This window comes from Rhodamnia argentea, chromosome 5 (genome assembly GCF_020921035.1).
Source record: "Rhodamnia argentea isolate NSW1041297 chromosome 5, ASM2092103v1, whole genome shotgun sequence".
Lineage (NCBI taxonomy): Eukaryota > Viridiplantae > Streptophyta > Magnoliopsida > Myrtales > Myrtaceae > Rhodamnia > Rhodamnia argentea.
The window spans coordinates 29,161,055-29,222,002 of NC_063154.1; the positions used below are offsets into that span (position 1 = coordinate 29,161,055).

Consider the following 60,948-nt stretch of genomic DNA (forward strand, 5'->3'; position numbering starts at 1 on the left):
GATAATTATTGGTCAAAGTCTAACTATGGTTACTTTATGCTATTTTTTTAATCATGGTTAGGTTATATATTGGCTCTAGTTAATTTTGAACCATGGATAGTTATATTATTAACTAAGGTTACTTTTATGTGACAAAAAGTTGTTATGCCATGGTACTAATTAAATGTGGCATTATTATTATAATTTAGTACTATAGTCGTAAATTAATTGTACGTTAGAAAATTATTATTGTTCGGCCTTGATAAATTCCCAAGTTAGTATAATTTTAATTGCATGTTATTCATATATTGCTACGTTAGCGTAATATGGTCGCATGGCGTGGATTGGATACTATGGTAGTATTAATTGATCGGGTAGTCTGGATTAATTTTTGGATTAGTGTGAATTAATCGGATGATCCCGAATTATTAATTCTCTAACGTGAGTGAATCATGTGGTCCCGAACTATTCTGAGAAATATGAGGGTCGTATTCAATCAAGTCGTTCGAGGCCAAAGTGAGCCGTATTCGTCCGATTGTCCGAGACCGAGGAAATATGAGGGTCGTATTCAATCAAGTCGTCTGAGGCCAAAGTGAGCCGTATTTGCCCGATTGTCTGAGACCGAGAAAATATGAGGGTCGTATTCAATCAAGTCGTCCGAGGCCAAAGTGAGCCGTATTCGTCCGATTGTCCGAGACCGAGGAAATGTGAGGGTCGTATTCAATCAAGTCGTTCGAGGCCAAAGTGAGCCGTATTCGTCCGATTGTCCGAGACCGAGAAAGTATGAAAGTCGTGTTCAATTAAGTCGTCCGAGACCAAAGTGAGTCGTGTTCGACTAATTGTACGAGACTTAATCCGGTCATATTCCTATGTGTCCGAGACCGAGATTTTTGGGTCGTATTCCTTTGTGTCTAAGACCCCGATATATATATAGAGCCGTGTTCCATAAAGGTCCGAGGCTCAATGTTATGAACTTATTTGATAGCGATGGAGTAACGTGGAATATTCTGGAGTAACGTGGAATATTTGGGAGTAACGTGGAATATTCTGGAGTACCGTAGAATATTTTGGAGTAACGTGGAATATTTTGGAGTAACGTGGAATATTTTGGGAGTAATGTGGATATTTATATCATGGCCTGATGTGTTAAACACGGGCCCTGGAGCACGTATAATATTTTATTGTCGGACCGAGGTGTGGAACGCCGAAACGGGAGTAACATAGAATATTCGAGAAAGTGTGAGAATTTTTTGAGAAAGAATGGAATTTTCTGGAATTAATTATGAAATTTTTGGGTAAGAAAGAAAGAGTGGTTGGAAATTGTTGCTCGCCTAGATTGTGTCGGGAGGCACTAGCAACCCGATATAGGGTTAGAGATTTTTCTGCTGAGATTTTATCTCACCCCGTCGTGGGTTCATTGTTTTTCAGACCCTCCGCCGCAAGTATAAATGACCCGCCTCAAAGGTTCGGTATTCCCCGAGGTCATGGTACCGGGAGAAGATGGGGAGGTTGTAGAGCCATCGGACGCAGAACAGCCACCCGAGCTTAACGAGGATGAGTTGGAGGCGAGAGATGATATAGTACCGGATAGCGAGGACGAGGCCTAGGGTAGTTGGCCTCTTGACTTTTACTGGCTGTTTTATTTTGGATGTATAGTAGGCTTCGACCACGTAATCTTTTTGGTTTTAGTGGTCATAGGCTTGACAAGTGACCTCGGAAGCCGTGGTTTGGAAAATTGTATAGAACATGTGGATATGTATATAAGTTTGTTTTTACCGTCCCAAGTCATCATGATGTTAATTGTTTCTGTACAGGGATTCGTTTTTGCTTCCGCATGAATTTGTTGGCCTTTGGATCCTGGAGAACTGTACATAAGCGTGGCTAGGTGGGATGTCGACGAGCTCGCAGGGTTCGGGTTGTGACACAACTCATCAACATTTGTCCGTCAAGGGTGCAGGAAAGAGTAGGTGACATGGACAGTGGTGATGGTAATTGGTCAGTAAATGAACAAAAATGCGACAATTATCCATTTCTATACCAAGGGATTGACTGGTATTTGGTTAATGCATTAACTAAGGTTAGGTTAGCATCTCTATTATGCAATTATTGAATTATCCATTTCTATACCAAGGAATTGACTGATGCTTTTATTTTATTTTATTTTTTTTGTCGATTTTATGATTTTATGCTGACGTTATCGTTTTCTTGAGAAATGATATAGAATGCATAAGAAATGTACTTACTTTAACATAATGATAACTTTAAATGGTAGTTTGTTCGTATGCACTTGTTCTTGATAAACTAGGTAGTTATTATGCCAAAGATCCTCGTCAACTTAATTAGAAAGAGAACATCCCTCATAACATTAATGAGTCATACCATTTTCCTATTAGAAATTAGTCATAACATTTTTAAAAAGACAACAAATATAGGAATTTTGGAGTAATTTGACATTTTGATCTAAAAATCATGGTTGAGATTGAGAAAATGAATAAAAGACCCAAACCAACCGAAGCATTTGCGATGACTAGAAGCAAAATGAGGGGCCACGAAGCAATGTTAGTTGTGGCTCGTTATTATTTCCCATATTAATTTTGTCGTGTACAGAATATCAGTATTTAAGAAAGCAAACTAGTTTAAAATGTTAATAAAGAGCGGAGAAAGCTCCATTTCATTAGAAGTTATGCTCTAACAATTCCAATTGAAATTTCATCTAATGTGACAATCACAATTGACATTCTAATATAATATATTAGCTTAATTGTAATGTTACTTCTATATTTCAAACGTCGTTTTGTTGACCCGTGCAAGTAGGACTAGTACCTCAATGCTTGTATTGACGGTGGAAGAAACCATAAAAAGGATGGACTAGGACTATTACATTAGCGGTGGAAAAGGATGAAATGAACATTTGTGATGGGAAAGGAAGGATACTTTATCACTGTCTGTCCACTAGAGGTGGAGGAAAGGATGAAGACGTAGACAAAGGTGATGGTGACTAGTTCAATAAAGGAGCAATAATATAGAAAATCATCTATTTTTATATAATGAATCAATTGGTGTTTACCTAAACTAAGATTAGGCAACCAAGCTCCGTAGTCCGTACTGATCTCATCTTTCTTCCTCATGGTGTGCATCTAATATGTCAGTAAGCTATTCGATATAACTAAGTAACATGACTATGTTACATTTTAAAGCTATTTCCATCTTGATATCATTTTGAAAATTAAACTTTATTTTTTCCCTGTTCAAGTAGCTTAATTATAATGCTACTTTTCCTGTGTTAACATGATTTCATTGATCCACACAATAAGCGGGTTTTGGACTGGTATCTAAGCAATGTTTATCCTTCAATGGAGGAGAAAGGATGAAAATACTAGAAGACAATTAATGTTTGTCTATCAGCGATGAAGAAATGGATGGAGACTAGACATTGTCGATGGTGATTGGTCGAGCAAAGGAGTAATACCAAAAAATCATCCATTTCGATGAGATTCATTTTTTTTCCTTTAAGATTTATATTCATATTCATATTGACAATGTTTTTTAGAATGATTGTCATGAACTCGGAATATGCAAGAGTGATTCTGAAAAGATTCCATCATCATTTTTCTCGGACTTCTACAGTTAACTTGTTCTATATGTTTAAACTTTTTAGGTACATTTTTCTGTGTTTTGCTTTCCCCAAAAAAACTTGAAAAATACAATAATTAGGTTTTATAGATTATGAAAAAACATATAAATCTACCTTTACCAAAAAAAAAAAAGAAAAAAACATATAAATCTACTTGTGAATAATTGTATGGTTTTGAAAGCATAAAAAACTGCAACATTTGGAACATTAATGTTAGAAGTAAAGACTCCAAACGGACCCAAGCATTTGTGATAACTAGAATTAGAATGAGGGACCACGAAGCAATATCATGGTTCACAATCAATTTTCTTATTAACTTTATCAAGTACGGAGTAGCAATCTTCGATAAAAATTATGATCTATCAATTCTAATTGAAGTTACACCTAATGTAACAATTACAATTGACATTATAATCTAACAAAATTCTTAATTATGACATTGCTTCTATATTTTTAATATGATCTCATTGACCTGCACAATGAGCGAGTCTAGGATTGGTACCTAATGAATATTTTTCTATTAACCGTAGAAGAAAGGATGGATTAGGATTAGTACATTAGCAGTGGGAAAGGATGAAAGAATGTATATGTCATCAGTGCCTGTCCATTAGTAATGGGAGAAAGGACGGAGACATGGACATTGATGATGGTGACCGGTCCATTAAAGAGACAATAATACCGAAAATCTTCCATTCCTATACTCGAGAAATTGACTGGTGTATAATTAAGCCTTAAACTAAGCTCCATAGTCTGTACCAATTTCCTTTTTTCTTTCTCGTGGTCTGGCTCTGTGCTAAGGCTCTAAATTGTTGGATGTCTGATACTAGCAATCAATAAAAAAAAAAAAAAGTTGTGTTTCTATCACCAAAAAATCTGAAAATCGATATTTTAATAAACAAAATTTGACTCACTAGGAAAAGAAAAAAAATAATGTTTAGGTATAAAGACTCGTCATATATGTCTTTCTATCACCCTTTATTAAAAATAGCACGCATTATTGCAGCCCCTTTATCCCAAGAAATCAGCAGTTAGACCCTTACAGTGAAGGCTTGGGGTTTAGAGAAAAGTCATGATTCTGTACCACCATTACTATGCACTGCAGAAGAAGAGTGTGAAAAACACTTGAAGTCACCGCTGATACAACTGGCATCCGACACCAAGGGCCATGTTATACTTTGTATCACTACGCGTACGTCCATCTTCACTTACCATTGCCTCGAACTTAATTTTTTTTCTGGAAGAAAAAAAACCGAAACTTTAAGTGCAGCCTCAAATTTATGTTGAATTTTATTTTGTCTAAAAAATCACAAGTTTACAATGTATATCTTGTGATCCTGTCCCAATTTGACGTGACATTTTTATATCAACAAAAAAACTTGCATTGGCAAAGTAATAGGATGATAAGTACAGACAAACATGACATTTTCATGTGGAAAATAATTCTACCCCAATAAAGAAGTCCTCCAAAATTAAGCCGTTCTATAAAAAAAAATTACACACTAATGGCGATTTTTAGACAAAGGGCTAATGAGGCAAGATTGAGATTAGAGTAAAAATCAGTGATTTTTTCTTAAATAAAAAATTTCGGGATAAATTCGGAATTGATACTAAAGTTTAAGATATTTTTTGAGATAAAAAAGATTTGGAATAAATTTGAGACTGAATTTAAAATTAAGGATTTTTTCTGAAATAAAAAAAAAATTCAGAATGATTTTAGGACTTAATCTAAAATTGAGAGTTTTTTTTAAGAGAATGAGGCTACTTTTTATCACACAAAAAAGGGCAGTTGTCGACATCCAAATTTCGAAGAAGAGACCTCGGGCAGAGCTCGAAAGAGTGAATAAATATTGCTAATTTAAACCATAGTACAGGGCAGATAAAGATATGGGGACATGTGGGGTCTGGACTAAGGTCACATCACATCAAAGTCATGACTAATGCACTCGCCCCCAGCTGGCATACACTTCAATGAAGTGACTTCATTGCAGCCTTTGAAGACAATACAAGAAAAATCAAGACTTATTTTGACAGTGACAGCCATCTTTCTTTAAATTTTATTTAGCTACCATTCAACTTCGTCTTTCTTCCTCGGCGTGGCATTTGGGTCGTTCTCAAGGTTCTAGATCGTTGGATCAATGATACTAAATCTTAGCCGTTGATTTCTCATCCTTTCCTGGGCACAACCATTCTTCCTCCTCCTCTTCTTCTCCAGAATCTGGGTGACCGGGTCATCATTCTCTCTCTCTCTCCGTTTTCTCGCTCTTTGCTTCTGGTATAGAGAGAAATGCTGTCAACAGAAACGAAATGGGTTACGTTAGCATAATAATTTTTGAATATTTGTGAGAATAACCGTACACGTGAGATACAAATTCTTAAAGGAGTAAACCTTTTAATAATACTTAATTAATCATTATTTTTTTTATGATCCAAAACAGACTATTAATTTTATAATTATCCAAAAATTACTACATAATCAATTCTTAAATGAAATATACTTTTTGTCCTGTAAAAATGACGTTTATCAAAGAGAATCACCATATGTAACTTTCGCCTCGTTGCACTGCACATGAATGAGTGACTCGCCCCAGCTTGGACACACTTCAGGAAACCTTTTTGAACATCAACTGTACTCTTCTCTTGAATTTTAATAGTCCGGGCAGGAATCTAAGCCTAACCTGCTGCCTTCATTGGTTTGACCATTAAAACTGTCCCAAAATATGTTTTTCCGACACGAGGCTCCTTTTATTTTGCAAAAAATAAAAATTTCGAAAAATATTTTTTAAAATATAATTGTTTGTATGGTTTGAAATAATTAGTTAAATAAAAATGTTCTTATTGTGGATGACAATTTATATATGGATATTTTCGTGAAAGATAAAATGTATTCTTTATTCATTCATTCTTATAAACATATAAGTGTTCATCTTTAGGAAAATATTTGTCAAATCATTGATTTTTTGTGAAATAAAAACAACCCAAATTAATATATTTTATTATCTTTTTTGCTTTTCTTTTGGTTAATCTTTCTTTGGTTGGATTGATTGGTTTTTGTTGATATTGCTATGATAAAACAGAAATAGCACTAAAAATAACATGTTTTTGCCATTAACGAATGTCTTTACAACATATGAAAGTTTTACCATATATGAAAGTCATTTACCCTATAATAGATACATTTACCAATTACAAGTAGCACACATTTAGAGTAATACGCAATCTTATCAACATATTAGAAATTGATCGGTACGGATTGCTTTTCAACGTCAAACATCTAATTTTATGGTTTGATTAGTTGATGACGGAAGCCCCTCTTAAAATATAAAAAAAGTACTTGAGGATGTACTGACCAACCACAAAGGGGTTTTTGGTTTTCCTCGATACGACGAGAAAATTGAATTTTATGCACTACAAACTAGGTTATACTTATCAAGCTAATTACAAAGAAATATGTGCCTCATCACTTTTATTGTTTTGACTTAGTCAAAATACTTTCGAACGGTGATAATGCATCTACCCAATTGGGGGTAAATTGACATTTCCAACCTAACAATTTTGTTTGGACCAAAAAAACAAATGACAATTTTGATGGGCATGTTTGTCATGTGAGACTAATAGGCGCATAGAAATTTGGCCAGCTAACATTCAACTATATCCGAGGCCAATACGATGAATACCTATCATATGCTACTATTACTTTAACATTATACTTAATGAGCATCTCTCTCGTACAATTATTGAATATCTGTAGTACGGTAATTTTTACGTTGACATAACCATTTTCTTAAAAAGTGTTACGGAATGTAAAGTGAAATTGCTCGTTACTAAAAAAATGTCATGCTTACTTAACTCCAGGATTAGTGCGGTTGGTCGAGGCATAGCGAAAGTTTCAGCTCGAAATTGGGGAATCATTCGTTTGAATCCCACAAATTGCGTGCATGCTATTTGAGTTAGAGTCGGCTACGTAGGGGCCTAAGCTCAACCGATTTTGCAGGATATTTCATTGACTTAACCTCCACACCTATGGCCCTAGATTGTAGCGAAAACAATTGTGTACTTTAGGAGAATGCTAACTTCATGTGGTAATTTTTTTTTCCTAGTATGTGCATTTATTCTCCATATATTAGGTAGTTACTATGCAAAAGGTCCTTATCACCTTAATTACAAAGTGAACGTCCCTGGTGACTTTAATTAGTCAAAACATTATTTTTAAAAATTAGGCGTAACCTTTTCGAATTGTCATAATGGATATACAGATTAAGGAGTAATTTCACATATTCTAATCTAACACTTATGGTTGGCAAAATAATTAAACAACTTCAATATTTCCTTATGAACTGAGTTTTTTTTTTCCCACTTAAAGGATTGATTTGAGGTGCTTTCTGGCAATAAACCTCTCAAAGTTCGGAATATGATAAATGAAAAGTTAAGACATATTGTCACCTAACAGTCAACATTAATTAGATATTAGTATGTGACCAATTAACAGTGGAGGAAAGGAAAGAGACTTAGATATTGGTGCTCGTGATCGGTCAAGCATAGAAATAATCAAATGAGAGATATAAACATCATAATTTTTATACGGCAATCACTTAAGTATTATAATCTTTTTTTGATCACTAAGTGTCATGATTTATATATGATACTCACTTGAGAATCATAATTAGTATATAACTTTTTCAAACACCATTTGAGCGTCATAAGATTTTGAAATAACAAGTGCCATGCCATGTCGAATTTCCGAAATTCTTGAATGAATGTTCCTAAAACAGTTTGGCCCTTCAGCTGTGATTTGAAAATTACAGCACTCACGGCAACGTTTAACATATGGTTTGCAAGTCCACGTTGGTGGCTCGACAGATGGGACCCACTGCGGTCTTTCTTTTATTTTAAATCGTTGGATCTCCAGAACTGAAGCTCACCCGTTGATTCGTCATCCTTTTCTGCGCTCAAATCTTATTCCCCTCTTCTTCTCTCAATCGTTCTTGCTCCGTTTCGCTCTTTCTTCTCCTCGGCCAAACCATCCTTCTTATTCTTCTTCACTGTCTCCCCGTTTTATCGCTCTTTCTTTCTCGATAAGAAAAAATCAAAGCAAAATGTCGATCGATCCTGCCATTCCTGTTGCATCTTTTGCATGCGATGTCTTGAAGTGCGTAGCTGTTCCTGTCAAGCGCCAATTCGGATACGTGATCTCCTCCAAGAGCTACGCCCAGGATCTTCAGAAGGAAGTCGGGAAGCTGACGTACGAGGCTGAGAGGATCCACAATGCCGTCGAAGTGGCCAGAAACAATCGTCATATAGTCTACAGTCAAGTCACCGAGTGGCACGAAAGTGCAGAGAAGACCTTGAAGGAGGCGGGAGAGATGTTGGGAGAGTTCGAAAAGGCGAGCAAGAGTTGCTGCTACGGGACTCTTCCCGACCCCAGTTGTCGCTATCAGTTCAGCAGGAAGGCCAAGGATAAGATCGAGCTCCTTCAGCGACTCGCTCGAGATTGCAGTGAATTCACGGAGATCTCCTTCATTGATCCTACTCCGGGGAATGTCACTGCGGCCTCCGCTCCTCCTGCCAAGGACGATGGCGTCTTCGAATCCAGAGCTTCGATCAAACGTAAAATCATGGCCGCTCTTGCTGATAACCGCAACAGCGTGGTTGGGGTTTATGGGATGGGCGGGATCGGCAAGTCCACCCTTTTGGAAGAGGTTGAAAGAAGAATAAGGGAAGAGAGGTCGTTCGATCTGGTCGCTAAGGCCGACGTGTCGGAAAATCCAGTCGAGAGGATTCAAGAAGAGATCGCGTACGGGTTGGGCCTTAGTGACATAAAGAAGGAAAAGAATGTCCGCTTGCGAGCGAAGCTTCTGCGTGAGAGGCTAGAAGATGAGGAGAGGACGAAACAAGAAGACGAGAAACAAGAAGATGAGGAGAGGACGAAACAAGAAGATGAGGGGAAGAAGAAGAAGAAGAAGAAGAAGGTGGAGAGGACGAAACAAGAAGATGAGGAGAGGACGAAACAAGAAGATGAGGGGAAGAAGAAGAAGAAGAAGGTGCTCATAATACTGGACAACTTGTGCGAAGGGCTTGACTTGAAATCAGTGGGCATTCCTTGCGGACACGACAACAAAGTCATAGGATGCAAGTTGCTGTTGACTTCAAGATTCCAAGATGTTTTGAGCAGGGATATGGGCTGCGACAGGGACTTCCTCCTGGATGCACTGAAGGAGGAAGAGGCAAAAAGACTGTTTGAGAGGACGGTGGGCGACAAAGTTCATCACGATCCATTCAAATCCTTGGTGGATGAAGCTCTCAACATATGTGCAGGTTTGCCTTTCCTAATTATTGCAATGGCGAATGTTTTTAGAGACGCCGATTTTCCCGTATGGAAGGATGTTTTGAGACAAATCAAGATGTCTACAAACAGAGGACTCAGTGAGAGGATAAACAAGATGTTGCAGTTGAGCTATAATCGTTTCAAAGGGGAGGATGGCAAGGAGGTGAAGTCATTGTTACGGCTATGTGTCGTTTATGGTGTCTCTAAGCCCTCTCTTGAAAACTTGGTGAGGTATGGCGTGGGTTCGAGGTTATTTCGAGAAGATAGCAGCATGGAAGAAGTGAGAGACAGGTTGAGCTCACTGATCCAAACCCTGAAAGCCTCCTCCTTTTTGTTAGCAGACGAGAAAGATGCTGATGTTTTCAAGATACACGACTTGGTTCGTGGATTCGTTGCCTCGGTAGCTTCAAGAGATGACCCTCTTCTGGTGTTGAAAAATCATGATAAGTCGGTGATAGAGTTGCCGAAGGACAAGCTCAAAAGTTGCACATCGGTATGCTTTCCCTACGTCGACATGGAGGAGCTTCCTGAAGAGTTAGATTGCCCTGAAATGCGGATCTTTTTGTTGTTCGCAAACAATGAATCTCTTAAGGTCCCAAGCTCATGTTTCAACTCTATGCGAAAACTCATGGTCTTACATCTTTCTCGAGTGCAGCTCACTCGTTCACCTTCGCCGTTCCAGTTCTTGGAAAACTTACACACTCTGTGCCTAAATGATTGTTCGTTAGAGGATGTAGCCATGATCAGCGAGCTAAAACGGCTATGTGTTCTCAGCTTTGCGAACTCCAAAATTCAACGATTGCCAAAAGAAATTAGACAATTGGTGGAGCTACGGTTGTTAGACTTAAACCATTGCTCAAAACTTGAGATAATTGAACCGGGTGTGCTTGGGAGCTTGATGAAATTGGAGGAGTTGTATATGGAGAATAGTTTTGATCGTTGGAATGCCGTGGAGCAAACTCCGCCAACTAATGCCGGGCTCATTGAGTTGAACAAATTGAAGAATCTCTATACTTTGCATGTGTCCATTCTCGATCCGAGTGTGCTCCCAGAGGATCTAAATGTTGAGAAACTAACCAAGTACCAAATCCGGATAGGTGATGTGCCACGCCAGCGAATTCGCATTGGATCGAGCATATTGGAGCTTACGTTGGATCCAATAAGCGATATTCTTCAGAAAGGATGCATACAAACTTTATTAGCCAAAACCGATGATCTCTTTTTAGGCGGATTAAATGGAATTGAGCAGACTATTTGCGTGTTATCCCAAAAAGGCTTTTCGAAATTAAAGCACCTACAAGTCAAGAATAGTTCCTCCGTCCATTACGTCCTCCAATCTCCATCGGATACGGAGTTTAAGATGTTGGAGTCGTTACTTCTCGATAACCTCATCAACTTGGAGAAGATATGCAACAACCGTATCTCCTCCAATTCCTTCAGTGCATTAAAGATAGTACGAGTTGAAAACTGCAACAAGATGGAAGTTTTGTTTCCTCTTTCATTATTGAGAGAACTTCCACAGCTTGAAGAGATCCGAGTTGTTGAGTGCCACTTAATGCGAGAGATTGTAGAAGTTGATGATAGTGACAAAGTTGAGTTGCCAAATTTGCGGGTATTGGAATTGCGTGACTTGCCAAATATCAAGAATTTTGTCACCAATGGGACGGCTCCTTCAAGTAGTACATCAAATGACCAAGTTGGCCCTCAAATTGCATTCTTCAACGGGCAACAGGTAACTTTCTATCAAAACAATATGATATTTGTTGATTTTTGTTCATTTGCTAATTACATGTGACATAGATTGTTATCCTTATTCATTTTTGTTCGGTTCATTTTCTACCTAATTACCTTATTCCAATCATGCCTTCTCTGTAATTGCATAAAGCAATCTTCTGTTACTCTTCATTGCGAAGAAGTTCAGCTAATAGAATGAAATCCATGTAAATTTAGATTGTGATAGGACTTGAGTTTTTTCCGCTTACATGTGGCAAGTAAAAATTCTGATATCTAGATGACTAGTAAAATTCAATACGAAGAATGGGCAAGGGGATTGGATTTTCAAATAGTAGGAACGATGCTAATCTAATTGATGCACATCTTTTCCCTATCGTGGGTTTCAATAAGCACTTAGTCATCGCACAAGTCCTACAAGTATAAATGCTCATTGCGTTTTTTTCCTCATTTTCTTTATTTATATTGGAAATTTTTAACTCATTGTAAAAAATCACATGTAACAAATAGGTGGAAATAGTAGTTAATTGTTTAACAATTTTTTAGTGTAGTAGGTAAGCTGTTAAATTGGTTAGTGTTAGTAATAGAAGTAAACTAAGGATAAACAGTGACAATTATCATTGAAGTTGATGGTGGAGTTCAAGGCTTGTGCAATGCATTAGTTTTGCAAGTTGTTAAACATGAGCTTACATGGAGAGAAATTTAAGTTGCCATTATAGATTTATCTAGTGTGAAAGGAAATTAGCTCCATCGTAGGTTTAATCTTATTATACAAATTACAATATTTCGCGCATAAATTGATTGGGTCTGGAAAAGCCCAAGCGGGCTTAGGTGGATGGTGAAGGCATTGAACGTGGGAAACTTCGGTTATAAAAAAAGAAAAAAGTTACTTGCAGTGACTAAACTTTTATGATAGTAATTTCGGCATAACAAACATAAATCTTCATTGCATTTTTTTCCTCATTTTTCTTTATTTATATTGGAAATTTTCAACTCATTGTAAAAAAATCACATGTAAAAAATAGGTGGAAATTAATTAATTGTTTAACAATTTTTTAGTGTAGTAGGTAAGCTGTTAAATTGGTTATTGTTAGTAAGAGAAGTAAGTAAACTAAGGATAAACAGTGACAATTATCATTGAAGTTGATGGTGGAGTTCGAGACTCGTGCAATATATTAGTTTCGCAAGTTATTAAACATGAGCTTACATGGAGAGAAATTTAAGTTGCCATTATAGATTTTTCGAGTATGAAAGGAAATTAGCTCCGTCATAGATTTATTCTTATTATATAAATTACAATATTTCACGCATAAATTGATTGGGTCTGGAAAAGCCCAAGCGGGCTTAGGTGGATGGTGAAGGCGTAAAAAGGAAGTTACTTGCAGTAACTAAACTTTTATGATAGTAATTTCCCTTATGATATACTAAATTACTTTTCAAGATTGCTAATTTTCCTTAGGTAGGTAGTAAATTAGACATACCTTTCTGTAATTAAGGAATTATAGCATTATAATTTACTTCTCGTGATTGAAACTTGCCTTGTTGATCACTCCATGAGATGTTGTCCTTTGTTTGTGAGTTGCCTATGTCTTTCATAATCACGGTGATTCTACAGTTTCTATATAATTTTTTCACGTCAGTAATGTGCATTGTGAGATAGTGTAGTACTTTTTGGCAATCATCCGACAAAATGAGCAATGTAACGTCAAAGTAGGAACATAAGAGGGAGTGGTTTACCTTATAGGAAGGAATTTATCTTGAATGTACTTCCTTTTGCTTTAAGGATCACTAATCTTCGTAGTCATTAGCAAACTGAATGAATGCTATTTCTTGATGACTGTAGTTTCCCTTATTGTTAATAAATTGCAAACAAAATCTAAACGATCCACGAATTTTTTGTAAATAAAAAAAAAATGAAGTTCATTAGTGGTTCTTGGGGTCGTAGAGTACCTTTTCTGATTGTAAATTAGCCTGTGTTTATCATAGATTTTTGTAAATGCAAAAATTATCCTAAAGTCCGTAAATTTTCTTCCGCAACCATTTGTAATAACCTGCTATAGCACGTATGCTGATGGGTCTATCCGTCAGGTTTCAATCCCATCCTTGGAGTCCTTGACAATGGTTGGACTTCCCAATCTGGAAGATATATGGACCGATGAATCTCCGTTGGGGCTGAGCAGTCTCCAATTCCTTGAGGTCTCTAGGTGCAAATCTCTCGCAAAGGTCATCAACTCCAGGTCACTGGTAAAACTACGCAAGCTACACACTTTAAATGTAGAAGCTTGTGTTTCGGTGCAAGAAATTTTTGACCTCGACGGACTAGGCACCAGTGCAAATATCGAAACTTTTTCTGAGCTAGACACCATCTCTATAAGCGGATTACGAAGCTTGAGGTGCATATGGAACAAGAATCCTTGTGGAATTGTGAGATTCCATAAATTAAAGCAATTAGAGGTGTCTCATTGTGAGAACCTCGGGTTTTTGTTTTTCCCATCCATGGTTCAATCTCTCCCACAATTGAGAGAACTAGAGGTACGACATTGCGAGAAGATGGAGGCAATCATTATAGAGGATGAAGGGTCGAGAATAGAAACATCAGAAACTCTAGTATTCTCGATGTTGACCAATTTATGGGTTGTAGGTTTGGAAAGTTTGACGTGCTTCTCTCGCAGAAAGTGTAAGATTGATTTTTTTTTCTGGTTTAATCATTAAAAATCTTCTTAGATTAATTCATCCCTGCAATGTAAAAGATGGCATTCCTTTCATCTAATTGAAAATCAATGACAGGTTCACAAGAAGCTTGGAGTGAGGATTGTCTCAAATCATGCTACACTACTCTCTTCAATCAAGAGGTACGTAACAAACGCTACGTCAAAATCTTAAATATAACAAAAATCCAATGATTGCATCAATTTTATGTGCATAGCACTTCACGAGTTTACATGCTGTTCATTTCAAGTTGCCATCTAGCGTTACAAATAATTGGGAAGTTTAAATTCACATCAATAAGAGTTGGATCAATCACATCAAATTATTAAGAGATATTAAAAGATGATATATGAATATAGATAATTGTTATGCCGGCCAGGTAAATAAATAAAACTAACAAATAGTTATATTGGAGACGAAGCATGATCGCCAAAGCCCACTTTGGTTAAAATTGATTGCGTTCCACATAATCACCGCACCATAAAAGCTGGATAAGCCAAAGTAGTCTTACTCTTCAAATTGTGATTTTGAATTGAAACGAAGAATACAAAGTCGGATAATTAATCTTCAGTGAGCTCAATTGTCAACTCTCAAATTATATGGTTAAAGTCACTCCTGGTAACTATACAGTAAAAGATTTTGTGAAATAGCGATGTTCATTGGAGAACACTATGTTTTTGTTAATTTTGTTATAAAATTTATGTATATTAAGTTCGTATAAGTACTGTCATTTTCGGATTTCTCGGATAATCATTTGCAAACATGTTAATTCATATTATAAATTGCCAGCCTTTCAATTCTTATGTTTGTTGTTATTAGAGAATTCCACTAGTTCTCACGGCGTGCACAATTACTTTTGGGTATTTTGAAACTCGATGGATGGATGAATTTCGTTGTAAATGTAAATAGCATTATTCGAGTGACGAAAAACAGAACATGCTAGGCTCTTGTTAATATGATAGAAATGTTTGTCACCTCATGAGGTAGATTATAGACATCTGCAGTATGAACTACAATTTTTATCTAACTATTGGGTCATCCAACACCGTAACAAAGTAATGAATCTTAAAAGGAAAATTCAATCAATTTTCAAGTGTAAAATGATATAAATAAGATTTGTTCGTTTTGACCCAAGCAATCCCCCTTTTTCATTGTTTCGTTTTAGCATGACTTTTCAATTTTTTGAGTGACATAATATTGAAAAAAAATAATAGATATTGACTTTAACCGGAAGTAATGACGCCCTTGACCTTTGCACGTATATTTTGGAGAAATTAAAGATTATAACTGAAAAAATTGTAATATTATTTATATCACACGTGTTTAATTTGAGTGAATAAGTAAAATTAATAGAGACCTAACGGGCTAACAAGCACGGTATGGGGAATAATACACTAATTTTGAAGTTAAACTAGTGAAAAATGAGACATTCAAGCTACTTTTAGTAAAATGAAAAAGGAAATTTGCTAATATGGACAAATCAAACAAATTTGAGGTATATCATCCTTTTTGTTTTCAAATATTTCATGTTGCCTTTTGAACTGCCCTTAAAAAACATGGGTAGACTAATAATATGTCAAAACATAAACAGAAAAGCTCTGGTTGTCCTGGTCTGTGCAATCTTTGGAATGACCTTTGCAAGATGAGGATGCGGCTACAATCGATAGACCAAGATTGTTAGGACCACCGCTTCTTCCATATGTATTCATGAACTTTTCGAACTAACAGAATCACTAATTTCGTGAGCGAATACTGCAGGTTGCGTTTCCTTGCTTGGAGACATTACACATCTGGAGTATGGATAGCATTGAGACAATATGGGACAATCAAGTTGCTACGGCGTCTTTCTGCAAACTAAAGTCACTCAGTGTTTTTATATGCAACAAGCTAGTGAACATTGTTCCTTCTTACATTCTTGGACAGCTCAAGAGCTTGGAAAGTTTGGAGGTAGAATTATGTCATTCGCTTGAAGTTGTTTTCAAACTGCAGCCAGTGAGTCCTCTAGATGGACATCCCATTGCTCGTTTCCCGCTAAAAAAGTTGGAGTTAGCTGGATTATCAAAGCTAAATAGTGTATGGGATAAGGAACTTCACAGTCAAGTCAAATTCCAGTGTCTCCATTCCGTTACCGTTTCCAGATGTGAGAGCCTCACCTCTCTGTTTCCAGCTTCATTAGCTCGGGATCTAATGCAACTTGAGGAGTTGAAGATCGATGGATGTGGTGGCATTGTGGAACTCATCGAGAAGGAAGGACTAGTTCCCAGGGATGTGTTCCCTAAGTTAACCTGCCTCGAGCTTAACCATCTACCAGAGTTGAAGTGCATCTACACAGGAACACATGCTCTACGTTGGCCGGCATTGAAGACCTTGGAGGTGGATGGCTGTAACAAAGTGGAGATACTTGCTTCGCAACCTGATAATGAGATGCCACTTCATAAACAACCTCTCTTCTTGATAGAAAAGGTACGACCCAAGATGTGTTCATATAGATGATATATTCATAAAGATAATTGTTATGCCGGCCAGCTATATAAGTAAAACTAACAAATAGTTATATTGGAGACGAAGCATGATCGCCAAAGCCCACTTTGGTTAAAATTGATTGCGTTCCACATAATCACGGCACCATAAAAGCTGGATAAGCCAAAGTAGAGTTACTCTTCAAATTGTGATTTTGAATTGAAATGAAGAATATATAGTAGAGTCACTATACATACAAAAGTTGGATAATTAATCTTCAATGAGCTCAATTGTCAACTCTCAAATTATGTGGTTAAATTCACTCCTGGTAACTATATAGTAAAAGATTTTGTGATATAGCAATGTTCATTGGAGAACACTTTATTTTTGTTAATTTTGCTATAAAATTTATGTATATTAAGTTCGTATCAAATCGTGTCATTTATGGATTTCTCAGATAATCATTTGCAAACAAGTTAATTCATATTGTAAATTGCCAGCCTTTCAATTCTGATGTTTTTAGCTACATCCTCACGCAAAAGGAATGTGGTTCTGGTTTGAGACTTTCTTTTCGTAAAGGGACGTGGGACGTTCACAGAGTGCTTACTTTAAGCTCTACTTACTTCATGCTTTCTTTACTTCTCTTCTTTCCCTCACTGCACTCGATGAAAGGTATACCTTATACAATCTAGTAACCCTTTAGTCCAGGTCGGTATCATTGTCCAATCCATGCTTTGTGTTGTAAGCTTTTTCCAACTCAATTTGTTTGGCTAGCATTCCTCTTCTTCTTTTTTTCCTTTTCATGGGCGATAACGAGTGACAAACAGAACATGCTACTCTCTTGATATCCGAGGATTCCCACGTGCAATGGATCTCCTACCATTGTTATTGCAAGCATCTCATACATGCTATCTATGAACCATGAGTGGTCATTTACAAGAAATCAATATTCTGTATTTTCAAAAAACATACGGAAATATAGCTTAAAAATACAATAATATCCCAAATTATACGTGTATTTTTCACACGTATTTTTATACCTTTAAATGCTTCAATCATGTACAAAAATGTACCACAACGTAGAGCATTTCAAAACGAACGCGTCGGTACCAAGAACGCGCCGATCGGACCTCATACGCATATTTACTTTAAGGCAAAACCGGAAATTTACGTGCTAAAAAAAATTGCGAAATTGTCAGCCAGCTGCAAAAGAGGAATATTCTCGCGTGAGGGAGGGCAAAACCAAAAAATAAATCTTAAAAAGGAAAATTCAATCAATTTAGTATATTGAGTTCTTTCAAGTGTAAAATTTTATTAGTAAGTTTTGTTCGTTTTGACCCAAGCAATCCCTTCTTCATTGTTTTATTTTTTGACTTTTTCAATTTTTTTAGAGTGATATAATATTGAATAAAAATGATTGATATTGACTTTAACCGGAAGTTATCATGTCCCCGACATATTTCACGTATATTTTGGAGAAATTAAAGATTATTACTTAATAAATTGTAATATTATTTTTGTCGCACATGTTTAATTTGAGTAAATTAATAGAAACCTAACAGGCTAACTAACAGAGTATGGGGAATAATACACTAATTTTGAAGTTAAACTTGTCCAAAATGAAACATTGAAACTACTTCTAGTAAAACGAAAAAGGAAATTTACTAATATGGACAAACCAAACAAATTTGAGGAATATCGTCCTTTTTGTTTTCAAATATTTCATGTTGTCTTTTGAACTGTCCTTAAAAAATATGGAGAGACTAATAATATGTCAAAACATAAACAGAAAAGCTTTGGTATGTCCTTTGCAAGATGAGGATGCGGCCACAATGGATAGACCAAGATTGTTAGGACCACTGCTTCTTCCCCATGTATTCATGAACTTTTCGAACTGACAGAATCACTAATTTCGTGAGCGAATACTGCAGGTTGCATTTCCTAACTTGGAGACATTACGCATCCAGAGTATGGATAGCATTGAGACAATATGTGACAATCAAGTTGCTGCAGAGTCTTTCCACAAACTAAAGTCACTCAATGTTTGTAGGTGCAACAAGCTAGTGAACATTGTTCCTTCTTCCATTCTTGGACGGCTCAAGAGCTTGGAAAGTTTGGAGGTACAATCATGTGATTCGCTTGAAGTTGTTTTCAAACTGCAGCCACTGAGTCCTCTAGATGGATATCCCATTGCTCGTTTCCCGTTAAAAAAGTTGGAGTTAGAGAGATTATCAAAGCTAAAGCGTGTATGGGATAAGGAACTTCACAGTCAAGTCAAATTCCAGTGTCTCCGTTCTGTTACCGTTTCCGGATGCGAGAGCCTCACCTCTCTGTTTCCAGCCTCAGTAGCTAGGGATCTAATGCAACTTGAGGAGTTGAAGATCAATAAATGTGGTGGCATTGTGGAACTCATCGAGAAGGAAGGACTAGTTCCCAGGGATGTGTTCCCTAAGTTAACCTCCCTCGAGCTTAACCATCTACCAGAGCTGAAATGCATCTACACAGGAACACATGCTTTACATTGGCCGGCATTGAAGACCTTGAAGATGGATGGCTATAACAAAGTGGAGATATTTGCTTCGCAACCTGAGAATGAGATGCCACTTCATGAACAACCTCTCTTCTCGATAGAAAAGGTACGACCCAAGATTTTTGTATTAATTAATTTCTTGTTGCTTCGATGGTAAATTGGAAGTGATTTAGGCTAATTCCGATGGTTCAGCTCTCTCTTGAGTTCCATGAAAATTTAAAATACGTGGCATTTGTGTTATATAATTTGGACTTTGTAAAGATGCCTGGTTTTATGCTAAAAACGGGAAGATGTGACATATAATTGAGATTAATGTCTGCAATTTGTGCGATTGTGATTATAATTGAGTGCAAACGGGAATGTAGGGATTTACTTGAGTGCAAACGTGGATACAACAAGTCAAATGTAAAAGATCGGTGATAATGTATATTGCATGAGGTGCATTTCCTTCCATTGAATTGCATGAGACTCAACATCTTAAAATGCAGGGCTTGTACCACAATACACGAACACTCTTTTAACTAAGCTGATTTTAGATTCTGATTTGACTAATTTCTCAGGGCGCATTCTCAAATCTGCAAGAGTTAAAATTGGATTTATGTGGACGGATGGAGTTATGGCATGGGCATTCTCATGACGGAGAATTCTTCTGCAAGGTTAGAGTTCTCGAGCTTCATCATTTCTCGAAGGAATCTACAATATCCACATGTCGTCTTGTTCGGAGTTTAACCAGCTTGCAAGAGCTGGTTGTACGTAATTCTGATATAGAAGAGCTGAGCAACATTGTGGAAGCCAAAGAAGGCCCAAGGCACGAGCTAAAAGTAATACCACCATTTTCCAGATTTTTTCAACATCTCAAGACTCTAGATGTGTCATTTTGTGATGGGTTATCAAAGATGTTCACACCGACAATAGCTGGAAATTTGGTGGAACTCACGAAATTGAGGATAAGTAAATGCAAAATGTTGACAGAAGTCATTTGTGATGATGGAGGTGAGGAGGGGCTTGTGGTGGTTTTCAATCAATTGAAGTATATGGAGCTTGATGGGTTGACGGGCTTGAGATGTTTCAGCTCAAGTAAATACGCTTTAATGTTCCCACTCTTGGAAGATGTCATTGTGAGTGGATGTTCCTGCATGAAGTTCTTTTCTGAGGGACCAATAAAGGCGCCAAAGTTGGAGAGAGTACAAGTCTCAAGAGAAGCGTGGTTTTGGGAGGAAAACCTCGACATCACCATCCAAAATATGTTTAAAGAAATGGTATGCATTGGTTAGCAAATTCTGTGAAATTAGATGGCCTTTTTGCATTTTGCTAACTAGTGTTTACATTTAATGATGCCTTTTCAAACAGGCTACGGTTGCGGGAGTAAAGTCGATGCGGCTGTCTGAGTTCCCCGAGCTAATTGAAAAATGGCACAGCGAACTTATTCCCATCAAGCCCTCTTGGCAATTAGAATCACTGGCGGTGGATAAATGTCCATCATTTACTAACGCTATTCCATCAAGATTGATACCTGTTTTAAACAAAGTGCAAAGATTGCATGTGCGCGATTGCGAGTCGCTAGAAGAAGTATTCAATCTTGAAGGGCTGGAGCGTGTGCGAAGCACTCGGTTGCTGCCTATCTTACAAGAACTAGAGTTGGTCAATCTACCAAAGTTGTGGCGACTATGGAACAACCACCTTCAAGGGACGCTGCGCTTCGATATGATATTTGGGCTCACCCTTTATAATTGCAGCAACTTGAGACATGCTTTCACTCCATCGATGGCTCGGTGTATTGTCAATCTACAGTGGATGGAAATAAAGGAGTGTGGTCAAATGGAAGGAGTGATCGCAGAGGAAGAAGGGCAGGGAAGCGCAGTGGAGAAGATTACATTTCCTTATCTTAAACGGATGACGTTGGAATGCTTGCCTAATATGACTAATTTTCTCTCGGGGAAGAACCGTCCGCTGGAATGCCCTAGATTAGAAGAGTTGACCATTGCCTACTGTCCCAAGATGAGAAGCTTAACTTGGCAACCTTCGATGGAGATCGACCACCGCGCTCCTTCACTTTTTACTCCGGAGGTCAGTCTTGTTTTTCTTTATCCAATGCTTTTGATGTTTAAAATTAAACATCTTGTCAAATGGAAGCACCAGTGGAAGTTGCAATGCGACATCCACTTTTTTTCTTTCATTTGTTTTTGCCTCTGAAATCCTCAACACGCCACACAATGTCATCAGTCAAGGATAAGAAATTGGTTACCCATTACAAATTGGATAAACTGAAATCTTCCCAATCACCGAAATCAAAGATAAAGAAGTATGCAACTAGTCACCTGATTTTTTGGTAGGGACAAGTTGCAATAACGTAATTCACAACGAAATGAAAATTCCATACCGGCTCTTAAATGAACAATTCATAGCAGCTCATACAATCGTTTCATTTTTTTTCGTATTAGAATCTATTTTTGCATAACATGTTTTATTTGTTCACGAAGACTAGTTGCATTTTCCCGGGGATCCTCGTTAGTGTGAGAAACCCGCCTTCAAATTTCTTGTCATGCGAAGTTTTTAAGAAAATTGCAAAAGTATTCATGTGTTATTTGAGGTCGTCATTTCGTTCTTTGGATCGTAATTCAGTGAAATGTTCTCCTATCTTTTTTGTGCATGAGTATTGACGGGTGGTACAGGCCGTAAGGTAGCTTATTTTGTCGCACCACACGCGGCCTTAGTCATCGATCCATTAGAATGAAAGCATCAAGCAACCTCTCCTTGATTGTGTCACTAACAAGTTCTAGAATGTTGTGATTTGTGAGAGGAAAGTAAGTCCATAATTCAATGTCATCAAATTTATGGTGTCATTTTTCCAAATATGGCAGGTACAATTTCCTAAGCTTGGGTCGATATTTCTCTCTCACATGGAAAATTTGAGCAAAATATGGACAGACAGTCCTCGATATACTCTCACTTTTGAACATTTACGAGAAGTGGAGGTTGAGAATTGTAAGAGCCTTGAAAATCTGTTTCCGCGTTGGGTGGCTGCAAGTCTAAACCAATTGGAGAAACTTCGAGTGGAGTTTTGTGCAATCAAGGAAATAGTCGCAAGTTGGGATAACAATCCACACTCCACTACCGCTCAAGTACTTTTCCCCCAATTAACCTCTCTGGTGTTCCATGATATGCCACAACTCAAGAGTTTCTGCCCTGATTTGCCTACTTTGAACTGGCCATTCCCGACGGAATTGCGAGTGACACATTGTGACAAACTGAACATGTTTCCTTTGGTGGCAACCATGAACAAGTGGCCTCAGCGAGTTGATCATCAGAACATTTCAAACCAAGAAACACACTCTTCATTTGAGAAGGTATGACTACAACTCTTCTCCCTCGGTTTCTACTTTGTTCTTTAAAGCACTTACTAATCTTATGTTCACTGTATATTAATCGTATCACGATACTAACATGGTATCCGTTGCCTATCGGTTTGTCGATAATACAAGATATTTCTAATATCATAAGTATACTTTTCATTTGGGGACACTTATGAGATATTCCATTATCTAAAATTACAAAATAATTGCAGATTTTTTTAGAACATAAGATATTCCTTAAGTAATCTAATTAAGTATAATGTACTTGGGAAGGTCAATGAGAACTTGACACATGGTCCTCTCCATTGTTCTCACGTTTCTCACCATTGAACTTTTCTTCTCTTTTTTATTTTGTACAATCTTTGAAAAACATACCCTAATTTCATTTCAAAAATAAAACCATTGGAACCCTAATTCACCGTATTCTTCTTTATTCTTTAATTCACCCCGTTATGTTCCACGTCCACTGCATACTAACGAAAACTCGCAGCCCCCTTCCTTATAGTTTTTAGACAACGTAACGAACCTCATATGTTTTAGTAACACTATGAGTGCATCCCGTGACATGTTTGCCTTTTACGGCACATGATTTACTGCTGAATCTTGTTGAATCTACTTCTCTCATTGTATCGGCAATTTCGCAGGACATTTTCACCTTAGAGAGACTTTCATTGGTCGATAAGGATATTCAGATGATACAAAATGGAAAATTTTCTGAGGACATCTTTGGCAAGCCAAAAGCACTAACATTGGCATGTTTTCATGATGAAAATGCCGTCTTTCCTCCCATATCCTCCCTCTTACGGAGATTTCGGAACCTACAAAGCCTTGAGTTCTTTTGTAGTGCTTTTGAAGAATTATTCCCTGATGAAGGGCTTGTTGACGAGGGAAAATGTTTGGTGCTTGAACATTTAAGAGAACTCAAGTTGAGCAAGCTACACAACATAAAGCATGTATCAAGCAAAGACTGTTTAGTGTCCAAAATTCTTCGGAGTATTGACAAACTTGAGGTTTGGGAATGTCCTAGTTTGACAACACTATTTCCACTCGAGATATCCTTTCAGAATTTGACGGAGCTAGTGGTGATGAATTCCTCCGGATTGGTACATCTAGGGACAACTTCAACTATCGCAAGTTTGGTGCATCTCACCGATATGACTATAATAGAATGTGAAAGAATGAAAGAAGTAGTGACAGACGATGAAAATGGAGAAGGAAAAGTGATTTCGTTTGGGAAACTCATAAATTTGACACTCAAAAATCTGCCAAGCCTAGAATGCTTCTCCTCCACCACAAGTTCCGTCTTGAGATTTCCATCCTTGGAATTTATTGGAGTGGAAGAGTGCCCCAAAATGAACATCTTTTCTAAGGGTAAGGGTAAGGTGAGCACATCAAGACTAGATTTTGCGTCGTTGTTCGGGATACGATTGGTACCCGGGGAATGGGAGGAGGGTGATCTCAATGCAACGATACAAAGGTTATCGGCATAAACAACCAAACGCGCACGGAATAAGTAAGGCCCAATTAATGCAGCCATTCTCATCCTTTGGTTTTTCTCTTTGCTTCTGCATCATAAGATTCTGAATTTCTTCATGTTCATGTTCATGTTCATGTTCTTAAAGCACGCTCTCTCTCTCTCTCTCTCTCTCTCTCTCTCTCTCTCTCTCTCTCTCTCTCCGAGATATCCTTTCGGAATTTGACGGAGCTAGTGGTGATGAATTCCTCTGGATTGGTACATCTAGGGACAGCTTCAACTATTGCAAGTTTGGTGCATCTAACTAAGATGACGGTAATAGAATGTGAAAGAATGAAAGAAGTAGTGGCAGACGATGAAAACGGAGAAGGAAAAGTGATTTCTTTTGGGAAGCTAGAAGAGTTAATACTAAAAAATATGCCAAGCCTAGAATGCTTCTCCTCCACCACAAGTTGCGTCTTGAGGTTTCCATCCTTGTGGAGTATTGAAGTGGAAGAGTGCCCCAAAATGAACATCTTTTCTGAAGGTAAGCTAAGCACATCAAGACTAAGTTATGCGTCACTGTTCAGATATGAGTGGGAACGGGAGGAGGGTGATCTCAATATGGCCATACAAAGGTTATCGGCATAAACAACCAAACGCGCACGGAATAAGTAAGGCCCAATTAACGCAGCCATTCTCATCCTTTGGTTTTTCTCTTTGCTTCTGCATCATAAGATTCTGAATTTCTTCATGTTCATGTTCTTAAAGCACACGCTCTGTCTCTCTCTCTCTCTCTCTTCGAATTCAACCAACGCACGCCTCTCCAGCTCGCCCATGGAGACGATGCAGAACGGACAAGCTACAGAGGAGGCCGCGGCAGCTCAGCACGGCTCTGTTTGCGGATACGAGTCGCTCCATCGCCTCCTCCGCCACGATCTCAAGCCCCAAGTCTTTCAGGTTTTCCCTTCTCAATTGCATCTCTCTCCTCAGTGTCGGTCGATCGATACTGGCTCGCGGAGCAGTATCCGGTCGATTTGAATCCTCGTAGCTGTTGATCCGATTGACTTGCGTGTATTTCTGGAGTGTTATTCTTCAATTGGATTTTGACCTGAGCTTATTAAGGAAATGAAGTTGATTTCGTGAAATCCACGGCATTAGAAACGACATAGTTTCGTTTAGGGGAAGATGTTCTGGCACTGGTGCTTTTCTTTAAGCTTGATGGTGCTAGCATCTACAGATTTCGAATTGTTGCTGATCAGGAAAGGAAAGGCTTCATGGAGAAGGATTGCTGTAGTAAAATCTTGGGATGAAATACGCAAATGATGTGGTCAGATTGTATGATTCTGTTCTGCTCGATTTGTCTCGTCTCTCCGCTCGCTTTTTCCAATTAAACTTACGCTTTGCTGTTTACATGAATATTGATGTCATTAGTCAATCTAGGAGAATGTTTGTATCTGCTCTGCATCTTGCGGGTCTGCATATGTAGACATACCATTTACTAGTCGAGTTAAATAGGAGCTGGACTTCCGTCAGAAAGGTGGATCTTAGGAATTCTAGTGGTATTATTCCGTTAGTTTTCATGATTGGAATGGTTGTGGCCCCCCGAATCGTACGACTGAACACAAAAAGAATTACAAGAAGTAAGGATAGACAGCTTAAAAGTCTTAGTATAGAAAGTTGGAGTTGATCGAGTAATTCCTATTCCGAATGAATTTTGAATTGACACGGATCAACCGCCCATGAAAATATTTGTTGAGACAACTGAAATGACTGTGCAATCGGTGCCTTCTTCCTAAAATGTCAAAAACTCAAAGCATGTCATTCCGTTTTGATACAATCTTACTTTGTTGTTAAATCTTTATGATATTGATTTCAGGAAGTCAGTAGTTTACATATTGGATTGAATTCTGTAAGGACTCTTCAAGTTGATCCTCTGGCCGATTCTGCAAAAGCTCTCTCATCTGAATGTAACTTTGACATACAGGTGATCCTACTGTTTCTGTTTTTGTGGTGCTTACTGGATGTGGCGATTTAAAGGTTGTTGCTAAGAGTCCTGGTCACACTAGTCTGCACTGTTTCATGTGCTTCAATACCATTTGGTTGTAGTTTGATAAAGACTCACTATGAATCAAATAGGTTCCTCATGTAAAATAGTTTTCTTGATAGTATGAAACTTGTCTTCTCAGCACATTCCTGCTGGGAGCATATGGCGAATCTGAGCGTGTGCATAAGAAATACTTGCTTGTCATCGGTGAGATGACTGAACATCCTGAAAGGACTGAAAAAGGTTTTTGGCGTACTTATCTCTGGGGCAATCAGTTTCAATGCCTCATGTTTGTTTTGGCAACCAGCAGACAAAGTTGCTTAACTCCACCAACAAACACTCAATTTATGATTGCCTTAATCTAATGTCACCTCAATAGCCTCAGAAGCAAGTTCCTCCAGCATTGCTCAGGCCTGCAAATGAAAGTTCAGGCCAACAATTGTTTGGACGTTCTCTGAGGGACATGAGCAAAGATCTTCCGATGTGTGCTCCTTGTTCTCTCTGCAAAGGGGCATAGGGAGCTTCTATTTATAACTCGGTAATCTTTCATGCCTGTGATAGATAAAAGAGTCTGGACCGACTAATATTATGTCACTGAGATTCATGCATATGGTCCTCACTAGGGAAATATTTGTTTAAAAGCAATGAATTGCAAAGATCTGGTCCAGATGTCCTTTGGCAATATTGAGAACTTATCACTAGGGAGGTCTTGAAGAGCATAGTCTTGGAAATGAGCTATTCTGAAATCTGTTTTAGCATAGATTCTTGGTTCTGAGTTTTTCTATGAGATGGAAGGTGTGAGAAAGTCTGACTAGCATAGTCTTGTGCCATGTTGGGATTCTGTGGAGTTGGCGAGCCAACGGATAGAGTAACGTCCAAAGTTTGATGTCGTCGAACCATTCTAGTTGATTAAACTTGCTATTATTGAAGCTAAGAAGTACTCTTACATATTCTTTGTGGCAGTCGCTATTTGGTAGTTGTTTGCTCTTATTGAAAAACATTACTGCAGTTCTTGGCAGGATCCTTTGATTTTTATTCATTCTGACCAGTTTTGTGGAATTGATCAATTTATTCTGATTTTCTTTCAGGCATTTCGCTTTACAGCAGACAAGGAGTAATTAATAGAACCACGAGTTGTCAGAGTTGGGCTTATTCAAGACTATAGTTCTTCCCACAACTGCTTCCTTTCTGGATCACAAGAGAACGAAAGATGCTGCAGGTGCTTCAGGAGTGAACATCTTATGCTTGCATGTTACTCACGCCATGAAGCTTGAGCTGTACATTTTTTGGCTTCTCCTTTTGGACTTGAAAGACTGAAATTCAACTACTGAACTAATCTGCAATCTAGGAAGCGTGGATGATGCCGTTTGCCTTTTGCACAGGAGAGAAGAGGCGGCGTGAGAACATGTTCATTGTCAATCCTATCCTTGAGAGGGATTGCTGCCGTTGCCAACAGTTCATTGATCGGGTAGGAACAGAATCATTTTCCAATCTGTTCACATCAGGCGACGGGAAGCCACAGCAAGCCAATTTCGGGCACTTTTATGGATCCAGTCACTTTTCAGCTCCAATCTTCGTGCACACACCTCTACAGAGATGGATCGGTGGTCTAAGACATGGATTTGAACCTCTGTAGGGTGCTGAAAGACAAGTGGGGGCTCGGGATGATTGCTGAGTACAAGCTCTATGCGGATATGCTCGCTCGGTATCTGAGCCCTTGCTGCATAAGAAGTTATCTTAAGTTCTTGATTTACAACACTGTACACTCAGGGTTGACATTATCTGATCGTCGTTCATGTTCGATCAATGTGTTTCCATGAAATCCAAGGACACGATAGTTCAATCAAAATTTATAGCTCAATCATCATGCCTACACAAATCTTGCGTGGGAAACCAATGAATAGCATCTTGAATAGCATCTTTTTGTCATTTCAACAGCATAATTACCTTCTTATTAAAACAAGAGAGCGAGGGTTGGGACGCTATGAGGAAAATGAGCTTATGAAAAGTCTATATCGAAGGTTAAGATGAAAGCAAAATGGAAATGCCTTCCAAGGTGCCCAAAATGCTGGCTAATGCATGGAAATTGCTAAAAAAAAATCCTTGTACTTTTACAAGTTCTTTAATCAAATTCCTTCAGCACCAAATTCAACTAGTGGGGCAATAGGTCGAAACGATTTTGTGACGTGAATATAATTTGTCCAATGAGAACGTCCACTTGGGCATTAGCATTTGTGATGCTTTAGATTTTCGACATATGTACGGCGTTTAAATCCAATAAAAGGTTTGAGATTGAACTCCAATTCGATTTGAGATATTGGATTTTAAGGAACTAAGAGTCGGAAATTGGGTATTTCCCGAATCGACGATCGGAGTAGTTTATGTTTTGATTGATTAGTTGTCGCATCTTAGAACTAGAAATTCTTCTTAACGAGCTTTCTATGTATCATTGACTTTTCTTTGTCGTAATGATGAGCTAATCTGGTTGTTGCCATTCGTATTACAGAACATGAACAGCTTCCCAGAGGTAGTTGTCCTGCAATCCCAGGAACAAATGTCTTCTTCAAATAAATGCTTCATCTTATTAAATTGGCTCACATAAAGCCCCCACAGAACTCTGCTATATTTAGATTGTTACACAACTTGTGCTCGAGGGATGACTTCTCGCCTCCAAAGAGAAGATGAACAGCACCGGCGAAGTTTTGCACCGGAGACACCTCATTTCTTCAAGATCATACCCTCTCAAGCACTTCGCACTGGAAGGCTTGTAAGTTCTTTTGTTTAAACATTATTTTGCATTTACCAAGGCTTGGAAGGCCGACGCGTTCTACGTGCTAGCCTTTTCTTTCGAGTCAGTTCGTGTTAAAACATATCCGGCACTGCTTGTTTATGAGAAACTAGTGTATTCCAAAGATGTTTATGAGAAAGTATGGCAAGTATCTTCCCGAAACGGTGTGTTTGAGGGCCTCCGAACGGTGGAAGTTGGAGTGTGGAATTGGAAAAATGGGATGATATGGATTGGTTATCCAAGGGATGGAAGGAATTTGCGGAGCATTACTCAATTTGTGAGGGCCACTTCTTCGTCTTCAAGTGCGTCGGCGACTTGGATTTTCACGTGCTCATATTTGACAAAAGCGCAACGGAGATAGATTATTCGCTAATGAATGCTAATGACGGCAAGAAATCGAACCTCGACACTGTCGAATTTGTCCCGCCTAAAATGGGAGATGTTAATGATCACTGTAATCTCGGACTAGGTTCCAAATCGAAAGGCTTCAAACTGATCAAGAACCGAAGCTTTTAGCACACGATTAAAAAGGTGTGTGAATCTTAGCCTATTAGCAATGCATGTGCTTTGTCTCGTTTTTTTCTTACGTTCTCTGCCTGACTGATTCAGATCGGATGGAAAGTTCCAAGCACAAGGTGTGCCCTGCCATGCTGGCTTCTTGTACCTTCACTTCTAAACGTTCGCGGGTAACTACGGCTCTCAAAGAAGCCAACAAATACGAGCAGCATTATCCTTCCTTAACAGTAGTTTTCCGGTTAAATAATCTAAAGCATGATGCGGTAAGAAAAGATCCCGAGATAATAGTTGTTACTTGCAAAATTTGGACAGGAATGAAATTTATTACCTCCTTGTAAAGGACCATCGTATCCTACGTGGTTCGGGTTTTCCTATGAGATTATAAAATTATGGTCTGGTTAACATTTCTTGGGTTAGTCATCAATCATCATACGTTTTATGTTCTTACTTAAAGAACATTTGTTGATAAAAAACCAACTCTGCGGACTGTTCCAGGTGGTTTTTTTGAAGGGACGCATCAATGGGAGCATGCAAATGGCAACTTTTAAGCATTTAGACAGATCATGGCCAGTGAAGCTCCAGTACTACCCACAGCATGGCTCGGGAAAGCTCTCTGCTGGTCGGGCCACATTTCAGAGAGGAACTTCCGTAAAGAAAGGAGATATCTGTGTGTTCGAGCTTGTTAGAAATGATGATATTGAACTCAAAGTCTCCATTTTCAGAAAGAATGTCGAGACTCAGGCGTAAACTTTGGTATGCCTGCAGAAAAATTTCTGCTTCACTATGTTTTGTCTAGTTAATCAGATCAAAGAAAGCAAATCTTTCTGCTGCAAGTAATGGAATGGTGATGTATTTCCTGATGTTTTTCTGGAGACTAGTGAAGTTGCGTCTTCCGAAATTCCTGGTACACTTGTCTTGATCCGACAAAGTGTGAATCGAGCTCATACGTAGCGTGGAGAGTTGATCTAATAGAGATTTTAGTATATTCCTTCAAGTAGTATCTGTCACCATTGAGGTGGTCACAGAAAAGGAAAGAGAGAATGTCCTGCGCCAAGCCAACTCTGTTTCCATGAAATATGCAAAAGACTCTAGATTAAGTATAAATTAGGTTCCTAATGTTTTCTAGTTAAAGTATAAATAGCCTTCCAAAAATGACTACTTGGTACTTTCCTGGGACATAATTGACTCCTGCAAAGGAACGGTATTTTCATAGGGATCACGATAAGCAACGTTCATCTAGAAAATATTCTCTTCAAGCAGCTCCGATTGCTATTCTAGTGAAAGAATGGATGGTATACTCAAATGCGAATGTGGATCAAGATCGCTTTTGGACAATCTTTCTCCAGCATATATTAGAATTTGATGGACGATAAAGAGCAATTCGCTACTAATATGAAGTAAAGATATGGGCAAAATCAGGAGATAGGGCTTCGCTTTTCAGTGGATGAGAGGCTGCGAACCAAGTCCAAATTGAAGATTGGTAGACCGATAAAGTTTCACTTTGGGGCTTCATCCGTGGACAAAGCCCTTGAAATCCGAAGCTTTCGGGCACTGCTTCCTTAATATATGGGGGAATTCCCATGAGATGAGGCTTCCTAGCTAGTGAGCTATCGGTTGTTATTACTGTCTTGCTTCGTCCATCATTCCTCAAACATCGCAGACGAAAGCATACAGAGTGTACTTCTGGGAATTATGGATAGAATGGAACTTTCATTAACTGTTAACTCTAGTTTCACCATGTGTGCGACACGTTGCCTTGCAAAATAGGCAGTGTTTCATACTTTGGATTCTCGTTTTGACAATAGTGCTGATCCATCAAATGAGCGGCGGTATCCGGGGTCGCATTTCTTGCAGCGCTTTGGATAGCAATCCGCGCAGCGACAATGACATGTGAAATGCCGGTAAAAGCTGAAAAATTATAGCCATGATGTGATCTCGCAACTAAATTATAGCTATATAGAGGTTGATGACCCAGAAGGAGAATTTGAAGCAGAAGATTGCAATTACAAATTCAACAGCAATGGACTAACTTAGTGAGGGGTGATATGTACAAATTTGTGCAAGTAGGGAATGATGTTGGAATTTCATTGCTGGTGTTGTACATGGCGAGGTAACAAGTCCTTATCGTTGGAGGAAGCTCGTCGATTTCAGAGACACCCCAATCTGCAACATTTCTATAACGAGCATGACGTTAGTGTTGATTTTATGTAAGTGTAAGCGAGAAATCTCGAGGAAATTTGGATAATATCGCGCACTAAACTCTCTATGAATATCGTCAATAGCTAAAGTTCTTCCCATTAGCCGAAAACGTCATCAACTTCGTCCATCATGCATGGTGCTCATCTCTCCGAAAGCTCCACATTGCAGTTCATAGACCATTAAAGCATTTAATAAGTAATGCTCCATCAGTTTATCTCGACAAAACTATCTTGCTCAATCCTAAATCTGCCCACCACCTAAAAGAGATTGAAGAACATATTAAAATTCAAATTACTAAGCTTTTTATTGGTTGACCGCGCAAAGGACGGGCTTGGTACAAATAATATTAAAACGTTAGTTTTTTTTTTTTTTGGTCCAAACGTTAGTTCCATTACTTGAACTGAAGTCCGAAAAGGGTATCAAAAGAAAGTCACCCATGTAAATTATGGGTCATTAGAAAATACGAAGTAATAAAAGATAATGGGAATGTATCTGTTGGGCTCGGGAAGGCCCTCCGAGCCCACCAAATCTTTCAATTACAAGGCCCAATCTTGAGAGAATATTAACAAGACAAGTAATCGCTTCGCTTGACATAGTTATGTTGAAAAGATTTAGATCTAACAAGTTTCCTGAAAAATTAAGCTCTATTTGAATCTTAAATTACGCGTCATTATAAATTTATAATAGCTTCTGTCCTCAAATTGTTCTCAACACTTACAGCAGCTCTCACAATACCAGGCTTCGCTACCATTCGCTCGGTCCCTGTTTCGCCTATGACAAGCATCCGTGAGAACTATAAGCTGCTCATTTACCGGAAGCTTTCAGGCAACGTGAAAAGAAATTGAAACACCCATTAGATGGTCCCGCAGTAACCTCAGCTTTTTTTGACGACCCTCGAGCGTACCTCCGATCATACCGAGGGGCAGTGCGCCTTGCTTGATAGCATTTGATCCTTTAGCACAGCCGACCCATACTTCAACTTCAAATGTTCCTCTTAACGTCTTTGCAGAAAATGTAGGATGCAATATAAACATCGGTCGCTAATCTTTGGCAATCCATTTCGTCGTGGCTCAACTCGGTAACGATAGACATCCTCTCCTTGTGGAGCTAGCCACCATAAACTGTCTAGGAGCATCCCTTTGACACTTAGCCTACGTAGTCTCCGCAGTCCCGGGCCATTTGATGCCATACCCACCGTAAATTGCATACTTCTTTTTTTTTTACCTGTCTGTTTAAAATTGAGATGGAGATTCAAAGTCTCATTCCTCTTTCAAAATCAAGGTTATCTCGATCAGAAATGGAAACGAAATCGAGCTCCATCATTCACATTCATTGCCTACGGTCCTTCCCATTTTGCCGGACTCATCTGTACATTAGCCTGGAGATAGTAGCTTTGAGAAGACGTGCAACCAAAAAAGGTCAATCGACTGTCAACGTGATTTTTTTTTTTGGTAAGGACAAGTTGCAATAACATAATTCATTATTTTATTTAGTGAAATTCAGCCAATCGGCTGTCAACGTGGGAGAGTAGACGTAAATTTGATCTAAGCCAAACTACTATAACCATCGTGTGCAATTTCTGTATCTCTAAAGTCTTTACTTTGCACTTGACAGAAAATTGCACATTTACCTTCGAAATCACATATTGAATATTATTTAGATTCTGAATCTGTATTTTGTTTGTCTTGATTTTTTTGATTCCGCAATTTGAAGTCAAATTTATTCAGAGGTGATATTGCTAGAAACAACACCTTATCCCTTTCCTATGTCAATTTTGGGCATCTCCACCTTCCGCAAATGCATTTCACTCGAACTTGTGTTTAAGGTGATCCACAAATGGCAAGGAGTATGGGCATGATTCCATACCATTACGGTTGGAAGGAGCGAGGGGTCGGGCTTCAAAAGGGCTTTTGGACCTGACATTCAAATTCAAAATGGGCCAAGGCTTCGTAGCGGAAGGTCTTATTGAAAAACCACATTAATCCGTGCCACAAGGACTTGAAATACTTGGACAAATTTTTTAGTCGGGTTGCATATCGATCTGGTTAACAAAATTCCATGATTTTATCTTAAAAAAGTATCCATATTTCCTCAATTTGGAAGAATGCTGTTACAGAACGAGAACGTGGGAATATTAAGTTTGGATGTTTTTGTTTAATCTAACCATTGTGGTTGGTTAAAAAAAAATAAACAATTTCAAATGCTCGTTACAAACTGAGGTTGTTTTTTTTTTTTTTTTCATTGTGATTTAAAGGGATGACTGGAGGGGCTTTTGAGTTTTGATCAACAAATCTGTGAAAATTTCAAAGACAAAACATGAGAGGTCAAGCCTTAAACCCACCTCATGTTCAACAATAACTAGATATAAGGGTCTAAGTTAGCCCAAGTATAATATGTCAATAAGTTGAAGATTATCACAAATTGCTATATATACATGTTTGTTTATTACACGACCATTATATTGAGTGTTTCCTTAAACTTCTAATATAGAATTTTATGTTAGTCTGAAATGTAAAGTCAATTAAGAGAGAAGTTTCCCATTGATTGTGGCATTAGAAGAAGAAAATCAAAGATTATGTAATTTATGACATGACTGAAATCTCTATATGATAAATAGAAACACTTACAGGCTAAGCAGTCGAATCAAAAGGCAAGGCCTGGAAAAAAGCACACAAGTGATCAGAAAGATTTGGACTTGATAAAACTTGTTCCTTACGCAGCTCAAAGCACAAAGTTGTTCTACTCTTTCGTTTTCTATGACATCCTTATTAAAGTTATTCCTTCCAAGAAAGCAGCCACGCATTCTTACCAGAATCCCACGATTGAACCGTTCATGCGAAAGTATTGTCCACATGCGTTCTTTCGTCTGATAGAAGCTCTGTCTGTCACGGGAGAAAAAAGCTATGCACGTTGCCTCGTAGACTAAAGAGACGAAAGCGTTGATAGTTAAAGAGACGAAAGCGTTGATAGTTACTTTTATAAAATTTCGTCCAACGCTCGGATATTGTCTCTTGAGTCCCTGCAATTTCTCCTGGAGCCGAAGGCGGAGAAGAGAGCTGTCAGTTTTAGGGATAAACCAAAATGGGGGGCAATTTTCGGTTGAATGGCTGTTATGGTTTTCAAATTGGAGTTTCTCTTTCAATTTATTGATAGGGTTCTGATTGTTGGAAAGCAGATAGAGATCATAAAGAACATAGAATTTAAAGAGTTTCGATAATATGCCTACATCCTCAGTCAATCACCTCTCTCTCTCTCTCTCTCTCTCTCTTTACTTCTTATTTCATCATGTACGTATAGACCCATATATATACCATCAGACGAACTTCTTCTACAAGTCAATCCTTTACAAATTAGGAAAAAAAGAATCTTCTACAATCAGGAGGAAAAATAAAATCCCTTACCAATTAGGGGATTCCTACTCACGCCAACACTTATATGGGGGAAAGCTAGTAGATGACGTCGTTTAGGGATTTGATGCTGACTAGACACATGGGCGAGTCACGTCGGCTTAAGAATTTAATTGAAAAGAGCCACATCAAAATTTCCAACGACCAACACAGAGGTGGCACTTTATTATTATTATTTTTTAAAGTTGGCACTTAAGTGATCTATAAGAAATTTTTGGCACTAAATTAAGCGTCATATGTAACTTTTGGAACTTTCTGTGTCCTTTTGCGGTGTATTGTTCTCTTGAATTTTAATTGTCAGGGCAGGAATCTAAGCCGCTTCATTGGTTTGACCATTAAAACTACCCCCAAAATATGTTTTTTAACTTGGGGCTCCTGTTATTTTGCAAAAAATGAAAGGCTCAAAAAACATTTTTCAAAATATAATTATTTATATGGCTTAAAATAATTAGCTAATTGCAAATACTTTTATTGTCAAAGACAATTTATATATGAATATTTTTGCGAAAGATAAAATATATATTTTATTCGTTCATTTTTATAAGCGATATGGGCGATCATCTTTAGGAAAATATTTGTCAAATCATTCATTTTTCATAAAAACAAAAGCAGCCTAAATGAATATATATATTATAATCTTTTTTTCTTTTCTTTCGATTAATCTTTATTTGGTTGGATTGATTGATTTTTGTTGATATTGTTATGATAAAACGAAAATAGAACTAAAACTAACATGTTTTTGCCATTAGCGAATGTCTTTACAACATATGAAAGTTTTACCATATATGAGTCATTTACCCTTATAATATTACATTTACCAAGTACAAGTAGCATATATTTAGCGTACACGCAATCTTATCAATATATTAGAAATGGATCGGTATGGATTGCTTTTTAACGACAAACATCTAATTTTATGTTTAGCTCAGTTGATGATGGATGCCCCTCTTAAAATATAGAAAAAGTACTTGAGGATGTACTAACATTCAACTATATCCAAGGCCAATATGATGAATACCCATCATATACTACTATTGCTTTAACATTATATTTATTGAGCATCTCTCTCATACAATTATCGAGGCTTAAGTACACCCCAAGTGCCATAAGTTGTACACGGCGCTCACTTTAGTGCCAAAACTTTCAAATCGATCACTTTAGTGCTAAGTTTTTGTAACTTCGATCACTTCAGTGCCAAAACTTGCAAAACGATCACTTTAGTGCTAAGTTTTTGTAACTTCGATCACTTAAGTGCCAACTTCTTTTAAAAATGATCACTTTAGTATCAAATTCACCGAGCCACGTCATCTCAAATATTAATAAAAAATACCACGTGTCGAATTTTCGGCAAGCCACGTTAGCTCCGGTACTAAAGTGATCGTTTTTAAAAGAAGTTGGCACTTAAGTGATCGAAGTTACAAAAACTTAGCACTAAAGTAATCGATTTGAAAGTTTTGGCACTAAAGTGAGCGCCGTACACAACTTATGGCACTTGGGATGTACTTAAGTCCAATTATTGAACATATGTAGTACGATAATTTTTACGTTGGCATTATCATTTCTTAAGAAGTGTTACGAAATGTAGACTAAACTTGCTTGTTACTAAAAAAATATCATGCTTGCTTAACTCTAGGATTGGTCCAGTTGGTTGGGGCATCGTGAAATTTTCAACTGAAAACTAGGGAATCCTCCGTTTAAATCCCTCAAGTTGCGTGCAAGCCGTTTTGGGTTAAAGCCACCTACACAAGCTAAGGCCTGAGCTTAACCGGTTTGGCAAGATATTTCACCGGCTTAGCCTCCACACATGTAGCCCTAGATTGTAGTGAAAACAATTGCTTACTCTAGGAGAATGCTTAACTTCGAGTGTGTTTGTTTCACGAAAAATAAAGATTTTGAAAAAAATTTCCAAAAAATAAATGATTGTATCTTTTAGAAAAATTAGTCAACAGAAAATATTTTTATTATCGATAACATTTTATGCCTAATTATTTTTACAGTGATGAAAATATTTTGCATTCATTCATTTTTATGAGTGATATCAATGTTTATTTTTTGAAAAATATACCCTTCATATGGTAATTTTTTTTCTAGTATGCGCACTTATTCTCCATATATTAGGTACTTGCTATGCAAAAGGTCCTTATCAACTTAATTACAAAACGCCCCTGATGACTTTGTTTATTTTGCTTATAAAAACCTGCGAAAGTTCGGATTATGAGACATGAAAAGTCAAGACATGTTGTCGTCTAACGGTAAACGCTAATTGGACATTAGTGCACGACCACTTCACAGTGGAGGAAAGGAAGGAGACTTAGACATTGGTCCACGATGGTGGCTTGATAGATGCGGCCGACAACAAGATATGGATCGCAACAATGAAGTCGATTTCTTCGATGATGATGGAGATACCATCGCCACGGGTACCGAAATAGGTACTGACGATTGAGATAAGTTAGGGTTATCAAAGGTCAAAGAACTACATGTGTTTTGATTCTTCTATTCCCAAGAAGATATGTAGGCGCCTAATGATAATTCATTAAGTTCAAACCCCATCTCTCTCCCCTTTTTCTTCCCCCAAATTTGATTATAATGTACAACTGAATTACAATTTATATTTGATAATTTATTATTTCATAATTTCATAATTTATTATTTTTTATTTCGCAATTCATAAATTTAAAATTAAATTTAAAAATGGGCGGAACCGGAACAAGCCCTTGAACCGACCCGGAACCGCCGGTTCGAACCGGAACCAGAACCCGTAACGGCTCCTTAAGGTTTTGGTTCCGGTTCAAAGGTGGCTACGAACCGGAACCGGTGGTTCCGAACTATGGCCACCACCACTAGTTGATAAAACTTGTTCATTGCGCAACTCAAAGCACAAAGTTATTCTATACTATCGTTTTCTATGACATCCTTATTAAAGTTATTCTTTCCAAGAAAGCAGCCATACATTCTTACGAGAAACTCATGATTGAACCATTCATGCAAAAATATCGTCCACATGTATTCTTTCGTCGGATAGAGCTCTGTCACTGGAGAAAAAAGCTATGCACGTTGCCTAATAGAATAGACATTAGATAATGGGGTGTCTCATCTATCTCCTTCTTGAGTCCGTCTTTAATAAAGCTGCTTTATAAAAAAAAAATTAAAAAGCTAAAGAGACGAAAGCGTTGATAGTTCGTAAATGACTTAGCACGAGGAGCATCACACGCTAGGTATTTTTGATACAACGTGGAAATGGACCAATAGATTAATGTTAAAGCCAAGTTGGTTATTATCGTAAAGTAACATGAAAATTAAAGGATCTTGCAATTCAAATTCTACGCGACTTGAAAATTTCACGAGAAACAATAAAGAATGAGAGAGAATTCCACAAAGATGGAATAGACATAAAATAGTGGGGTGTCTCATCTCCATCTCGAGTCCACCTTTAATAAAGACGCCTTGCAAAAAAAAAGTTAAAGAGCCGAAGGTGCTGATTATTCGTAAACGACTTAGCATGTGGGACATCACACACGAGATATTTTTGCTCTAATGTGGAAATATACCAATAGACTAATGACAAGCTAAATTGGTTAAACAATCTGAAAACTAAAGGATCTTGCATTTCAAGTCACATGCAAGAGACCAAGATTACTAAAGAAAGTAACAATGAAGGAATTAGTCAAATAGAGGCAGAAAGCAAACACAAAACAAAACAAAAGACAAAGGATGATTATCCGCGGTCGGGTGATGTGAGCCCAAAAATTTAAGCCGATAACAATCCCTGTTCCCAAAATCTCAGCTAATCTCCACCTCGCATTATTACTCCACGGTTTCTATGGTAGTATCATCCGTGGGTCCCGTTCACGTTCATTTTCTCCTATATGATCTCTACAACATCTTCACTCATCGCTCCTCCATCGCTACACTCGTGTTTCCGTCTCCGGAGCGCCTGAATCGTCGGCTCTCGGGCGTATGAATTGCTGTTATTTCTTTAGAAAATTTCGTCCAACACTCAGATAGTGTCTCTTGAGTCCCTGTAATTTCTCCTTGAGCCGAAGGCAGAGAAGCTCTCCGCTCTCCATTTGCAAGATTGAGCTGCTAATTTTTGGGGCAACCCGACTTGGGGAGCAATTTTCGGTTGAATGGCTCTTATGGTTTCACATTGGAGTTTCTCTTTGAATTTGGTGATAGGGTTCTTATTGTTGGAAAGCAGATAAAAAACATAAAGAACATAGAATTTAACGAGGTTCGGCAATATACTGTCGTTCTCAGTCAAACACCTCACCCTATCTCTTCCTTTTTTTTTTTTACAAGTCAAACCTCTATAAATTAGAAAAAAAGAATCCTCTACAAATTAAAAGAAAAAATAAAATCCCTTATAAATTAGAGAATTCCTGCTCACGCCAACACTTACGTGGGGAAAAGCTAATAGATGACGCAGTTTAGGATTCTAATGCTGACTGGACACACCGACGAGTCATGTCGGCTTTTGAAACAGTCTGTGCCCTTATGTGGCTCTTAATCTACACTTTCGCGTTCTATGACCTTCTTAGTAAAGTTATTATTTCCGAAATAGCAGCCGTGCATTACTAACCCACTCCCATGATTCAACCATTCATGTAAAAATGTCGTCGACATTTAGTTTTTTATATGATGGAGCTGTAAGACTAGAAAAAAGAGCTATGCATGTTGCTCAGGACCAGAAGACGCAATAATTCGAATAAACATTAGATAGTGCACGTTCCCATCTCCATCTCAAGCCTTACCTTTTATAAAGATGCTTTATGAAAAAGCCCAGCAGCCGAAATTGGTGATTATTTGGACTCGCCCCAGCTGGCATACACTTCACAAAACCTCATTGAATTTCAATCGCTGGATCTCCGATGCACTTCACTAAGCTCACCCATTGATTCGATCCGTCATCCTTTTTTGCAATCAAATCTCGTTGCCTTCTTCGTCTCTCAATCGTTCTTGCTCTGTTTTGCTCTGTCTTCTCCTCGGCCAAACCATCCTCCTCCTCCTCCTCCTTCTTCTTCACTACCTGCTGCTCTTTTCCATCACTCTCTCTCTCTCTCTCTCTCTCTCTCGGTCTCGGTCTCCCCATTTTATCGCTCTTTCTTTCTCGAAAAGAAAAAATCAAAGCAAAATGTCGGTCGATCCTGCCATTCCTGTTGCATCTTTTGCATGGGATGTCTTGAAGTGGGCAGTTGTTCCTGTCAAGCGCCAATTCGGATACGTGATCTCCTCCAAGAGCTACGCCCAAGATCTTCGGAAGGAAGTCGGGAAGCTGACGTACGAGGCTGAGAGGATCCACAATGCCGTCGAAGTGGCCAGAAACAATATTCGGACGGTCTACAGTCTAGTCACCGATTGGCACGAGAGTGCAGAGAAGGCCTTGAACGAGGCGAGAGAGCTGTTGGAAGAGTTCGAAAAAGCGAGTAAGAGTTGCTGCTACGGGACTCTTCCCGACCCCAATTGTCGCTATCAGTTCAGCAGAAAGGCCAAGGATAAGATCGAGCTCCTTCAGCGACTCGCTCGAGAATGCAGTGAATTCAGGGACATCTCCTCCACTGATCCTGCTCCGGGGAATGTCACTGCGGTCTCCGCTCCTTCTGCCAAGGACGATGGCGTCTTCGAATCCAGAGCTTCGATCAAATGTAAAATCATGGCCGCTCTTGCTGATAACCGCAACAGTGTGGTTGGGGTTCATGGGATGGGCGGGACCGGCAAGTCCACCCTTTTGGAAGAGGTTGAAAGAAGAATAAGGGAAGAGAGGTCGTTCGATCTGGTCGCTAAGGCCGACGTGTCGGAAAATCCAGACATCAAGAGGATTCAAGAAGAGATTGCGCACGGGTTGGGCCTTAGTGACATAAAGAAGGAAAAGAATGTCAGCTTGCGAGCGAAGCTTCTGCGCGAGAGGCTAGAAGATGAGGAGAGGACGAAACAAGAAAATGATGAGGGGAAGAAGAAGAAGAAGAAGGTGCTCATAATACTGGATAACCTGTGGAAAGGGCTTGACTTGAAGTCAGTAGGCATTCCTTGCGGACACGACAACAAAGTCATAGGATGCAAGTTGCTGTTGACGTCAAGATTTCAATTTGTTTTGCGAAGGGAAATGGGCTGCGACGCGGACTTCCTCCTCGATGCGCTGAAGGAGGAAGAGGCAAAAAGATTGTTTGAGAGGACGGTGAGCGACAAAGTTCATCACGATCCGTTCAAATCCATGGTTGATGAAGCACTCAACAAATGTGCAGGTTTGCCTTTCCTAATTATTGCAATGGCGAATGTCTTTAGAGACGCCGATTTTCGCGAATGGAAGGATGTTTTGAGACAAATCGAGATGTCTACAAACAGAGGACTCAGTGAGAGGATAAACGAGATGCTGCAGTTGAGCTATAATCGTTTCAAAGGGGAAGATGGCAAGGAGGTGAAGTCATTGTTACGGCTATGTGTCGTTTATGGTGTCTCTAAGCCCTCTCTTGAAAACTTGGTGAGGTATAGCGTGGGTACGAGGTTATTTCGAGAAGATAGCAGCATGGAAGAAGTGAGAGACAGGTTGAGCACACTGATCCAAACCCTGAAAGCCTCTTCCTTTTTGTTAGCAGACGAGAAAGATGCTGATGTTTTCAAGATACACGACTTGGTTCGTGGATTCGTTGCCTCGGTAGCTTCAAGAGATGACCCTCTTCTGGTGTTGAAAAATCATGATAAGTCAGTGATAGAGTTGCCGAAGGACAAGCTCAAAAGTTGCACATCTGTATGCTTTCCCTACGTCGACATGGAGGAGCTTCCTGAAGAGTTAGATTGCCCTGAAATGCGGATCTTTTTGTTGTTCACAAACAATGGATCTCTTAAGGTCCCAAGCTCATGTTTCAACTCTATGAGAAAACTCATGGTCTTGCATCTTTCTCGGGTGCGGCTCACTCGTTCACGTTCGCCGTTCCAGTTCTTGGAGAACTTACACACTCTGTGCCTAAATGATTGCTCGTTAGAGGATGTAGCCATGATCAGTGAGCTAAAACGGCTATGTGTTCTCAGCTTTGCGAACTCCAAAATTCAACGATTGCCAAAAGAAATTGGACAATTGGTGGAGCTGCGGTTGTTAGACTTAAACCATTGCTCAAAACTTGAGATGATTGAACCGGGTGTGCTTGGGAGCTTGATGAAATTGGAGGAGTTGTATATGGAGAATAGTTTTGATCGTTGGAATGCCGTGGAGCAAACTCCGCCAACTAATGCCGGGCTCATTGAGTTGAACAAATTGAAGAATCTCTATACTTTGCATGTGTCCATTCTCGATCCGAGTGTGCTCCCGGAGGATCTAAACGTTGACAAACTAACCAAGTACCAAATCCGGATGGGTGATGTGCCACGCCAGCGAATTCGCATTGGATCGAGCATATTGGAGCTTACGTTGGATCCAATAAGCGATATTCTTCAAAAAGGATGCATACAAACTTTATTAGGCAAAACTGATGATCTCTTTTTAGGCGGATTAAATGGAATTGAGCAGACTATTTGCGTGTCATCCCAAAAAGGCTTTCCGAAATTAAAGCACCTACAAGTCAAGAATAGTTCCTCCATCCGTTACGTCCTCCAATCACCATCACATACAGATTTTAAGATTTTGGAGTCGTTACTTCTCGATAACCTCATCAGCTTGGAGAAGATATGCAACAACCATGTCTCCTCCAATTCCTTCAGTGCATTAAAGGTAGTACGAGTTGAAAACTGCAACAAGATGGAAGTTTTGTTTCCTCTTTCATTGTTGAGAGAACTTCCACGGCTTGAAGAGATGCGAGTTGTTGAGTGCCACTTAATGCGGGAGATTGTAGAAGTTGATGATTGTGGAAAAGTTGAGTTGCCAAATTTGCGGGTATTGGAATTGCGTGACTTGCCAAATATAAAAAATTTTGTCTCCGACGGGACGGCTCCTTCAAGTAGTACATTAAATGACCAAATTGGCCCTCAAATTGCATTCTTCAACGGGCAACAGGTAACTTTCTATCAAAACAATCTAGTATGTGTTGATCTTTTGTTCATTTGCTAATTAGATGTGACATAGATTATTATCACTACTTTTTTTTTTTTTTTCGGTTCGTTTTCTGCCTAGTTACCTTATCCCAATCATGCCTTCTCTGTAGTTGCATGAAGCAATCTTCTGTTACTCTTCATTGCGTAGAAGTCCAGCTAATAGAATGAAATCCATGTAAATTTAGATTGTGATAGGACTTGAGTAATTTTCAGCTTACATGCGGCAAGTAAAAAAAAAATCTGATATTTAGATGACTTGGGTAAAAATCAACGCGAAGAATGGCAAGGGGATTGGGTTTTCAAATAGTAGCAACGATGCTAATCTAATTGATGCACGTTTTTTCCCTATCGTGTGTTTCAATAAGCACTTAGTCATTGCATAAGTCCTACAAGTATAAATGTACACAATTACATGCATGTTCATACATGCAAAGCATATAACAGATATAGATACATGTAAGCACTTTCGGCATAACAAACATAAATCTTCATTGCGTTTTTTTCCTCATTTTTCTTTATTTATATTGGAAATTTTCAACTCATCGTAAAAAAATCACATGTAAAAAATAGGTGGAAATTAATTAATTGTTTAACAATTTTTTAGTGTAGTGGGTAAGCTGTTAAATTGGTTATTGTTAGTAAGAGAAGTAAGTAAACTAAGGATAAACAGTGACAATTATCATCGAAGTTGATGGTGGAGTTCGAGACTCGTGCAATACATTAGTTTCGCAAGTTATTAAACATGAGCTTACATGGAGAGAAATTTAAGTTGCCATTATAGATTTTTCGAGTATGAAAGGAAATTAGCTCCGTCATAGATTTATTCTTATTATATAAATTACAATATTTCACGCATAAATTGATTGGGTCTGGAAAAGCCCAAGCGGGCTTAGGTGGATGGTGAAGGCGTAAAAAGGAAGTTACTTGAGTAACTAAACTTTATGATAGTAATTTCCCTTATGATATGCTAAATTACTTTTCAAGATTGCTAATTTTCCTTAGGTAGGTAGTAAATTAGACATACCTTTCTGTAATTAAGGAATTATAGCATTATAATTTACTTCTCATGATTGAAACTTGCCTTGTTGATCACTCCATGAGATGTTGTCCTTTGTTTGTGAGTTGTCAATGTCTTTCATAATCACGGTGATTCTACAGTTTCTATATAATTTTTTCACGTCAATAATGTGCATTGTGAGATAGTGTAGTACTTTTTGGCAATCATCCGACAAAATGAGCAATAACATCAAAGTAGTAACATAACCTAAGAGGGAGTGGTTTACCTTATAGGAAGGAATTTATCTTGAATGTACTTCCTTTTCCTTTTGCTTTAGGGATCACTAATCTTCGTAGTCATTAGCAAACTGAATGAATGCTATTTCTTGATGACTGTAGTTTCCCTTATTGTTAATAAATTGCAAACAAAATCTAAACGATCCACGAATTTTTTGTAAATAAAAAAAATGAAGTTCATTAGTGGTTCCTGGGGTCGTAGAGTACCTTTTCTGATTGTAAATTAGCCTCTGTTTATCATAGATTTTTGTAAATACAAAAATTATCCTAAAGTCTGTAAATTTTCTTCGGCAACCATTTGTAATAACCTGCTATAGCACGTATGCTGATGGGTCTCTCCGTCAGGTTTCAATCCCATCCTTGGAGTCCTTGACAATGGCTGGACTTCCTTATCTGGAAGATATATGGACCGATGAATCTCCATTGGGGCTGAGCAGTCTCCAATTTCTTGAGGTCTCTTCATGCAAATCCCTCGCAAAGGTCATCAACTCCAGGTCACTAGTAAAACTACAAAAGCTACACACTTTAAATGTAGTAGATTGCGTTGCGGTACAAGAAATTTTTGACCTCGACGGACTAGGCGCCGATGCAAATATCGAGACTCTTTCTGAGCTAAACACAATCCATATAAACGGATTGCCAAGCTTGAAGTGCATATGGAACAAGAATCCTTGTGGAATTGTGAGATTCGATAATTTAAAGCAATTAGAGGTGTCTAACTGCAACAACCTCGGGTTTCTGTTTTTCCCATCCATGGTTCAATCTCTCCCACAATTGAGAGAACTAGAGGTACGAGGTTGCAAGAAGATGGAGGCGATTGTTATAGAGGATGAAGGGTCGAGAATAGAGATATCAGAAACTCTAGTATTCTCGATGTTAACCAATTTATACGTTTCAGGTTTGGAAAGTTTGACGTGCTTCTCTTGCAGAAAGTGTAAGATTGATTTCTTTTCTGGTTTAATCATTAAAAATCTTCTTACAATGCAAAAGATGGCATTCCTTTCATCTAATTAAAAATTGATGACGGGTTCACGAGAAGTCGGGAGTGAGGATCGTCTCAAATCACGCTACGCTACCCTCTTCAATCAAGAGGTACGTGAAAAATGCTATGTCAGAATCTTAAATATAACAAAACTCCAATGATTGCATCGATTTTATGTGCATAGCACTTCACGAGTTTACATGCTGTGTATTTCAAGTTGCCACATAGCGTTACAAATAATTGGCAAGTTTAAATTCACATCAATAAGAGTTGGATCAATCACATCAAATTATTACGAGATTGTAAAAGATGATATATTCATATAGATAATTGTTATTGTTGAGATTTTAACGCGGAAACACTAATGGATCTTGCAAATAAGTCAATACGAAATCACCAGAAAAATTACGAGGAACGATAAATGACACCAGAGATTACGTGGTTCGGTCCGAATGTCGGTACCTACGTCTACGGGGAGAGCCAGCAATATAATCCACTATAATCGGAGAATTAAAGTTACAATCGCTCATGCACTCGAGTGTTTCCCGCACCTAGCTTAAGCCCAAAGCAAACCCACAAGTATTATCTCGCAATCTCTCACAGAGAATTTATTCAGAAAACTCACAAAGAAAAACAATACTCATCTTCTTTGCTTTAAGTACGGCAGAACCAAAAAAACATCCTTCACGTTCTTTGCGTCGTTCTCCGTGCGGTTTCAAGACGTGCGACTTCAAGAAGCGCTCTGTACAGCTTCTTTTCTTATGTACGGCTTAAGCTCTCTACCAAAGAAACCCTATGCCTTGTGTGGTTGCGATCAGAGACTCAAAAATAAAAGCACCCAAGCCACTTTTATTTTCTCTTCAATCTGACCTAATTCCTTTGGCCCACAAGCAAATATATTAATAGAATAAAATAATGTAAGACCATCTATTTTGTCTTGTAGTGATAGAGACTTTTCCCTCTTGTTTAACCGCAACAGTGACCGCCTTTCTTGTATTTCTTTATGCAGTCCAACGTGGATACTTCTTTCAACCGTATCCTATTCTTGTGCCCAAGAGATATCAACATCTTTTATTTCCAAAACCACGAAACAGTCTTGAATAAAAGATAACATCGATTTTGATAAGATCAAAATCCAAACAAGATTTCCCTTGAACATTTAATTATCTCTATTGTGCAGATCACGTTTCAAATACCATTCAAACTCGAGACATAATATAACAATCTCCACCTTGGCTCGATGTTTGAAGCCAAGTCATAGTACCTCATCATCCATGGCGGCTCTCCCAACGCCCCCACGGGCGCTCACTCACCACAAACGTCCATCAAGTTCAAGCGTAACTTGAACTTGTTTAGAGAAATGAAGTCGGTCCACATGTCCACAGGATTATCCGCTGCTTGAAACTTATTCACAGCTACATCCTCTCTTGACATGCCATATCTGATGCAAAAATTTCGGTTACCAATGAACTTGATTCTCCAGTGATATCTCCGGCTTTTACCGAACACCACATCAACCGAATGTCCCATGTCAACATCACTAATCAAGTCATTAGACCACACTGCCTCTTCAACTTTTTCTGTTGTTACCATGTTTCCGGTCTCGATCGTCAATGAGACCATAGTGTCTCCCAATGACACTTTCCAACTTATAGTACAACTAACAAAAGTAAAGGCATAACCGCTTCGAAGTCGACTATCTTTCGGGTTCCCTACATGACCCAGGTTCACAAACCTAGTTACCGCCACACTACCCGAACTACATTCTCCAAAATATATCCCAACGTCTGTCGTCCCTAATAAAATCGGGAGAATCCACTTCACATCATCACAATGTATATCTAGATTAATCGTATACATTTTCCCAACTACATGTGATAGATCAAGCCTAGTACTATCCATGGTATAATTCGGATAACCAACAGTACTAACATGTGAAGCATGGGACAATTGCTCCACCTCCATCCAAGTACACTGTGACAAACTAGACAATTTATAATATGCAGCAAGCGGGGTACTTACGAAATTTCTTCTAGCAGTCTCTCTCTCGCATCACCGTACCAAGCTGTCTCTATTGCACCCAAATTATCTATTTTAATATCTCGCATACAACCTGTCGCTCTATCTCATCCACTTCCACCGACCACCTCGAAGCTTCATCAATCGTGACCTTGGAACAACCGTTAACTACTATGGAAGCTAGCGACTCTGCAGACTCTGTCACATTCGTCGTACTCCGAACATCTCTAGGCCCTACCCGAAGCTTCACCTGTTTCTGAACACCATCCAGATCTTTCTCTTCAATTGATCCTTCACTCCTTTTTCAAAACAGAGCAGATTCGTCAAAGGTAACATCACCGCTGAACATAAAACCGGGTGAATCTTTCTCAATGCACCACCAACTGTATCCCTTCACCCCATGTGCATAGCCTAGGAATATGCACTTCTTTGTCCCCGACTCCAGCGCGCCATCACTCACACGAGCATAAGTAGGACAACCAAACACTCTCGGTTCGGTGTAATCAAGCAGCTTACCCGACCACGTTTCCTCGGGAGTTTTCCAATCAATTTCTAGTGATGGTGATCCGTTGACTAACCAACAAGCGGTATGAACCGCTTCGGCCCAGAAATCTTAATCTAATCCAGCATTAGAGAGTAAAGAGCGAGCTCTCTCTAATATAATTCCGTTCATCAATTCTGCAACTCCGTTCAGCTGTGGTTTATCGGCAATAGTGCGGTGTCTCACCATGCCTTCCTCTGCGCAAAATTGACTAAGCTCATCGTAACGGAATTCTAGCCCTTTATCGGTTCTCGGGCACATGATCTTTCTTCATATCCGCTTTTCGATCATCGCCTTCCATGACTTGAACCGACCAAGCACCTCACTCTTGTGCTTAAGAAGACAAATCCAGACTTTTCTTGAAACGTCATCAACTAAGGACAATATATATCCGGCACCTCCCTTAGACGGAACAGGAGAGGGTCCCCATAAGTCCGAGTGTATGCAACCTACAATCTCTAAGGTCCGGTGAACTGTCGCACCGAACTTCACTCTCCGCCGACTACCGATGTCACAGTGATCACAAAAATCCAGCTTCTCAATTTGATGACCTCCTAGTAGGCCCCTCCGACTCGTAACAACCATCTCCTTCTCACTCATGTGTCCAAGTCTCATATGCCATAATCGTGTTGTATCCTCATCCGAAATATCGGAGAATCTAGTAGACGAGCCAATCACTGTCTTTCCCTGAAGTAGATATAACCCGCAGTCTATCTTTCCTTGCATCATAGTAAGAACACCTCGAGAGACCTTTATAACTCCACCTTCAGCAGAAATCCGGTATCCGAACCTATCAAGAGCACTTAACGAGATAAGGTTCTTTCTCGGTTCCGGTACATGCCTCACATCCGTCAACGCTCGCACCACTCCATTGTGCATTTTAATCCGAACTGTTCCGATCCCCACTACTTCACAAGCAGCGCCGTTTCCCATAAGCACCTTACCACCCTCCGTGCACCGATAGGTAGTAAACCAGTGTCTATGAGAAGTCACATGATAAGAACATCCAGAATCAAGCACCCATTCATCCCCCGATGAACTCGTGGCAACTGTTAACACAACATCAGCATCACTAGAACTACTATCATTTGCGGTAACAATATTACCATCACCCGCGGGCTCCACCTTAACTCCTTTACCCTTATACTTCGGACAAGCTCTCCTATAGTGCCCTATCTCATTACGGTGATAACATCGACGGTTCCGAACATTGGACCTCGATTTAGAACGGCTCTTCCATCTGTTACTTCTAGACTCTCTCTGTTCATCTCTACCACGAATGAACAAACCTTGCGCACTACCTTGCGTCAAGTTATCTTCTCGTAACTTCTTTTGCCACTCCTTAGATAATAAAGCAGACTTTACCTCTTCCAAGGTAATCGTAGTACGCCCCTGCAGTAATGAATCCATAAAATGCTCAAAAGAATCCGGTAGAGATGCTAACAACATCATACCTTGTTTCTCATCGGGCAAGGCCTCGTTGACGTTTTTCAAGTCCATCATGAGTTTGTTAAACTCATCTAAGTGGCCTCTGATAGATGTGCCTTCAGCCATTCGAAATTGAAACATCCTCTTCAGCATATACAAGCGATTGTTCAAACCCTTCATAACATAGAGTGCCTGAAGTTTAGCCCACAATGCTGCGGCATCCTTCTCATCGGCTATCTCTATCAACACCTCATCCGATAGGTGCAACATGATTATACTTCTCGCCTTCTTCATTAACATGTCCTTGTCGACATCATTCATAGTTTCAGGCAACTCATCCTTGCCCTCTAATGCCTCGGCCAAACCTTGAGTCGTTAATAACGCCTCCATCTTGAGACTCCATAACCCAAAGTTGTTTCTCCCGTTAAATTTCTCAATCTCAAATTTCGCTCCAGACATAATTGCAATAATAGAATTTCCAGACAATGATCGGACAAGCAAAAGCCCCAAATCAACTGTAGAAACTCTAACCCGGCTCTGATACCAATTGTTGAGATTTTAACGCGGAAACACTAATGGATCTTGCAAATAAGTCAATACGAAATCACCAGAAAAATTACGAGGAACGATAAATGACACGAGAGATTACGTGGTTCGGTCCGAATGTCGGTACCTACGTCCACGGGAAGAGCCAGCAATATAATCCACTATAATCGGAGAATTAAAGTTACAATCGCTCATGCACTCGAGTGTTTCCCGCACCTAGCTTAAGCCCAAAGCAAACCCACAAGTATTATCTCGCAATCTCTCACAGAGAATTTATTCAGAAAACTCACAGAGAAAAACAATACTCATCTTCTTTGCTTTAAGTACGGCAGAACCAAAAAAACATCCTTCACGTTCTTTGCGTCGTTCTCCGTGCGGCTTCAAGACGTGCGACTTCAAGAAGCGCTCTGTACAGCTTCTTTTCTTATGTACGGCTTAAGCTCTCTACCAAAGAAACCCTATGCCTTGTGTGGTTGCGATCAGAGACTCAAAAATAAAAGCACCCAAGCCACTTTTATTTTCTCTTCAATCTGACCTAATTCCTTTGGCCCACAAGCAAATATATTAATAGAATAAACTAATGTAAGACCATCTATTTTGTCTTGTAGTGATAGAGACTTTTCCCTCTTGTTTAACCGCAACAGTGACCGCCTTTCTTGTATTTCTTTATGCAGTCCAACGTGGATACTTCTTTCAACCGTATCCTATTCTTGTGCCCAAGAGATATCAACATCTTTTATTTCCAAAACCACGAAACAGTCTTGAATAAAAGATAACATCGATTTTGATAAGATCAAAATCCAAACAAGATTTCCCTTGAACATTTAATTATCTCTATAGTGCGGATCACGTTTCAAATACCATTCAAACTCGAGACATAATATAACAGTTATGCCGGCCAGCTAAATAAGTAAAAGTAACAAATAGTTATATTGGAGACGAAGAATGATCGCCAAAGCCCACTTTGCTTAAAATTGATTGCGTTCCACATAATCACCGCGCCATAAAAGCTGGATAAGCCAAAGTAGAGTTACTCTTCAAATTGTGATTTGGAATTGACATGAAGAATATATAGTAGAGTCACTATGCATGCAAAAGTTGGATAATTAATCTCTAGTGAGCTCAATTGTCAATCTCAAATTATGTGGTTAAAGTCACTCCTGGTAACTATATAGTAAAAGATTTTGTTATATAGCGATGTTCATTGGAGAACACTATGTTTTTGTTAATTTTGCTATAAGATTTATGTATATTAAGTTCATATAAATAGTGTCATTTTCGGATTTCTCAGATAATCATTTGCAAACATGTTAATTCATATTATAAATTGCCAACCTTTCAATTCTTATGTTTGTTGTTATTATAGAATTCCACTAGTTCTCACGGCGTGAACAATTACTTTTGGGCATTTTGAAACTCGATGGATTGATGAATTTCGTTGTAAATGCAAATAGCATTACTCGAGTGACAAAAAACAGAACATGCTACCTTCTTGTTAATATGATAGAAATGTTTGTCACCTCATGAGGTAGATTATAGACATCTCCAGTATGAACTACAATTTTTGTCTAACTATTGGATCATCCAACACGGTAACAAAGCAGTGAATCTTAAAAGGAAAACTCAATCAATTTTCAAGTGTAAAATGATATAAATATGATTTGTTCGTTTTGACCCAAGCAATCCCCTTTTTCATTGTTTCGTTTTAGCATGACTTTTCAATTTTTTTAGAGTGACATAATATTGAATAGAAATAATAGATATTGACTTTAACAGGAAGTAATGACGTCCTTGACCTTTTCACATATATTTTGAAGAAATTAAAGATTATAACTGAAAAAATTGTAATATTATTTGTATCACACGTGTTTAATTTGAGTGAATAAGTAAAATTAATAGAAACCTAACGGGGCTAACAAACACGGTATGGGGAATAATACACTAATTTTGAAGTTAAACTAGTCCAAAATGAGACATTGAAGCTATTTTTGGTAAAATGAAAAAAGAAATTTGCTAATATGGACAAATCAAACAAATTTGAGGTATATCGTCCTTTTTGTTTTCAAATATTTCATGTTGCCTTTTGAACTGTCCTTAAAAAACATGGACAGACTAATAATATGTCAAAACATAAACAGAAAAGCTCTGGTTGTCATGTTGTTTTGTGTGGTCTGTGCAATCTTTGGAATGACCTTTGCAAGATGAGGATGCGGCCACAATCGATAGACCAAGATTGTTAGGAACACCGCTTCTTCCATATGTATTCATGAACTTTTCGAACTAACAGAATCACTAACTTCATGAGCGAATACTGCAGGTTGCATTTCCTAGCTTGGAGACATTAAGCATCTGGAGAATGGATAGCATTGAGACAATATGGGACAATCAAGTTGCTGCGGAGTCTTTCTGTAAACTAAAATCGCTCAGAGTTTATGGAGGCGATAAGCTAGAGAACATTGTTCCTTCTTACATTCTTGGACGGCTCAAGAGTTTGGAAAGTTTGGAGGTACAATCATGTGATTCGCTTGAAGTTGTTTTCAAACTGCAGCCATTGAGTCCTCTAGATGGACATCCCATTGCTCGTTTCCCGTTAAAAAAGTTGAAGTTAGAGGGATTATCAAAGCTAAAGCGTGTATGGGATAAGGAACTTCACAGTCAAGTCAAATTCCAGTGTCTCCGTTCTGTTACCGTTTCCTGGTGCGAGAGCCTCACCTCTCTGTTTCCAGCCTCAGTAGCTAGGGATCTAATGCAACTTGAGGAGTTGAAGATCAATGAATGTGGTGGCATTGTGGAACTCATCGAGAAGGAAGGACTAGTTCCCAGGGATGTGTTCCCTAAGTTAACCTCCCTCGAGCTTAACAATCTACCAGAGTTGAAGTGCATCTACACAGGAACACACGCTCTACGTTGGCCGGCATTGAAGACCTTGGAGGTGGATGGCTGTAACAAAGTGGAGATACTTGCTTCGCAACCTGAGAATGAGATGCCACTTCATAAACAACCTCTCTTCTTGATAGAAAAGGTACGACCCAAGATGTGTGACATTTTTGTTGTGAGTAAACTCTGCAATTTGTGCGATTGTGATTATAATTGAGTGCAAACGGGAATGTAGGGATTTACTTGAGTGCAAACGCGGGTACAAGAAGTCAAATGTAAAAGATCGGTGATAATGTCTATTGCATGGGGTGCATTTCCTTCCGTCGAATTGCATGAGACTCAACATCTTAAAATGCAGGACTTATACCATAATACACGAACACTCTTTTAACTAAGCTGGTTTTAGATTCTGACTTGACTAATTTCTCAGGGCGCATTCTCAAATCTGCAAGAGTTAAAATTAGATTTATATGGAGGGATGGAGATATGGCATGGGCATTCTCATGATGGAGAATTCTTCGGCAAGGTTAGAGTTCTCAAGCTTCATCATTTATCGAAGGAATCTGCAATGTCCACATGTCGTCTTGTTCGGAGTTTAACCAACTTGCAAGAGCTGGTTGTACGCAACTCTGATATAGAAGAGGTGAGCGACATTGTGGAAGCCAAAGAAGGCCCAAGGCACGAGCTAAAAGTAATACCACCATTTTCCAGATTTTTCCAACATCTCAAGACTCTAGACGTGTCATTTTGTGATGGGTTATCAAAGATGTTCACACCGACAATAGCTGGAAATTTGGTGGAACTCACGAAATTGAGGATGAGTAAATGCAAAATGTTGACAGAAGTCATTTGTGATGATGGAGGTGAGGAGGGGCTTGTGGTGGTTTTCAATCAATTGAAGTATATGGAGCTTGATGGGTTGACGGGGTTGAGATGTTTCAGCTCAAGTAAATACGCATTAATGTTCCCACTCTTGGAAGATGTCATTGTGAGTGGATGTCCCAGCATGAAGTTCTTCTCTGAGGGACCAATAAATACGCCAAAGTTGGAGAGAGTACACGTCTCAACTGAAGCATGGTTTTGGGAGGAAAACCTCAACATCACCATCCAAAATATGTTTAAAGAAATGGTATGCATCGGTTATCAAATTATGTGCAATTAGATGGTCTTGTTGCGTTTTGCTAACTAGAAGTTTACATTTAATGATGCTTTTTCTAATAGGCTACGGTTGCCGGAGTAAGGTCGATGCGGCTATCTGAGTTCCCCGAGCTAATTGAAAAATGGCACGGCGAACTTATTCCCATCAAGCCATCTTGGCAATTAAAATTACTGGTGGTGGATAAATGTCCATCATTTACTAACGCTATTCCATCCAGATTGATACCTGTTTTAAATGAAGTGCAAAGATTGCAAGTGCGCGATTGCGAGTCGCTAGAAGAAGTATTCAATCATGAAGGGCTGGAGGGCGTGCGAAGCACTCGGTTGCTACCTAGTTTACTACATCTAGACTTGGTCAATCTGCCAAAGTTGTGGCGACTATGGAACAACCATCTTCAAGGGACGCTACGCTTCGATACGATAACTAGCCTCACCCTTTATAAATGCAGCAACTTGAGACATGCTTTCACTCCATCGATGGCTAGGTGTCTTGCGAATCTATGGTGGATGGAAATAAAGGAGTGTGGTCAAATGGAAGGAGTGATCGCAGAGGAAGAAGGGCAAGGAAGCGCAGTGGAGAAGATTACATTCCCGATTCTTTATTGGATGAACCTGGAATGTTTGCCCAATATGACTAGTTTTCTCTCGGGGAAGAATCATCGGCTGGAATGCCCCAAATTACAAACGTTGAGCATCGCCGACTGTCCCAAGATGAGAAGTTTAACTAGGCAACCTTTGATGGAGATAGACCACCGCACTCCTTCACTTTTTACTTCGCAGGTCAGTCTTCACTTTCTTTATCCAATGCTTTTGATGTATAAAATTAAACATCTTGTCAAATGTGAGCACCAATGGAAGTTGCAATGCGACATCCGCTTTTTTTCTTTCATTTGTTTTTGCCTCCGAAATCCTCAACACGCCACACAATGTCATCGATCAAGGATAAGAAATTGGTTACCCATTGCAAATTGATTAAACTTAAATTGTAGATAGGTGTCACCACCAACTAAAACTTCATAATTTTAAACCCATTCACAAATTGGATAAACTGAAATCTTCCCAATCACTGAAATCAAAGATAAAGAAGCATGAAACTAGTCACCCGATTTTTTGGCGGGGACAAGTGGCAATAGCGTAATTCACGACCAAATGAAAATTCCATACGGGCTCTTAAGTGAACAATTCATAGCAGCTCATACAATCGTTTCATTTTTTATTTTATTTTTTTTGTATTAGAATATATTTTTGCATAACATGTTTTATTTGTTCACGAAGATTGTTTGCATTTTCCCGGGGATCCTCGTTAGTGTGAGAAACCCGCCTTCAAATTTCTTGTCATGCGAACTTTTTAAGAAAATTGCAATAGTATTCATGTGTTATTTGATGTCGTCATTTCGTTCTTTGGATCGTAATTCAGTGAAATGTTCTCCTATCTTTTTTGTGCATGAGTATTAACGGGTGGTACAGGCCGTAAGGTAGCTTATTTTGTCGCACCGCACGCGGCCATAGTAATTAGTCCATTAAAGCGAAAGCATCAAGCAACCTCTCCTTGATTGTGTCACTAACAAGTTCTAGAATGTAGTGATTTGTGGGAGGAAAGTAAGTTCATAATTCAATGTCATCAAATTTATGGTGTCATTTTTCCAAATATGGCAGGTACAATTTCCTACGCTTCGGTCGATATTTCTCTCTCACATGGAAAATTTAAGCAAAATATGGATGGATAGTCCTCGAGATACTCTCACTTTTGAACATTTACGGGAAGTGAAGATTGAGAATTGTAAGAGCCTTGAAAATCTGTTTCCGCGTTGGGTGGCTACAAGTCTAAACCAATTTGAGAAACTTAGAGTGGAGTTTTGCACAATCAAGGAAATAGTCACGAGTGGGGATGGCACTCCACAGTCCGCTACTGCTCAAATACTTTTCCCGCAATTAATCTCTCTAGTATTCCATGATATGCCACAACTCAAGAGTTTCTGCCCTGATTTGCCTACTTTGAACTGGCCATTCTTGAAGGAATTGCGAGTGACACATTGTGACAAACTAAACATGTTTCCTTTGGTGGAAACCATGAACAAGTGGCCTCAAAGAGATGATCATCAGGACATTTCAAACCAAGAAACACACTCTTCATTTGAGAAGGTATGACTACAACTCTTCTCCCTCGGTTTCTACTTTGTTCTTTAAAGCACTTACTAATCTTATGTTCACTGTATATTAATCGTATCATGATACTAACATGGTATCCCTTGCCTATCAGTTTGTCAATAATACAAGATATTTCTAATATCATAAGTATACTTTTCGGTTGGGGACACTTATGAGATATTCCATTATCTAAAATTACAAAATAATTGCAGATTTTTTTAGAACATAAGATATTCCTCAACTAATCTAATTAAATATAATGTATTTGGGAAGGTCAATGAGAACTTGACACATGGTCCTCTCCATTGTTCTCACGTTTCTCACCATTGAACTTTTCTTCTCTTTTTTATTTTGTACAATCTTTAAAAAACATACTCTAATTTCATTTCAGAAATAAAAGCATTGGAACCCTAATTCACCGTATTCTTCTTTATTCTTTAATTCACCCCGTTACGTTCCACGTCTACTACATACTAAGGAAAACTCGTAGCCCCCTTACTTATAGTTTTCGGACAACGTAACGAACCCCATATGTTTTAGTAACACTATGAGTGCATCCTGTGACAGGTTTGCCTTTTACGGCACATGATTTACAGCTGAATCTTGTTGAATTTACTTCTCTCATTGTATCGGCAATTTCGCAGGGCATTTTCACTTTAGAGAGACTTTCATTGGTCGATAAGGATATTCATATGATACGGAATGGAAAATTTTCTGAGGACATCTTTGGCAAGCCAAAAGCACTAACATTGGCATGTTTTCATGATGAAAATGCCGTCTTTCCTCCCATATCCTCCCTCTTACAGAGACTTCGGAACCTACAAAGCCTTGAGTTCTTTTGTAGTGCTTTTGAAGAACTATTCCCCGATGAAGGGCTTGTTGACGAGGGAAAATGTTTGGTGCTTGAACATTTAAGAGAACTCAAGTTAAGCAAGCTACACAACATAAAGCATGTATGGAGGAAAGACTGTTTAGTGTCCAAAATTCTTCGGAGTATTGACAAACTTGAGGTTCGGGAATGTCCTAGTTTGACAACATTATTTCCAGTCGAGATATCCTTTCGTAATTTGACGGAGCTAGTGGTGATGACTTCCTCTGGATTGGTACATCTAGGGACAGCTTCAGCGATCGCAAGTTTGGTGCATCTCATCGAGATGACTATAATAGAATGTGAAAGAATGAAAGAAGTAGTGGCAGACGACGAAAACGGAGAAGGAAAAGTGATTTCGTTTGGGAACCTAAAACGGTTGACGCTCAAAAAAATGCCAAGCCTAGAATGCTTCTCCTCCACCACAAGTTGCGTCTTGAGGTTTCCATCCCTGTTGAGGATTAAAGTGGAAGAGTGCCCCAAAATGAACATCTTTTCTAAGGGTAAGCTAAGCACACCAAGTCTACGCCGTGCGTCACTGTTCAGATACGAGTGGGACTGGGGGGAATGCGAGGGTGATCTCAATGCAGCCATACAAAGGTTATCGGCATAAACAACCAAACGCGCAGGGAATAAGTAAGGCCCAATTAATGCAGCCATTCTCATCCTTTGGTTTTTCTCTTTGCTTCTGCATCATAAGATTCTGAATTTCTTCATCTTCATGTTCTTAAAGCACACGCTCTCTCTCTCTCTCTCTCTCTCTCTTCAAATTCGACCAACGCACGCCTCTCCAGCTGGCCCATGGAGACGATGCAGAACGGACAAGCTACAGAGGAGGCCGCGGCAGCTCGGAACGGCTCTGTTTGCGGATACGAGTCGTTCCATCGCCTCCTCCGCGACGATCTCAACCCCCAAGTCTTTCAGGTTTTCCTTTCTCCATTGCATCTCTCTCCTCAGTGTCGCTCGATCGATACTAGCTCGCGGAGCAGTGTCCGGTCGATTTGAATCCTTGTAGCTGTTGATCCGATTGATTTGGCGTGTATTTCTCGAGTGTTAATTCTTCGATTGGATTTTGACCTGAGCTTATTAAGGAAATGAAGTTGATTTCGTGAAATCCATGGAATTAGAAACGACATAGTTTCGTTTTGGGGAAGATGTTCTGGCACTGGTGCTTTTCTGTAAGCTTGATGGTGCTAGCATCTACAGATTTCGAATTGGTGCTGATCAGGAAAGGAAAGGCTTCATGGAGAAGGATTGCTGCAGTAAAATCTTGGGATGAAATACGCAAATGATGTGGTCAGATTGTACGATTCTGTTCTGCTCGATTTGTCTCGTCTCTCTGCTCACTTTTTCCAATTAAACTTAGGCTTTGCTGTTTAGATGAATATTTATGTCATTAGTCAATCTAGGAGAATGTTTGTATATGCTCTGCATCTTTCGGGTCTGCATATGTAGACATACCGTTTACTAGTCGAGTTAAATAGGAGCTGGACTTCCGTCAGAAAGGTGGATCTTAGGAATTCTAGTGGTATTATTCCGTTAGTTTTCACGATTGGAATGGTTGTGGCCTCCCGAATCGTACGACTGAACACAAAAAGAATTACAAGAAGTAAGGATAGACAGCTTAAAGTCTTAGTATAGAAAGTTGGGGTTGATCGAGTAATTTCTATTCCGAATGAATTTTGAATTGACACGGATCAACCGCCCATGAAAATATTTGTTGAGACAACTGAATGACTGAGCAATCGGTGCCTTCTTCCTAAAATGTCAAAATCTCAAAGCATGTCATTCCGTTGTGATACAATCTTACTTTTTTGTCAAATCTTTATGATATTGATTTCAGGAAGTCAGTCGTTTACATATTGGATTGAATTGTGTAAGGACTCTTCAAGTTGATCCTCTGGCAGATTCTGCCAAAGCTCTCTCATCTGAATGTAACTTTGACATACAGGTGATCCTACTGTTTCTGTTTTTGTGGTGCTTACTGGATGTGTTGATTTAAAGGTTGTTGCTAAGAGTCCTGGTCACACTAGTCTGCACTGTTTCATGTGCTTCAATACCATTTGGTTGGAGTTTGATAAAGACTCGCTATAAATCAAATAGGTTCCTCATGTAAAATAGTTTTGTTAATGGTATGACACTTGTCTTCTCAGCACATTCCTGCTTGGAGCATATGGCGAATCTGAGCGTGTGCATAAGAAATACTTGCTTGTCATCGGTGACATGACTGAACATCCTGAAAGGACTGGAAAAGCTTTTTGGCGTACTTTTCTCTAGGGCAATCAGTTTCAATGCCTTATGTTCCTTTTGGCAACCGTGGACCACAAAGTTGCTTAACTCCACCCAACAAACACTCAATTTATGATTGCCTTAATGTAATGTCACCTCAATAGCCTCTGAAGCAAGTTCCTCCAGCATTGCTCAGGCCTGCAAATGAAAGTTCAGGCTAACAATTGTTTGGAAGTTCTCTGAGGGACATGAGCAAAGACCTTCCGATGTGTGCTCCTTGTTCTCTCTGCAAAGGGGCATAGGGAGCTTCTATTTATAACTCGGTAATCTTTCATGCCTGTGATAGATAAAACAGCGTGGACCGACTAATATTATGTCACTGAGATTCATACATATGGCCCTAACTAGGGAAATATTTGTTTAAAAGCAATGAATTTCAAAGATCTGGTCCAGATGTCCTTTGGCAATATTGAGAACTTATCACTAGGGAGGTCTTGAAGAGCATAGTCCGGGAAATGAGCTATTCTGAAATCTGTTTTAGCATAGATTCTTGGTCCTGAGTTTTTCTATGAGATGGAAGGTGTGAGAAAGTCTGACTAGCATAGTCTTGTGCCATGTTGGGATTCTGTGGACTTGGTGAGCCAACTGATAGAGTAATGTGCAAAGTTTGATGTCGTCAAACCATTCTAGTTGATTGAACTTGCTATCGTTGAAGCTAAGAAATACTCTTACATATTCTTTGTGGCAGTCGCTATTTTGTAGTTGTTTGCTCTTATTGAAAAACATTACTGCAGTTCTTGGCAGGATCCTTTGATTTTTATTCATTCTGACCAGTTTTGTGGAATTGATCAATTTATTCTGATTTTCTTTCAGGCATTTCGCTCTATGGTAGACAAGGAGTAATTAAGAGAACCACGAGTTGTCAGAGTTGGGCTTATTCAAAACTCTATGGTTCTTCCCACAACTGCTTCCTTTCTGGATCACAAGAGAATGAAAGATGCTGCCGGTGCTTCAGGAGTGAACATCTTATGCTTGCATGTTAGTCACGTCATGAAGCTTGAGCTGTACATTTTTTGGTTTCTCCTTTTGGACTTGAAAGACTGAAATTCAACTACTGAACTAATCTACAATCTAGGAAGCGTGGATGATGCCATTTGCCTTTTGCACAGGAGAGAAGCGGCAGCATGAGAACATGTTCATTGTCAATCCTATCCTTGAGAGGGATCACTGCCGTTGCTAACAGTTCATTGATCGGGTAGGAACAGAATCATTTTCCAATCTGTTCACATCAGGCGACGGGAAGCGACAGCAAGCGACAGCAAGCTGATTTCAGGCACTTTTATGGATCCAGTCACTTTTCAGCTCCAGATCCTCCGTGCACGCGCCCCTACAGAGATGGATCGGTGGTCTAAGACATGGATTTGAACCTCTGTAGGCAGCTGAAAGACAAGTGGGCCCTCGGGATGATTGCTCAGTACGAGCTCTATGCGGATATGCTCGCTCGGTATCTGATCCCTTGCTGCATAAGAAGTCCTCTTAAGTTCTTGATTTACAACACTGTACATTCAGGGTTGACATTATCTGATCGTCGTTCATGTTCAATCAACGTGTTTCCATGAAATCCAGGGACACGATAGTTCAATCAAAATTTATAGCTCAATCATCATGCCTATTCAAATCTTGCGTGAGAAACCAATGAATAGCATCTT

General features: G+C 38.9%; 3 protein-coding genes and 1 pseudogene across 3 annotated transcripts; all 4 read left to right on the top strand.

Moving 5' to 3' along the window:
- Positions 1 to 8,706: 8,706 nt before the first annotated feature.
- Positions 8,707 to 22,555, top strand: LOC115732406. The gene is made up of 9 exons (XM_048279768.1): positions 8,707 to 11,667; positions 13,755 to 14,343; positions 14,454 to 14,518; positions 16,134 to 16,322; positions 16,365 to 16,838; positions 19,926 to 20,624; positions 20,716 to 21,432; positions 22,227 to 22,452; positions 22,542 to 22,555. The coding sequence occupies exons 1-9, from the start codon at positions 8,707 to 8,709 to the stop codon at positions 22,553 to 22,555; spliced, it is 5,934 nt and encodes a 1,977-aa protein (XP_048135725.1).
- Positions 22,556 to 40,262: 17,707 nt separating this feature from the next.
- Positions 40,263 to 54,042, top strand: LOC125315124 (disease resistance protein At4g27190-like). The gene is made up of 3 exons (XM_048279299.1): positions 40,263 to 43,112; positions 52,277 to 52,548; positions 53,659 to 54,042. The coding sequence occupies exons 1-3, from the start codon at positions 40,263 to 40,265 to the stop codon at positions 53,996 to 53,998; spliced, it is 3,462 nt and encodes a 1,153-aa protein (XP_048135256.1). The 3' UTR covers positions 53,999 to 54,042.
- Positions 54,043 to 54,364: 322 nt separating this feature from the next.
- Positions 54,365 to 56,742, top strand: LOC125315317. The gene is made up of 3 exons (XM_048279769.1): positions 54,365 to 54,774; positions 55,651 to 56,136; positions 56,710 to 56,742. Exons 1-3 carry the CDS (start codon positions 54,472 to 54,474, stop codon positions 56,740 to 56,742), a joined length of 822 nt encoding a protein of 273 aa, XP_048135726.1. The 5' UTR covers positions 54,365 to 54,471.
- Positions 56,743 to 57,813: 1,071 nt separating this feature from the next.
- LOC125315318 lies at positions 57,814 to 60,479 on the top strand (annotated as a pseudogene).
- The last annotated feature ends 469 nt before the right edge of the window (positions 60,480 to 60,948 follow it).

Excerpts from the sequence above, each read along its gene's own strand:
- LOC115732406 (XM_048279768.1), top strand. The coding sequence starts at position 8,707 with ATGTCGATCGATCCTGCCATTCCTGTTGCATCTTTTGCATGCGATGTC. Across the intron at positions 16,323-16,364 it reads AGAGCTTGGAAAGTTTGGAG|CCAGTGAGTCCTCTAGATGG; the intron begins GTAGAATTATGT and ends TTCAAACTGCAG. Across the intron at positions 16,839-19,925 it reads CTCTCTTCTTGATAGAAAAG|GGCGCATTCTCAAATCTGCA; the intron begins GTACGACCCAAG and ends CTAATTTCTCAG.
- LOC125315124 (XM_048279299.1), top strand. The coding sequence starts at position 40,263 with ATGTCGGTCGATCCTGCCATTCCTGTTGCATCTTTTGCATGGGATGTC. Across the intron at positions 43,113-52,276 it reads CATTCTTCAACGGGCAACAG|GTTGCATTTCCTAGCTTGGA; the intron begins GTAACTTTCTAT and ends CGAATACTGCAG. Across the intron at positions 52,549-53,658 it reads CATCCCATTGCTCGTTTCCC|TAAATGCAAAATGTTGACAG; the intron begins GTTAAAAAAGTT and ends ATTGAGGATGAG.
- LOC125315317 (XM_048279769.1), top strand. The coding sequence starts at position 54,472 with ATGGCTAGGTGTCTTGCGAATCTATGGTGGATGGAAATAAAGGAGTGT. Across the intron at positions 54,775-55,650 it reads CTTCACTTTTTACTTCGCAG|GTACAATTTCCTACGCTTCG; the intron begins GTCAGTCTTCAC and ends CAAATATGGCAG. Across the intron at positions 56,137-56,709 it reads CACACTCTTCATTTGAGAAG|GTTTGCCTTTTACGGCACAT; the intron begins GTATGACTACAA and ends ATCCTGTGACAG.